Source organism: Lepisma saccharinum, chromosome 8 (assembly GCF_977018435.1).
Source record: "Lepisma saccharinum chromosome 8, izLepSacc3.1, whole genome shotgun sequence".
Lineage (NCBI taxonomy): Eukaryota > Metazoa > Arthropoda > Insecta > Zygentoma > Lepismatidae > Lepisma > Lepisma saccharinum.
The window spans coordinates 58,091,864-58,163,952 of NC_139236.1; the positions used below are offsets into that span (position 1 = coordinate 58,091,864).

Sequence of the window (72,089 nt, forward strand, 5' to 3'; positions counted from 1 at the left end):
TATACGAGATAGTCACTTGCCTTACGTTACCTTAACTTACGCATACATTGCCTGAAAATTTTAATTCATGCTAATATGTAAAGAAACGAAACGCTAATTATATTCCTCGACACGCATGTACAATGTTCGTACCGTGATTTAGGATATAAACCGCCCGATTAATTAAAAGTTCTAGTTGAGAAGTAATAGATGTATAATTAGGCTGCAGTGACGAGAGATGTCCGTTCACAGGTAAGCAGTAGTGACGAGAATGAGTCCGTACACAGATATACATATACTTATATGCTTTAAGCAAAGTTAGGCACAGCCAACTTATTTTGAATAACTAGAAGAGAATTAGGAGAGCATCACACGGCGTGGACGTTTCTCACATATTAACGAGATTTTTTTTTGTTAGTATATATTTATATTCTTTTCCTGTCCGAAACATTGTTTCGTTTGACAGTTGAATATTTATCCTTAGCACGTTGTAGCTTCGAACGTTAAAAACTTTAAAATGCAGATTGTTTTAAAATCTTAAATATAAATATTGCAAGTTTGCTCCAAGTTACGGCATTTATTAAAGTGAAACAGGTCTAATATTTTAAATCCACTCGCGTGATATAATAATAATTTATAATAAAATAGCACTAATAATATTAACAATTAAAAGCAGACTTATTATTTAATAATGTGCTTTAGGCACAAAAGTTTTTTTGCAGTATGTAATAATACTAGCTCAGCGAATACATCACTAGAATTTTATAGTTACTCTTCAGAAGAAGGTATATGATTATATTAGCAAAGTTTATTTTAAGCGCCAGTTATGAGAATATTTATATTATATGAATATGTAGACGTCGACGTCAAGATTTTTTTGCGCTCCAGTTACAAGTATTTTCCTTCGGATATTGGATAGCTACCGATAATCCTGGAAATCCATTCTGCCATCGCAGAATGATTATGATTAAACCACAACGGTTTTAGTTTAAAGCTTTGCCACAATAATATGCTAAGCATATTTTAGAATGAGTAGAGAGAATTAAAGATTCTTCGAGTTTTAGTGATGTTAGTATTTTAATGCATTTAAAGATCGCATAAATAATAATTATTATTTTATTTCAGGTAGTCAGGAGTAAATCAGTCTCAATTTTTTCCTTACCTTGTACCTTAGTACGGTTCGATTGATTTCAAAGAATTTAAACGTAAAGTTAACACCTGAAATTAAATAAATTGCAGTAAAATTCAAAATAAGATAAGTTAAACAGTGCTAATAAATTTAGAGAATAAATAAATAAATAAATTACGCAGATAAATTGAGCCTAGAGTCAGAAATAATTAAAAGTTGAGTTAAACTATCTACTAATTAAACTAGGCAGGCTTAAAGTACGTGTTAGTTTTGAAGAACTGTTTGTTTTGATTGCCTAAGCAACATGAAAATCATTGCGATTTTAGTTATTTTAAACGGATTACTTCCACACGTAAAAGCTTCTAATTTTATTTATCTGTTGAACAAGTCCTTTGACTATCCTTATAATATAATTACAATTTTATTATTAACAACATTTACTATTAGTATTTTTATAATTTTCATAATCTGTTATTTTCAATGTCAACGCAAGAAATCTATTATTTATGACCATGAGTGTACCAACGAATTACCGTTAAGCAACCTTAATGATTCACCGCCCATTGACCAGATTTACGACGATATTGCACCGATTGTTGAAGTGGTACCATTGAAAACTATAAATCCGCCACTGCCGCCTCCATTGCCTCAGTCCATTATTATTCAACCTAGGGTACAAGAAGAAGTTCAGGATGCATCCAGAAATAGTTTAGTCACTAAAGACAATAGTATAGATTTGCCGAAGAATATTTTATCCGTTAAAGATAGAGTTCAGAAATTTGCCGTAAGCAAGGATGCTAATTTTGTTCAAAACAGTTGCAAAATGGAAAGTGAATTGCCTATTTCACACTGTGTTCAGCCAGTTGTAAAAGTTAAAGAGTTATTTGCGAATCAGTCACCAGTAAAAGTCGAGAAAGTTTCAAGTGTTACTTTAAAAGCAGAAAGTAAGCCAAATTTTCAGGTTCCCGAACCTGTTGTATCGTTTACAGACCATATTTTTTACGACCTCACATTCGCCTAGAATTTTATATTCATTACGTTTCAAATTTTAAGTATAATTCATTTTTTACGTTTGATTGTACTTTATGCAAGGTTTATTAGTCATTTAGTTTGCTAACAGCTTCCCAACTGTTGTTATTACGAGCGCGGAAGTGTTCTAGTAACACGCTGTCGCAAGCACAACGAAGTTTTTCTCTTTCCATCCCATTTATTACGTCATTTCAAAGACCTTGACTTTATTTCGAACTCCCGCAGCGCTTACTAAACCTTGTTCGTAGTAAGTTAAAGTTTTGTAAACAGTTACGCGTCATTCAATGTATCAGCGAACCATCGCCTTGCATTTTCTTCTTCCGCACCTTTGCTTGTTGCCCAAAGCAACGATTTTTTTCGTTCGCTATCCCGAACGGAACCCGAACGTACCCGAAGTCGCCGATTACGGCAGCGAACTTGCCAGAGCTTTCGTTGTCGCCATAGAGAAATTTTCAGTTACGTCCAGCGACCACTAATGCAACTTTGCACAATTTAGAATGTCTGGTATCAGCGAATTCCTTTTCTGCACTCAAGCGCTCTCCCGAGTACTTTGAACACGCTGGAAGCTTCGAAAACACTTACCATAGGCTTTGCATATTTACAACGGCCAGGGGCGGTCGCCCATTACAATTTTATGGGAACAGTTTAGTTACGCATATAGCCATCAGAAGTTGATTTTCACGATAGAACTTCATGTAAACTATGTTAGGGATAATTTTTGCTACATAAATAATTTTTTGCCATAAAACGTCGCATTTATGCACTTCAGACTAATCACGACCAATAATTTTCCAAAGGAACAACAAGACGAATTTTTTTTGCGTTTTCTCGCACAATTTTCCCGTTTTTCATAAGAGATATTTATAGTAAGTAAGTTTTTTGGGAAATCGACGTACATTTGGTTTAAATCAGGATAAAGATAAACGAAATTTTGATAAAATCAGGGAAATTTCTACAAAAGGGCAATTTTAGCACTTTATGCACTTAGAGTAATCAAGATTATTAGCAACATGCCAGGCTAAGCCTCGGTGATTGGCACAGGTATGTGCAGCAAAAGTCGCCACGGCATCGTTAGCCTTTCCAAATTTAAACAGTGTGGTTTACCACAAATGTTATAACTTGAGAATTTATTATTATTATTAGGAAATTTAGCTCACTTACCCAATTTGCACCTTATTCGACAATGCAGCAATAAATTCATTACTTCTTACTGATTAACTTCATGTTAATGTTAGTACAGTAGGTAATATTAGTAATTTGTATTTATATTGTAATATATAGCATAACTATTCTCTATTTATTTTGTTTAACCATACCTAAGGGATTGACACACCATTCTTATATGAGTCAAGTAAACCTTTCCGCGGCGGGTCTGTTTACATGACCAAGTGATTTGAGGTATACGGCGGACTCAAGAAGTTTTGAGTGGATAAATTTATTTTGTTTAAAGGAAATTTGAAATTGAGAAAGTTTTTCATTATTCTTATTGTGTTTAAAATTTGAATTTCACTTTTTTAATTCCCTAATGCTATATTTTGTTACCACCTGGAGTTTCAACGAAACTCAGAAGTAGCATTTAGAACATGCTTGCAACACTTATTTTTGTTTATTAATTCTACATTTTGTAATTTTGAAGTGAAATCTATTACTGACAATAAATTATTTCAGTTTATCAGAACACGCAATGGTATTTTAATATCAGGCTCAGGTCAATTTATTGTGATTCAGAATTTGAATAATAATTTGAATACGCACAGATCAGTTCAGCTTAACGAAGGCCAATCTTTATTTTTTAATTATCAGGATTTTTCGCAAATTATTGTGGATCAACAAATTTTACACACAAGAATGTTAGCTTTCGAACAAGTCAAAATGAAGGAAATTGAGTTACTACCTAATATTCCCAAGAATTTATCTGATTTCACTATTCCCCAATGGACTCCGCTTGAACTTGCTTTAAAACAACTTAATCAATCAATTAGTAAGAACATTTCATTTCAAGAATTAGTCCTAAACCCTTTGCCCATGTCGATATTAGTTTTTGTTATTTGGAATGTTTTATTAACCGCAACCCTAGGATATTATTTTTATAAGCATCATCAGCTTGCGAAACAGATTAATTCAGAGCAGCGCAGTAATAATTAATAGGTTAAGGCAACACATTAATCATGGACATTAATATTTTAATTACGGTTGGATATTTTATTTAAATTTTTCCTTATTTATTTTCAAAGAGTTATGGCAATTATTTTATCAATTTATTTTAATTTATTTTATTTTGATGAGACAATTTAATTTAATTTTAAAGAAAGGGCAGTGGAAATTAGTTGGTTTTGTGTACATGCATACTTGAATTATATATACCCATCCTATTGCAATTTCCTTTCTTTGTCATAATTTTTCCTTTTAACCTAACCTGTCTATACGGAGCACCATGGACAAGCAATGCCTACACCATCCATGGGCATTTTTCATGACGGACATCCGCAAGCAGTCTATTATTACCAGGCAGAAAGACTGATTACCATTCTACGAGGGAGACATGCAGACATTTTAAGTACTATTTCAAGAAGAGACTCGTCACCACCAATTTGAGGGAGACATCACAGACTCTTGACTAGGAGCAGGTTGATGAGCAATTATACATAATATACATTACGTGCACGCACATGTGCTACATTAAGAGTTTTATCAGTTAACGACACGACTTTTGTGATTTCTAGTCCTATAATAGTATATATTATTGTTTTTTACATCGTATAAACATACGAATTTGTTAGTATTAAGGGTATTATTCATTTTAGAGTTTAGGGAATAAAAATTTTCTTTCTTTCGGGATACGGCAAACAACAGACAGTTATGGTGGATTTTTTTTTTTGTATATTTGGTTTTTTAAGAAAATATATGGAATTGGCGAACCTGAGTCATGTCAAGCTTTGCGATTTGACTTTTAAATTTTCAAAGGAGAAAATTTTTCCTAGGAGGCGCGAACGTATCAATCCATAGGATTGTATGTTTATTTTATTAAGTCTCTCTGAACGCTTCAAGTTGACCAGGGCATTCACTTGTTTTTCTCAGCTGTCTCAAGCCTCTTAGGCATGTTTACAATGCATTGTGTTGTGCCATGCAAACCTCCTGAGCATTCAGGAAATAGGTAACACTTCTGGGTTTGGTGTCAGCGGTTTGCATGGTAGCAATTATAATAAACACGATTCGGCGATTCGGCATCGAGGAAGAGCTCGATGGCCAGGGAATATAGAGGTGAGACAAGCTGGGAAGTGAGGGGACTTTGGGAATTGAGTTGGTAGAGAGAGGAGGTCAGCAAGACAGGAGGTCGATAGTGGAAGCACGCTTTGGTCAACACTTAGAGAGAAGCTTACAGAGGACTTCGCTATTTTCGATTCAGCTCAGAGACTTCAGTTAGACAGGTAATTATCCTACACCCAGCCATGATACAGGTTCAACGGTTCACAAAATCCAACGAGTTGCCATTGTCTTTTCAGTAGTGTAATTCCTTTGTGTAATTTGTACCTTTCGCATGCCAAGCAATAACTCGTCATGTCAATGACGAGTGGTCTCATCAAGAGGATGAATGATGAGTAGTTTACATCAATTAACTGGTTCAGATCCCTTCATTCTATAGAATGACACGCTATGCAGTTTGCTTTGCGGTAAAAGCATGGTTAAGGACATGGCATTCTCCACACAGTCAACATGTGTAGCATAATTAATTGTTTGGGTATACTGAATGGAATTTTGCACTCCCTCTATTAAAGTGAAAAGATATGGTGGAAACTTATGTGCTGGCAAGTTGTAAGCTGAATGCTTTGAAATGCTTTAAGTCTATGTGAAAACATAAATGTTTGTGAGCATAGGCATAATGTAGCAAAGCAATGAGGTATTTCTCCCCCCCCCCTTTCACATTTTCAGGTTTATGAAAATGTACAAGTTAATGGTACTTTTGTTAACCTCCTGGAACCTGAGGATCAAGGTAAGGAAGAATTTTAATAATTTTGCAAATGTTATTTATCAAAATAGTCCATGATGATATTTGTATGGTCTTGAAAGCTTTGTATAATCTGCTCCCTGCAAGTTAAGCTCAGAGACTGGACCTACAGGTTCAAATAGGGTCACAACCAACGTGTCCCGTGCCTCCAGCAGGAATCGAACCTAGAGCCATATCACTGTCACTCGCACGCTTAGCCAGCCCATTGTTCCTGAATGAATCTCCTGTTATGATGACGCACAAGTGGTTACAATCAAGTACATTTTATTTCCTTAAAATTACAATGTAAAATACACGAAAAATTGTGAATGTATATCTTTGCGGACCAGTGTCTCAATCTGGTAGTGCAATTGTTACCTGGTATGAGTAAAAAATAATCCTTGTATTTCATGGAACCCTGATAATTCCCCATAATTTCCATAATGGAAAATAAATTTTGCAGAATAATGGTGTGCTTGAAAGTAGAAAATGTAAAGAAAATTATTGAATAGTATAAATATATGTTCAGTGTGAAATTCACGTTCATTAACAGCAAAATAAATATTCAATACAAAAAAAAAGTATTTGTCATCCTAAATCAGAGGGCATCCCAGATTAATCCAAGTAATTTGTTCAGACAATTTTTAAAATGCCCTTTGAACAGAATAACATGATTTGATTTCCTACCCTAGTACCAATAAATCATAGTTTTGGAGGCAGAGGTGTTCCAAAGATTAACATGTATTTTCCAGAAACAGAAAATTGCAATGACGAGAAAAACAATTTAAATGAGAACTTAAAAGAACTCGTAGTTCTACAGCCCTGAAAGGGCCTTGGCCTATCTCTCGACTGCCAGTCTCCCTCGCACAATCCTCTAGAGGTGCAGAGATCTTTAACAGCACGTCTAACCCTCATCCATTGTAGGAGATTTCCCAGACCAGGTTACGTTACGATGGTTGGTTGTCACCTGTTCTATACATGAGCCGTACAACCAGAGACTGAACTCAGGCAGACTTGAACCCATGCCGTCCCGCCGTTGGAGTCCTTGAACCCATGCCGTCCCGCCATTTGAGTCCAAAGCACAGTTTCTTAGATCGAACGACCACGGACGAGGACATTTTGTGACCAAATCAATGAAGAATTACATAATTATTATAGTAACTCCATGCCTTGCCTGCATTTTGCCCATAATTTCCCAGATTTGTTCAAGTACGTTGCAGCATATAACAACTACATATTATGTTCAGTGCATTACGAAGTAATTTGCTTTACTATCCCAAATTTATTCCTTGCTGTGTGCTTTTGTTTTTCAGTCCTACACCTTGTGGTATTTCCAAGTTGTGAAAGAGAGAAAGGGTTTCTCTTTTCAATTGTATGCATTGTTTGTCTTAATTCTTAATGCAATTTTTTTATTAGAACAAAAATCACTACAAACACAAAATTGTTTTTCTTCTCACATGGAGAGAGAGAGAGAGAGAGAGAGAGAGAGAGAGAGAGAGAGGGAGGGATGAGGGGCAGGCCCCTCAAATGAGAGGGAGAGAATGAAGTTTTCACATTGGGCACCTTGAAGCTTTCCAGTGACATGTTCAGATAAACCTTTGCCATACACACATATTCACTCCTAACAGCTACTAACAGACTTAGGCTACTATGTCATTTGTATGATGCAATTAATAAATACAATAATTTTAATTGAATGATAGTTCATTAAAAGTAAATTTTTATAATTGTAACCAATAAAGTAAATTTGTCTGTTTCTTCCCCCTGTTTTAACTTTGTTATCCAAGGGAAATCAATGTCAAATTTTTTTACAGGTACCTCTCATGGAGTACTTTTTATGTTGTAAATATCAAATTATTATTAGGTCCCCCAGCAGAGATATTTCGGTCCACATTTTTCAAAAAATGAAAAGCTAGCCTTTTCAAAGAGCTTTAACTCAAAGAGGAAACTACTAACAGAACTCCAATATTTTATGCTAGAACTTTGGATGTATATGTTACCTCTGAGAAAATATTGCTATGATATTTTATTCCTTCCCTTCTATAAAATATCTTGAACTTTGATTTTGCTTCAAAATTGAATACTAGTTTTGGCGAGATGGTGAATAAAGGTGCAGAACATAAAATGTAGCTTAAAATGTAATGAAAACAATGATTTTTTTTACCACAACTTTCTATCATTTTTCTTATCTGACTTACCATAATATCTCAACTGCCTGATAAGGTAAAAAGTACCACAAGGCATGAAACAAAAAATGTCCACCATTTTCAAATGAATCAAGTCATTTGAAAAATAATACAACAACAAAATTTTGATTTAAAAAAAATGACCGAGCAACCAATTCTTGTTTTCTTGGACCATTTGGTATGGATTGACCCATTAGATTATGTGCTCAGTGATATCTAGAAGGGGGACAGACTTTACTTAGGTTACATCAAATGATGGACTTTTTATAAGGTTTGGATTAACATTACATATGTCCTCTTACACTGAACAAGACAGGACATTACCAGACATGGATAAACATCTCAGAATTCCAGAAGAGTTCAAGTGCACCATTTGTGATAACACATGTATAACGAAACTATCTTTAAAGCGACACCTGAACATTCATAATGGAGTTCAACCATGGAAGTGCAAACAGTGTCACAAAGATTTATCAAGAAAAGCAAACTTGAACAAGCATATCAAATCTTGTGATGGGATCCTATTATTCCAATTCATCCTGTGTGGACTCCATAATGGACTTTGTCCATTCAAGTGTAGCTATTGTGAAAAGGCATATGCTGAGGAGGGAGGTCTGAATAAACACCTTCTAAATTGTGATGTTATTCGTCCTTTTATATGCAACTATTGTAAAAAATCATTCACAGACAAAAGAAACCTGAGGGCACATATTAAACTTCATGAAGGTGTTCGTCCATTCATATGCAACTATTGCAGAAAATCATTAACAGAGAAAGGACACCTGAGCCAACATATTAAATTGCATGAAGGTCTTCGCTCATTCATTTGCAGCTATTGCGGAAAATCATTTGCAGAGAGAGAAAGACTGAGCCAACATCTGAAAATTCATGAAGGTATTCGTCCATACATATGCAACTATTGCAGAAAATCATTCACAGAGAAAGGAGACCTGAAGAGACATATTAAACTTCATAATGGAATTGCCCATTCATGTGCTATGGTTGTAGAAAATGATTCACAGTGAAAGGGAAACTGATCCATCAAATTGCAACATGTGTTTCAATATATTCCCGGTGGCTACTCCTTGGGAATTCCTTGAATTCCGGTAACTATGGGTGAATTATTGGGTCCAGGAATTATACGTGAATTCTTCTCCATAGTCGTGAAAAATTGCAACTTTTATTAATCCAAATCCTATTCAATTTATATATATTTATAAATGTCCTGAGGCAAGTTTTTCACAGTTCAGCTTTGATTTTTTGTCGAGGTAGAAAAAGAAAGCTGCATGGAAAATAAAACAGAATTGTCTCAGTTATTTTAATCTATTCAATCTATTTGATGGAGCGAAGATTATTACAATATAAGATATCTTGAAGTTGATTAGGTAAATTTGAGTTTGAAATTGTACAATTAACAATTTTTCATAGATTTATATCCCGTGTGACTTGTGTTTGAAGATTCGAGCCTGAGTCTGTGAAATGGCAAATGTAAACTCTGCACCATAAATTAAATATTTTAAATAAGTATTAATTTTTATTTATTCTATTTAAATATATATTAAATGTATTCAATGTTTATTCAATTGAATTTAGAATTTTTGGATACGTTGGAATCAGACCTACTTTTTGCATTGGTAATATATTTGTGTGTGTATGTGTGTGGGTGGTGAGAGGCAGTAATTTATAAGGCTGATTTAGAGAAAACATCTGCTTCTACCCTTGAATTTTTGAAATGTTCACCTTGAAAACCGGGAACTATACTTGAATTTTATTATGGTAGCCACCCTGATATTACTGTTGTATACCAACTGATTTTGTGCATCAGATCTGAACTATGTCATCATTATGCATGAAACCTGCTTAATGTATATTATCTATCGTTAATCTTTTGTCACATTTACTCATGTTCACTCTTAGTCTGTATTGTCATCCAGAATAAATTAACTTGTACAATCCATTTCATTCTGTGTGTTATGTGTTTTGTTCTATTGATTTATTTGTGAATTACACACTTTTATTACTGGTTTCTCTCGAGTTACATTCTTATCGTGAATCCAGAAGAAAAATATATTTTAGCCAGAAATGCATCGCCGTGCAGCTGTAGGGAAGAGTGGAGGGGAGGAGACTACACCAAGCCAATATTGCCAGCCCTATTGATTTCTCAGGAGATTTCCTTAATAAAATGTTGCCATGGAACTGTAATGCTTGTGAGAGTGTTAATAACAAGAAATTTGCTGAGAATGAAGCAGGATAGTTCAAATACAAAGGAAATAATGCATCCCCCTTGCCTTAGTTGCCTGGAACTTTCATCGGTTTGAAAATACTTTCCAAGAAATTTTGTATTGGAAATAGCTATTATAATGGCATGCCCTACTGTGAAATTATCTTGCTTATCAGAAGAGTTTTTGGCTCTAGATACACCAAATTTTATTACATTAGTTTTTTCATTGTTCATTGAAAGTTTGTTTGCTGGTAACTAGCTTTGTAGTTCAGTAAGAGCTTTTTCCGTTTTTTGAAATAAGGTTACATCGTTAACCGAATCTATTAAAGCTGTTGCATCATCAGCAAAAAGAATAATTTGGGCAGTTTCAACGTTTGCTGAAAGGTCATTCATGAACAATAAAAACAATAGAGGTCCTAGTATCGATCTTTGGGGGATTCCAATAACCACATCTTTCAATTCCGAGTAATATGTTGTTTTTGTCCCATTATTGGTTAAGCTATTTATTGCTACTCTCTGGTTTCTATTCGTAGGATTCTATTAATTTGTTTGATAGCCCGTGCATTCTGTAGTATTTTAAGTTCTCTAGTAGTATGGGATGGTTCAAGCAGTAAAATGCTTTTGATAAATCTAAAAAATTCCAGCAGCAGAATACATTTTTTTTATGGCTCAAAGAATATTATCAATTGCATCAAAAAAAGGAATTTTTTGTTGTTTTTGATTTCACAAAACCATTTTGTTGCTTTATGAGTACTGTATCTTTTTATCTTCTACTGCAATCTTTTTTTTTTTGTTTGTTTGTTTGTTTCATGAAGTTAAGTTTTCGAAATTAGACTATTCTGTTTTACTATTGCTTAAAATCTTCTGACCTGATTCGGCTTACGAGCTCTGGGTTTACAGCACCAGATAAACCACTCACTCATAAGTTTTAAGTTAGTTAATAAACAGTAACTAATCAATAAACTTGACAGTGCAAGAAATTAGCTACAAATAAGAACTATTTCTATTTTTTACCCTTATATTAAGAAAATATCCTCGTATCCAACAATCACTACAGACTTTGCACTTCAAGGTTGTTCTTTACACTTACAAAAATAAACTTTTCTTTTTACACTGTTTTCTTCTTCAGTCTTCTATCTCAGAAAGGGGGAGGGAGTATGTTGGCAGAAATCATGTCCAATAACCAAGTTGAGTGAAGTTGCTTGTAATTATCCATCCACTTGCATTTTTAGCTATGATCTTACTTGCACGTAATGTGTCTTTTTTCGCATGTCACATCTTTTGACTGTCGTTTCATGTTGCGACGGTGGATAAAAATATAGCCAACCGAGGAAGTTAATCGTCACGAGGTTAGCCTTTCTGTGCCTCGAACTGGACTTTTGTCAACCTTAGAAATGAACCTTCACAAGGGTCATACTTCTGTCTCTGGGGCTGGATTTTTATCCACGGCTGGAATCAACCGTCTGCGGAGCTGGACTGTCCACATACACTCAAGCCATTGCGACCCCGGACTGTAATTGGATTTCATAAAATCACACCACTGCATGTCCACCAATGGCACTATATCATGAATATTATTTTTAACAGCCTAGCAACAGCTCCTGGTTCAACACGAACGAATGCCGAACCCTTTGTTCTGGTTGTTTTTGGTTTTACCGTTGCTAGGAGCATTGCTCAACACTCTAAACTAAACACGCTCCTTGAAACCAAACTGCATTTCGTCCTATGCCTAATTTATGTTCATCAAAATCAAACACACTTCTGTCCTATGCACAATCTCTGTGAATATTTTCTATGGGCAGTTAGAGTTTATATAGTTCTAAATACTATACAAAAATGCCTATTTGGGCTTAAAAGGGCAATTTTTTGTGCAGTTTTCTTCTTCCATGGAGGGTATGGTGGCACACTGATTGACTGGGTGGTTTTCCTCCCTGCTCCACACTGTTTTGCATGTGTGCTGTAAAATACCTCAACGTGTGTTTTATTTCATTCCAGCTGTGAAAATTATTAGTATCAGAAGAGGAAAGCACAATGTTTTCAAAGCTGTTGCCCAAAGAACCCCTTCAGAGTCCTCAGGGAGGTGCAGTCACCCCTCTGCCTCCTTTAGTCCATCCTTGTCTATAATATTATATGAATGCGGTAAGAGAGTAGGCAAGAGTAGCCGAACCATCGACCTAAGTGAAAAACCAAGATAGCCAAGTGGGGGGCTTCCATAGGAAACATGGGGTTACCTTCGATGCGAGGGGCCCTCGATTTTGGGCATTTTGACCGATTTTTCGAGCCGAGGCCGAGTGTCATGGATCAAAATGGTGTCCATTTTGGGAAAGTTCGAACCTTGGTCCACAATGCCAGGGTAGATTTTCGGTCGAGGTTGCCGTGGCAACGGGGGTGCGTGCCCCCCCAAAAAGTGGCCTTTCGAGTGTGGATTTTGGATACGCATGAACGAATTTTCGAAAAAATGGAAGCGATCGAAAGGGTATGTGACCAAAGTGAGAGATATGAGGTACAAACCAGATCGGCCCAAGGACCCCACCACAGGCTCCCAAAAAGTCCAAAAAAATGCATTTTCGAAATGAACATGGGTCGGTTTGCGAATTCTTGGCGGCGGAAACTTAAAAAAAAACATGAAATCCACCATTTACTTTTAGAAATACCACGTGGTATTTTTGGTTTTTCTTAATCGGCCAAAATTAACGATTCGGCGCCATTTTGAAATTGACTTTTTCGAAATTTCCAAGTCACGTGACTTGCAAGCCATTCACCGCCCCCTGGAGGCCAAGTTCCTTTCCCCGGCAAAGCCGGGCATTGTTGGTCGTAAGGGCCCATGCCAGCCCTACAAAACGCGCATTTTGAAATTTCAAGATGGCGTCCCCAAGTGGGTGCTGGAGGTGCCTAATCCGGTACGTGTGCGCTTCCAAAATGCAAAGGGAAGATAGGTGGCGCCACGAACCGGCAACCTGAGCGGATCCGGATCGGTACCACAAGGTAACCCACCTAGGGTTCCCTATGAGCGGGAAAAAGCGTGGGGTCCCGGGGCTCACATGGTGACCTCCAGGAGGGGCCAAATTTTGTTCCGGGACCCCATTTTTGGAAATGTGCATCTCCGGCATCGTTCGGAGGGAAGGTTCGTGGAATGTGGTTCCGAGCAGTGTTGCCGGTCCCCTTTCGACCAGCTATGTCGATTTTTCGAAATGGCGGCCATTTTGGATTTTGAAGGGGTGCAAACTTTTTTAGGTTTTTTCAACTTTTCTGCCACCCTGTACATTTGGGTACCAAAAGGGGTGCATGTCGGGGTTACCCCAAAGGGTCCGAAGCCTCACGCTGGAACAAGTCCAGGGCAGCCAATTACATGGGGCTACAGGGGCCCCAACACGTCCGTACCCGTGGAAGAACAATCGGGTGTCGGCAATGGTGGAAAACCACGGGATGCTCTCCGGGGGTCGTGACCCTATCAGGCAGGTTGGCAAAGTGAACGAAAAAGCGCCATCTGCAGCCTCCAGGGTGCCATTTTGGAAAACTCAAAAACCAAAATGGCAGCCACATTTTTTGAGGTAGCAATTTCGAGTCTGTTTCGTTTTTCAGGTGACCTCCGTCCGAAGCCAGCGCACTTGGTCCGACGTTGGGGTCCCTCGCGGGGTGGCCTCCAGGCCGCCATCTTGGTTTTCAGTCCCTTTGCAGAGGTGTGTTTGTATGTGTCTTAGATGCTGCAATGTTTGTTCCATTTCATTCCAACTGGACAAATTATTTATCTATATAGAAGAAACGTAAAAAAAAGTCTCTCAGCAGAAGTATCTGGCATAACTTCCCCCAAGGGCTTGAGAGGGGTAATTGCCCCTTCCACTCCTTCCTTTAATCTGCCCTAATGAATAACAATACATGCATGCCACTGTTACATTGAGGGAGAGTTTGCTACACTTATCACATGGCAGTTGATTTCACAAGAATGGAAAACTTCAAACATTGAATTTCTTAAATGAAATTGAACCCTGAACATTCATACCAAAGGAAAGAATCCTATCTGAATAACTCTTGCCACGATACATGTTAAATTAATGTAGTAATTTGTATATTACACCCTTTGATGTACATTTATTGAAGGGAATGACATGACTAAAACTACTGACTGTTTACATTTTTCATTAAAAAATTAACTTTTGACCACAAAAGTAGAGGTGTGTAGGATTGGGAAAACAATTTCCTGTTCAGATCCTGACTTTGGCTAATGATTTCCTAACTTTTTGGCATCCTGAACAGGAAATACGAAATTATCGTGTTTAAAAGTGGCTATATCTCGATATACAAGGGTTGATCAAATGAAAAGGTACAAAACGACACTGTCGGTGTAAATAAATACTTTATTCAAAGTATCCTCCATAGGCCTGAGCACATTGATCCCATTGATGAATGAGCCGAATGATTCCTTTTTGCCAGAATTCCTTTGGCCGTGACGCGACCCAGTCCTTCACAGCGTCCTTGAGTTCATCGTCCGAGGTGAAGCGCTTTCCTTTGAGATGCTTTTTCAGGGGACCAAACACATGGAAGTCACAGGGGGATAAGTCCAGACTGTAGGGCGGATGGTCTAGCTGCTCCCACTTGAACCTGGCCAGTTCCGCGTGTGTGACCCTGGAGACGTGTGGACGTGCGTTATCATGGAGCAGAACCACACCCTCCGTGAGCAGCCCCGGTCGTTTGTTCTTGATGGACCTGCGTAGACTGCGGAGTGTCTCACAGTACACATCAGAGTTAATGGTTCGTCTGTGTTCAAGGAATTCGACAAGTAGCGGACCTTGCACATCGAAAAACATGGTAAGCAGCACCTTGCCTGCTGACTCTCACAGCCTCCACAAAAACGGGCACTCCATTTCCTCACTGATTTGCCAGACACACAGTCTTCCCCGTAAACGTTCACCATCCGGCGATGAATATCGGCCGGTTTAACACCTTCCGCTGTCAGAAAATGGATAACGCCTCACTGCTCCTCAACAGTCGAATTTGCCAATGTTAACGCCATCCTGTCCGAACACGCACTGCCACGTCACTTGGACGGCGCTCTGTATCGGAGCCTCTGCTCTCTCCTGCGCATGCGCGTTCCCCTGCATGCTCCGATGCCGCGTGGCGACTCCAGTAGCACCCCTACATATCACGCTACGTTCTCTCATCGCGGCATCGGTATTATATAAACGATTCCGTTGTTACGACGTTTCGTACCTTTTCATTTGATCAACCCTTGTATATATGTCTGAAATTTCTTGAAAATCTGAATTTTGTACCAGAAATGCAGAACAATCAATTGAGTGGGCAATAGGACGTAGGGATTTTCACAGTGCTTGGAAATTTAGAAAAATTCCTGACATATTTGGAAATTGTGAATTTTTCGCATCCCGAACATCAGTATTTTAAACATTTTCCCGTACAGATTCTATTCTGACCAAAAATAGTTTGGTCCTGCACATCCCTACCAAGAACCCATCTTGGAAGTCCCCTGGTGACTATCTCTCTCAACAAATGTGCATTTCTCAGTAGGTAAAGGTGAAAGGTAAAGTTCCCCTTGCATATAGCACCATGCCATGAAGGCACATTTAGGGGATGTGGGATAGGGCACCACATATTCTTGATCTCTGTCACTTTGGAGGTGATGTGATCAGCACAATGCTCTGGCTGCCTTTACCCCCCAGGGTTGCCTCCAGGTACCCATTGATTTAAGGCAGGGGGACCCCCAAACAGCTTTATGCAGGACAAGGCTGAAAAAGTTCCGACCTTAGATCATCCACCCTGGGAATCAAACCCGGATCTACAACATGGTAGTCAGATGCACTACCAACTAGACAAGTAGGAGTGATATAAATTTAATAAGTATATACAGGGTATACACAAATGAATGGTGCCGTTATAAATGTCAATAAACATTTTATTTTTCAACTTACGTGGTTGCAGCAAACACTGTTAGAGGCGGAAACTGTCCCAGTTTTTGATATGCGAGTTAAAATTACAATCCTTCAATGTGGGCTCCTCTGGTCACACGACACACATCAACATGGTAATCAAACTCGTTCCAGACACAGTGTAACATGTCCACTGTAATGTCCTGCACTGCATGCATTATTCGATCACGAAGTTGCTGGATGGAAGTTGGCATTGGTTGTGCATAAACCCTGTCTTTAATAAACCCCCATAGAAAGAAATCGCATGGAGTAAGATCCGAGGAACGAGGGGGGCGAAGGAAAAATGTGATTTTTTGTGGAAAATCCTTACTTGATAGAGAAAAATGGAGGCCATATTTGGAATCAGCATATTAAAAAGATTGTAATTTTAACTTGCATATCAAAAACTGGGACAGTTTCCGCCTCTAACAGTGTTTGCTGCAACCACGTAAGTTGAAAAATAAAATTTTTATTAACATTTATAACCACACCATTCATTTGTGTATACCCTGTATATGAAAGTGGGTACATATTAGTGAACTAGAGGAAACATAAGTTAGCATATGCAGATTTGAATTCATTGTAGTATCCACTAATTGCACTCTTCTACTACTATTGTGCAGAGTAAGACATGGTTGCATACATTGTCATTGTGCTTTAGAATAAGTATATTTCAAAACACACCACAAGGGCTACTAAATTATGCATCAAATCATTATACAAACTCATCTTCTTGATGAATAGAAAGAGATGGAAAAGCAACATAAAATAACTAGAATACAATAAGTGCAAATTTCAATTTATAGTCTTAGTACGAGCAATTAAGAGGTGGGGAATAGAAGGAGAAAAAACACCAAATATGCTGACCAAGGCAGTCGATATTTCAGTAAAAAGTCTTACTTTTTGGGCAAATTCTGTGTGTCTTTTTTGTTAATCTTTTCTGATGAACATTTCAACTGCAGTTTTTTTTAGCACCACTCAAGATTATATTGAACATCACGTGTTTTCAAACGCACCTGCCAAAATAGACTTTGTGACAACTTTTTGTTATTATTTTTGCCATGTTTCTTGTATTATCTGTAGACTCGAGATTTAAGAAATGATTAGGTAAAACATTGTGTTTATTTATTTATTATGGATTACTGATACAGATTATCACTTGCTTTGTCTTCATTGCTTCTAGTTACACTACTTGCACATTTCTAACTTGATTTTTTAAATGTAAAGTGTACACCTAATAATATTGAAATAGTATTTCACCAAAGTTCGGCCTAAATTTGATACAAATGTTAATTTTCAAATATAGTTCACACACTTAATAAAAAGGACCATTACTTTTTCTAAAATCCATCCAATGTGAGTCGAGGATATTGGCAGAGCTGTAATTGATGAGACTGTGTAATCCATTAATTTGAAACAAGAATTCAATTTCTCATCCAAATATTTTAAACCACAACCAAAAGCATTTTGGATTCCAACTGGCATGCCACCAATAGGAAATCTTGATGTAATAATTTCCCAAATAACTGAAACAATAGAATCATTATTAGGTACATAACAATGACATGAAATGAAATAACTCTGCATTTACTTTACTCTTCTTAACAGCAAGATAGGAAAGAATCACACATACAAAATGTAAACAACCACATGGAAAGCATAAACTATGCTTGCAACTCTTCCTCCAACACTTTCAGGCACAAAAAAAAAAAAAAAAACATTTCTTCCATGCTTTCCAGTCAGCTGCTTAGCTCCAATGGATAGACGACACACTGCCACTAAACTGGTGCCACTGCACCAGCCAAGGTCATACTTGGAAACTGAGGGAAAGGCTATTATATTTCCCTGTTTCCCTGATTACAAACAACTTTGCTAGAAATTATGATAATGCTAAGTAGGGGCAGGTTAGGGAAAGGATTAAAAATAATCAGAGCAAAACTTACAAATGTGGCCTGAATTAAATTAAATCCAATTTAAATTCAATCAGTCTAGTTCTTAATTTTTGCATTGAACAATTCCAATTGAAAGCAAGTCTTTTCATTTCTCCTCCTCTTTATACACTCAATTAAGTAAATTATCAATTTAAAGCCATTTTATATGTTGTTCCCATTTATCATCCAGAATAATGTCAATTGCTGCTGATGTAACATTTATTTTTATTGGCTATGCATCACCTTGGATACCTTAGCTATGAATTGTGAGTAAATTTTGAAAATGTGTAACCTTTGCACAAATCCAACATGAATTTTTATCTGATATTGAGAAATGTAGATTAACAAATTTACACCAAACCCTTGTTGATTTTGCATTTATGCATGCTATGATTGAATATCTTTAAGCTTCTGCAGCACAACTGCTTCATGGGACGTCAGTCATACACCTCACAACACAAGTGAATTGAGACTAAGGTATATTTTGAAAGATGATTTCCCAAGGTCAGTATCAGGATGGAACAATTTCCCAAACCCTGGAAATCACTCCCTACATCCATAGTTTCAATCATACTTCTCCGAGAAGCCAGTTTTTCTTAAATTTTAATCATGTTTTCTTAAAGCGAGGCATGGAGGCCTAGTTGGTAAGGTGTTTGACTGCCACACAGAAGACCCTGGCTCGATTCCTGGGGTGGATGATCTAAGTTTGGAATTTTTCCAGCTATATCCTTACATAAAGTAGCTATGGGGTTCACCCAGCCTCAAATAAACTGTTACCTTGGGGTTAAAGGTGGCTGGAGCATGTTACTGATAACATCACCACCAAAATTTGCCAACATCGAGAATGTGTGGGGCCTTACCTCCACATCCCCCAATAAGTGCCTTCAAGGTATGGTGGAATGTGAACCTACTGTACCTTTTTGCTTGATCTGATGGCCAAAATGTAAAGCATTAGTGATGGGAAAAGTCGTTACTTTTGTGAATTCGATTCCTTTCATTCCGCTCACCTAAGGGAATCAATTCCTCCAACTCTTTCCACTGGAAGACTCCGGCCGTCTCGTTCCAGTTCCACCATGATTTCGTTCACTTGTTCCTTTGCGGAATCTTGATTCCTGGAATCATTTTCTCTCATTCCAAAGAACGAGGCACATGTTTCGTTCCTCCTTGCCAGGAGAGGAGGTGGGAGGGAAATTGAAAATAATGCAGGATGGAGTTTTGTGCTGACGATGACCTAGTAATATATGTGTGTGTTAATTACACGTGGCTATAAGGTGGGCCCATTCAATGTTGTTTTGCACCATTTTGCACTTCCGGGCTGCACTGCTCAACTCGCTAATGTGAAATTTTACTTTACTTTGAAAGAAGAAAATTATCATCATGCATTTTATTCCCATTTATTATTGATATTAGCTATAACAAATAGTAGTCGCACTAAAGGCAGTGGAAATAAAGCTAAGAAAAATATGCCATGTGGTAAAACAAAATCTCTCAAAGAGGCTGATTGCATGTAATTGATTCGTCGACGTAAATATATCAATACCCGGTTTTTAAAAATATACGTTTCTTTTATGTCGACAACAAGAATGGTTCATAACTGATATTTTCTTTTTACCTTGTATCTATTCTTAATAAAGGTTGTGTAATGAGAGGGAGAAAAATGAAAAATGTAACCGTCGAATGTAATTAATAAATTAAATTGTCATGGATGCCAAATGATTACTGCGCTCTTCTATCATTGCAAATGTATTTTTATTAACTTCAAATACATAGTTACGTCCCTTTCTTTATAGAATTCGATGTTCTTTTGATTCAGATTCAGATTTCGGCGAACATTTTATTTTACGAAGCGCAGGTGTATTTCAAACACACCCACACCCTCGCCTCTCTCCAGGCTGTTTGGTCGGAACGGAATCTCTTACGATTCATTGTGACTCCAAATTCTCGTTCTGATTCCAAAAACTCGTACCAAGGCTCACTAACTGGTCCTTCAAATGAACAACCACCCTATTGGTGAGCTTGGAGCGAGTTGAAAACTGTAGTAACGCCCTCTATTATCATTGTTGATATCTTCTTTGTTGGTTCCTTCTGACCTCAATAGCAGGTAAAGGAGGGAGAGGAGTTTAGCTGTGATGGTCCCAGCAGGAAACTTTCCCAGAAACGGGAAATTTTGGAGCCAAGGAAGGGAAAAGGGCGAAACATATAAAATGTGCAAGAAACGGTGGAATTAGACATCATGCATTAAATAATACTTACCTTTTCCTTTTGGTGATGTATAAACACCTGAAATGTATTTTCTTTCAGTTCAAACTCAGTTGATCGTGATTGAGTTAAAATGTGTAACAACATTCAAGTAAAAATATTAATTAACAAAAACGACTCAAATAAAGCAGATTTTGTCTAACATGAAGAAAATAAATTAACTACATACTCAGTGATTTATCCACCTCTAAATAACACTGCTATATTTTTTTTTTTTTCGCAACGGAGCCCCTTTAAAGTTATTCACAATTATCTAATTTGGTAGCCGACCCTCGTGGTGGAGGAGTTAGCACATCATGCTATGATGCCAGGGGTCCCAGGTTCGAATCCATGGATGTTTATGAGTGTCCATTCATCAATCATCACTTATCTCCATCTTCGCAAACTAGCCAAAAGTGGCACAAAAAGCAAAGTAAAATAAAGCAAATCAATCAATCAGTCTAATTTGGTGCTGCATTTGCCTTTACATCACTTTCACCCTGCTAGATTAGAAGTTCTGGATAAATCCTGAAAGTAAGGATAATTTATTTTCAATTTTATTGTATTATTTATTAGTTGTGGAAGGCCAGGAATTTTAAAGTCGAAAGGGGAATTTTTTGTTACACGGGAGCGAAACTTTTCTCTGAGCCAGGACAGAATTTTGCAGAATTCACATTGTCCTTGCTGTTTAAATCAGACCACTGCACTTCGGAATGGGCAAAATGCAACTTTCCTCCTCCCCCTCACTCTTCCGTCTCCTTGGAGTGCCTTTTTAATGCTGAGGCAGATGACTGGAAAGTAAGGGAACAAAAGGACAAGAGAAGCCGCTTGTAGAAGTTTCTTGCATGTGTTTACAACGGCGCAGGCCCAGTAGCTCCGCACACAACCAGAATTGATTCCAGCTGACTTCCAGAATCAGAACGATTTGTTCCCTTGGTGGTTTCGTTCCTTTGGAACGATTCGTTCTGGAATAACCCATCACTATAGAGCATATCTGAAAAAGGGAATGTTGGGTGCAGCAAGTGGAATTGAGGTATTAAGCAAATAATTTACTAATGTAATTTATAAGTACTTACAGTATATCCTGGTCCAGCACATGCTCACCCATGCGCCCTATTGGCTTACAGTATGCATCTCTGACGTTTACATAATTCCAAACACCACTGCAGGGATAGGCCATCATACACTTTGCATTCACTATGGAAATCTGATAGTAATTCCAGGCTTTCAAGTGACTGCATCGACCTGAATGGAACATTTTTTACACATGAATGTAAAAATCTTGTATTTCTATTATGTAAAGTTTTCCAGAACTTCCTGGTGTACTTTGCAAAATTGAAAATCAGAGAATTTTTGCAAGGGGAAGTGCTACCACTTGGTTGAAAATCTAATAGTGTGTTGCTATATTATAAATGATTCATCCGATTTCTAAACACTGCATTTTCAAAAGTATTACACATACAGTAATGATTGTCAGATTGGTACCAGCCACAGTTGCTCCTTAGTGCACAACCTCCACATATTTCTGGACTTACATAAATAATTATTAAACTTATTTTGTAACGAATAGTAGTTACATAAGTTTATGTAACCATAAAGCAAATTATTTTCTGAGTATTTTCTGTTCATTGCCTATGTATGGGATGGAAATCTCTGTTTCTGCGATACTTGGCTGCTGACACTTCAATAATGCATTGGAGACCTCCCTATCCTTTTACATGCATTTTGGGTGGTATACTTGCCTCTCCCCTATCCCAGTGTATGGATGCCAGGGGGTTGCAAGTTGCCTGCAACCTCCTCCAGAGTTGCCAAACCCAGAACATTGGAACTTTCCATGCATGTGAAAGTGAACACATTCTTGCCTTCTGGACTGTATGCTCACAGAAAAATGTATTGTTTATCTGTGGTACAGTCTTAGAAAAAAATACCTGGGCCACGGGACGTAGAATTTCGTAACGTCTTAAAGCCTGTTGTTTATGCAACCCAAATAACAAAATATTCGCTTAAGTTTGCCTGGTGATTCTGAGTTCTCGGGAAGGATTGAGCTTTGATAGCATGAGTCACATGACTCGTGCCCCAGCCACAACAAACAGCTGGGTGCTACGATGCCTCCAGAAGAAAATTTCAGGAACTGGTTTCTTGACAAGACCTACTCGTAAAGAAATACTATTCTTTCAAGTGATATTAGAGTCATTGTCAAGAGGTTCGCTGAAATGATGGTTCTCATCACAGACCACATGCCACACGTTAATTGTTTAAGTCCAGTTCATGCACTGGACCTACAGATTAAAATGGGATCCGAACCAAATGCCTCTCTATTTGATATTGAATTCGGAAGCCTTTCATTACATGGCGAAGACGTTACCACTACGACATCAGAGAGGCAATGGAACCCCTTGAGAAAGAGATAAGCGAAAATTGCTACGTGACAAACCATATTTGCCCGTAAATTTTAAAAATAAGACAATATTTTGTACTGACAGTTTCGAACCGTGGGAGAGGCATATTTTTTTTTGTACCATCGTCCATTTCATGAGTTTATAATTCTTCCTCACCGACACGAGTAATGCGAGTGGTAGAAGAAAAGCGAAGTAAAATAACTGAAACAGAAATAAAAGGAAAAAGCAAAATAAATTTTATTCATAATATTCTGCAGTCACTTGAGTTGTATTCACGGGATGCTATCTTTAAAGAAAGCCGTGGTCTCTTCCTTGTCTTTTTTGCTTTCTTTGTGCTCTTGCTTCCCCCGTCACGATTGGTCTAAAACTAATTAATGCGATGTTAATTAAACAATCCAAACAACGAAACAATGCACAATCAACTGCACAAAACAACATTCCAAATGTTTTCGAATCGGAAAACAATTGAGATGCTGTAAAATGACTTAAGATGCAGTAATAAAGTGGGAATTCGGTACCGTATAGAATTAAATCGGTAGAGATGTTCGATTTGATTGGATGTTTGTTATTTAGATTTGCTATTCTTTCACTTTTGGCAAATAGCGACGATGAAGATGAGTGATGCTATGATGAAATTGATGAAGGGACACTTACCAAGGACACCCACGCCCAAGTCGAGATTCTAACCAGGGACCCATGACATCGTAGCGTGCTGTGCTAACCACTCCTCCATGGAGTGGACATTATAGCATATTTTGTGTGCTCAATTGGGATCAATCAATGGAATGAATAGGCATATTATATGATTAATAAATTCATATCATAATACCACGTCATATTATTCGGCACGAAGTAACATCAGAGACATTCAATCTTGCATTTTTGCCTTTCAACTAATTCTTTGAATTCAGGTTAATCACAACAATAAGATAAATTATGAAGCAAATGATAGTGAATGTGAGATATTATTACGAATTACCTGACAGAAACAACATTAAGCAGGCTCGGTGGTCAAGCTCATTAAGTGATTGACATTCGATATCGTCGCCAAAGTTCCCGGGTTTGAGTACCGTCCTTGTGGGGGGTGTTTGACTATTTCGTCGTCAATTTCATGTAATGGTCACTCGTCCTTATCGTCGCGATCATCGAACAGGGAATAAAAATTATAAAAATAAATACGATGGAAGAGTACTTATTTCATCTCTCACGAAATCTCCTACAAAACCGGAATATATAAAATACATGTATATTCATTCACATACATTTTCGATTTCTATATTTAACTAATCGAGACCGAGAATGGGAGAGCAATTTTCAATTCGACAAACCGAGAGACGGAGAAACTGTCAAGTCTCGTTTCTTCTTGGCACCTCCGTAATCGAGTTGTTCTGTTTGTCATTGGCTTTGTATTGGCAATTATTGCCAGTATTCTTCACCTGCAGGTAAACCATAACGATGAATTATGATGAAATGAAGCAGATAAAAGGGCAAGAACAAGAAAGTCATGCCTGTTCGGGACTCCAACCCAGAACCTTATGTAACGAGATTTGAAATTCTGGAGAAGGCGTCCGTGTTTCGCTTGGTTTTCTCTTTCCTCTACTTCTCTTATATTATCATACATGTATAATAAAAATGGATCTGATACGATATGTTGTGATTCATAATTGTGCTGGTTAGATGCTACAGATGTGAACTCCAAACTGCAATATATTATTCCCTTGTGTTTCGTATGTGGTTGAACATGAAATTTTCTTACACTGTGACAATTTCTTTCTTAGTTTTGGTTTGGTGCACAGATATGCTAATCTGGACTCGACCTTCAGTTTAAAGTGGGATACTAACCACTATGTGCATCCACCGTGTATCAAACCCGGGATCCACTGATTACAAGGCGACGACGTTATCACTACGCCATCGAGGAGGCCCCATGACAAAATGTTATTCATTCGATCTCTACCATAATTTATTTCAGCATTTACATTTTCGATTTCTTCTTCTTTTTTCCTTTTGTTAACTACTCTTATACAACTCTTTTTGCGTCTTGAATTTCTTCTTGTTTCAGGAAAAAATAATACATGCAGGCTGTATAAAAATCCCCCGTTCAAATAGATAAAACGTTCACTCTCGAGAACTAATTTACATGTTTATCACTAAAGTAACCATTAGGAAGGAAACTATTGAAATGGTAACTGATATAACTGCAGATGAAACAATACTTACAGCCACTAACGAAATATCTATTCTTGTGTAGCCTCACAGACAACAAGTATATGGTGAGTCATTCACTCTTGCTGACTACGGGCGAAGGTCACTGAACTAAAGGGTGGTGGCAAGCAAGCAGGCTTCTGCTCTACCAAAGACGAGGTCACGTGTTCCAGTTATCAATGGCGTACGAAATAAGGAGGAACACAGCTATCTGCCGTATGTTTTGGTCCCGTCATTGCACGTAGAACACTTTATCGTCGTGGCCTTGAAGTTCCCTCAGGGCACTCCTACGTAAAGGCTTCTCAGCTAGAAGGATATCTTCCCCATTGAGTGGAGGAAAAGTGGGTGCGTATAGAGGTCCTTCAACTTTCGTATTCTTTTTCATTTCAGAACCCGTGCTGTATCGTCGACTTAATCCAATCTATCCGATGTAGGTTTTAGGTTCTGTTTCTGTTCGGTTATTTCACGTTGTCTTCCTGCTTATGTTATTCGCGACGAAGGTTCTGGATTCGATAATCTGGACAATAACGGGATTGTGTTAGTTGCTTGATTTGGTGTCTTAAGTCCACTTTATGTCCTGTTAGGCTAATCGTGAATGGACCTATAATTTAAAGGGGGATCCAAACCACTATGTTCCTCCACCGAGTATCGAACCCGAGATCCCTTAATTACAATATCCCACGATCCCACTGTGCCATCGGGGATTGTGTTCGAAACGAATGAATCAAATTTGAGTGATATGATATGCAACCATTGGAAGACTATTGAAAGAAAGCCAGTTTTTCTACTGCAGACAGGAAACCATAAACATGGAAGAGAAGCTTATATTCTATGAAACCTGACGCTATGTGCTCGAATACTGGCTAAATATAATCCATAGAGGCATAGCAACGTTAAACAACCTCTTATATGATACATATAGGTTTAAAAAGGTCAAAATACAAAGATTGTGTGCGCCTCACTGATGGCGTAGTGGTAAGGCCTTGTAATCAAGGGGTCTGGGGTACGATACCAGGTGATTGCACATAGTGGTTCGGATCCCACTTTAAACTGTATGCACTTCAGATTAGTCTATCTGTGCCGGTGACTCAGTCGGTAACGTGTCTGACTACCATGCTATAGGTCCCGGGTTCGATTCCCGGCCGGTTCAAGCCCGGGAACTTTTCTAACGTTGGAAGCAGCCCCAGCGCCCACCCAGCGTCGAATGACATGGGTACCTGGGGGAAACCCTGGTGGTAAAGGCGGTCAGGGGCGTGATGCTGATCACATCACCCCCACTCACGAACGAATCAAGAAAGTGTGGGGCGGCGTGATGCTGATCACATCACCCCCACTCACGAACGAATCAAGAAAGTGTGGGGCGTTACCCCCACACCCCCTATACGCCTTCATGGCGTAGCACCAAGCACAGGTGAGAACTTTACCTTTTTTTTTTTTTTGCATACAGTGGACTTACAACAAAATTTCAACTTGCGATAAAGATTATGATAAGGTATTAAAGAATTGGGTCTAACACATTTTTTTATTGTTTACCAATGACATTATTAACTAATATTCTTAATTTCAGTTTCAAGATGAAATCGGCTACGAAATAAAAGGAGTGGGTTCATATTTCTGTTACGAAATTCCACTTTTGTAGTAGACCTGTGCCACACTAAGTTGTGACAATAAACAAATCTGAGACACTTTCAAAGTATTAAATTTCTATCTACGTATTTGGGAAAAATCTTTCAATATAATACTTTTTTGGACGCGTCAAATCATAGTATTTAATTCCTGTTTTAGCAGCTTTAAGAAACCTGATTTTTTGGGGGGGTTACAAATGCCCTTTCTGCTCCCGTCAAGTTACGCCTATCACAAACAGGAATTCAAAGTAAAAGACTGTCCCGACTAAATCGGGAGACACGTCTGATAGATTTACAATTGGGAAAATCATAATTAAGCGTGTAGTTGAAAACAACCTATTTTCATATATTGCATGCAGCTCTACTTTTTCTGCAATGTGGATCAAGAACTGGGGACGTGGAGAAGCACAACACTCCACGTAACCAATAGTCACATGACCCTCTTTGCTTTCCTGTCATGTTGACCTTCGCGTGGAACACATTTCTCGGTGTTAAGACAGGCAAAATCACCCGATCATCGAAGGGTGCAATATGTGTTGCCTACCCTCCTGCATTACTTGCTCCTATTAAAGCCTTATGGGGAAGAACTTTTTTCCATGACTGTACACTTGCATTTAACTATTTATGTAACATAAGATAGTCAAATATCTGTAGGCTCTATAGTGGAGTTGGCACTGTTGAGCACTGCAAAGTCAGAGGTCCTAGCTTGAAACCCTGATCAAGGCATGGTGGTTTGTCCGATTCATCGTCATCATCAAGATAAGATCATGAGGTAAAAAAGGGATGTAAAATAAACACAGAAGTGGATAGAAATAGCTAGATAAACAATTGGCTACTTTTGATGTCAAGAAACAAAAAAGTTATTATAAGATTCCCCCCCCCCCCTTTTATAACCTTAGACTGCTCAGGCATTTAAAATTCAGAACTTCAAAATTTTGTCAAATATTCAGGAGCAAAGAAGAATGAATATGTGCCATTTTTGCAACTGAAATTGGGCCTAAGATACTTCTCCTCCTTGTTAAAAGTATTATGAACAAAATTAACAGTCAGTAAGCTGAGCTGTACTCTAACAAAATAAGTCAGGTGTCCAACTTTGCTGTGCTGCTTCTACTCCATTTTTGTATATGTAAATCTAAAGTATAACCATCAATTGTAAATTGTTTGTACTACTTATATAACTTGACAATAGTGATTCAAACACACTGAATGGAATTCAATTCTTGGAGTCATTTTTGACAGCAAACTCACTTTCAGTCACCATATAGATCACATAACTTCTCAAGTCATGAAAACCCTTGAATTAATTTACAGATTTACAGATATCACATACGTGTCTGCCCTCGAAAACCTACACCAGGTGCATGCATTGCACCTATTCTTGAAAATGGTTCCTGTATTTGGTCAATGGTTTGTGATAGCAATATAAAGAGAACAGACAAAGTAGTAATTTTTTTTTCCTCAGAATAATCAAACATATATGTGTAGCCCTTACAAACTTTCTCAAACATGAAATTCTATCCACCCTGCAAATTCACAATCTCTTTCTTTGCCGTCAAGTTTCAGATTTGACATTTCTTTACAGAATTGTGAATGGGCGACTTTTCACTAATGAACTCTTACCACTTCTTCATATCTAGATCCCACGTAGCAACAGCAAATGCAACAACTTATTTTACATTAAAGCTTCAAGGCTTCCCTAGAGCAAAGATCACTTATGTATTGGCTACAAACCATGTGCAATTCATTAAATGATCCTCCAGGCTTTCAGAACAGCATGCATTAAGCAAGACTAATTAATATTTGTTTACCCTAGATGTTATTGTTTTTATTGTTGTTGTATATGTGTGTTTATGTTCGTCTGCATGCTTCTCATTTGTTAGTTTCATTTTCTTTGTTATCCTGATATAAAATATATTTTCTCTGTATTCAGGATTTTTCAAATAAATATATTTGTTTGAAGCATGTTCATTTTCACAAAAAAGAAAGTAGGCATACGACAATTATACACTAATGGGAGCTTTGACAGAAGAAATTACTTCAAGCATAATAAGTGAAATCGTTTTGATTCAGTAAAATAATATTCTATGGTATAGAATCTTGCTACCTGAATATCTGGTAACCACAGGGGATTCCAAGGGACATTTGGACTGCCACGTTCCTAAATCCACAAAGAAGTCCACATCTCCAGCTCGCCCTCCCATGCCCAGCTTAAGGCTGTTGGTGTGGAAGATATCCACAAATCCTGCATCTGAGGGATCAAGTCTGCGACTGTAGTCAGCATATTCGAAATCTTCCTTAACTGGATCTAAGCCTAAGGATGGAATGATACAATAATATCAATAATAGTATTCCAGTTGAACCCAGATTATTTCTTCATGATGGATCTGGCCCTTTATGTAAAATATAAGAAATAATTCTAATGCTTTGTTGTTTTGAACCATTAAGATTAAATTACTGTAATGCAGGAGAATGTGAAATTGAGATTTCACTGTTGTAGTAGTAGTCTTTTTATAAGTTACAGCAGAAAGTCATTTTTGTAAGTTAAACTTCAGGAGATATATGATTATAAAAGTATATTTATAACTTGCATATGGAACTGGTTTAATATAAGAGTCAACTCCAAAAGTTCTGAAATTGACAGGTATAAGGAAGCCAATTCTCATTCAACGAGTTGTTAGATGACTTGTCCTGTGCAGGAGTGAGCAATATGATCATGTTGTTCAATATTGAGATGGATTCTTGCTATTCAGTGAAAAAGTGTCAACTTTGTATCATGGGGTGAGTTTCTTTGGTCATGGACACACATGATTTATCATTCCAAATTCCCATTGGTTTCGTTTTTGAATGGAAACATTCAACTCTCGGTTTCTTCCAGGGTCAGTCACTCACCTAAAATTTCCCCCTTCAAGTTGTACGCGTACCACAGTTTGAGAACCACTGCAGTAGAGGATAGCAAAACAAGTATAGGAAAAGAGAATGGAGTACATAATGGAAGATTTGATTTTGATTTCGAATTTAAAATTTTGGGTGCATCAGCACTAAGGCTATTTTGCCCATCACACTATACGGCGTCCAGCCCCTTACCATAACTAAAATAGCATAACAGTAATGCCGTGTTGTAACTGAAATCTTAAAATTTTCTGACCGGTTAAAAGCTGAGGCTGCAAGGAGGCACTCAGCACATATAGCAACAAAGCACAGGACAACACATAAAATTATACTGGCCATAGTGCCAATCGCCGCAGCCTCGTTCGTCTGCAAAATGCAGTCCAGTGTGTACTATGTGGAAGTGAGGTTGACTTTTGGACACCTTAGCAGAAGGTTGCCCCTTACACCCCTACATAATGGAAGGAAGTGGGAGATTGGTGAAATATAAGTAAAGAGGAAAGACAGAGAGAAGAGAGAGAGAGAGAGTACATGCATGTGAAACTTTAATAATGTCCACACATATATACCTACTCACAATTTTTTCGGTATCTGCCTCTTGCCTACCCTGTAATTATTTTCTCGCTCTGTTCCTAGTGGAAATCTTGCTACAGAAGCTAGAATGCTTGTGGAATTAACTGACGATTATTACTTGAGCCTTCTTTCACAATAGCATCTGGTTGAAATTAATGCAATGTCACAAATCACCCTTATTGGAACGGAGTTGCTATATATCACCATTTCAGGAACTTTCTGAATATACTTTGTGTGTGTGCATGTGTGAATGAAATAACTATAGAATTCTTACCTGTGATTCGTGGAATGTAGCCTACAGTAACTGCATTGGCGACATAACCTGCCAAATGTGCTCCTATGCAGTGACCAATCAGATGTATGCCCTTTAGATCAGCGCCCACTTGTTGCACCAAGAAATCTATCAGTTTTGCTATAGGCTCTGCTACTTCCGGCAGAGCGAGTACTGCCATGTGATAATTGAGGTCGATTGCTTTTTGGTAATCGAGAACAATCACATTATAGCCGGAAGTAGTGCCAGAGTTGAAATATGCTGCAAGAGAGAAGAAATGCATTCATATTTGTAAACACAAACACACAGTGTTAACAAGGATTACCTATTACAGGATGGGACACTGAGCATATTCTCTATTGGCTTGTGAGAACACTTTTCATTGGCCTTATAAACCACAGACTATACATACCCAGTACAAGCAGAACCATCTGGCGGTGGAAGACAGCGTACTCGAACAGTGAGGAACTATCGATTAATATGCATATCGATGTTTCAGCTCGATACTTGGAAAGCAAATCAACTTTTTTCATTGGAATATAATAAATATAAAAAAAGGAATAATTAAAATTGTTGCATCTTGTCTTGGAATGTGCAAAAGAAATACCTCGAAAATATTCTAATTTATTATATATTTACTAAATATGTATGATATTGGGTCATTTTTTTTGTTTCCGTAAAATTCAAGACAAGAAACGCTTCAATTCTAACACTAAAAATCTTAATTAATACTTTATTATTGTAATTGATTCTGGATTTGTTATTTACATTGGAGTATATTCATTGCAATCCATGTGATATGCAATGAGATTAACAATAATAGGACCTTAACATATCTTTACAACAGTTTTATTTTATTAAAAGTTTCAAGTGCTTGAATATGTACGACGTAACGCAGTACTACATAAAATGTAATACAAATGTACTTTATAATGCACATCGCTTGAATTTATACGATTGTTTTATGAGTTAGCCTCTGATCATGGACTAATGGCAACCTTGACAGGGCAGATCTCATTAATTGATTAATTGTCCATCACTTTAGGGCTGTTAGTTTTTGTCCAAGCGGTTAGATGGTGCTAGGCACTTCCATCTCCAACGGAAATGTCGTATAGCAACTTCGATATCCTCCACGTTCGCCTTGGCTTATGGGAGTTTCTTGTCTTCCTATATATTATCCTTGGTGTTACAAACTAAACAAGTACAACAGAAATTCCATCGTAAAATGAAGATTCAACCAGGACTCAAACCTGGCATACCATGCCAATGCTCTACCAACTGAGTTACCAAGCCAGCCCTGATTTTGCCTGATTTTTCACTCTTGCTGTTTTAACCTGTGTGGAAGTGTCTCTGTCAATCCTACTGCAACAGGGTCTGTTGCCTTAGAAACACTGATGACTGCTGCCAAAGAGTAAGATTAGTGTGTATGATGGGAGAAACTAGGTACCTACATCAACATTAATGTACCCCGTTGTGGTAACACTGACCAAGACAATTCCACACAGGTTAAAATAGAAAGAGTGAACAATCAGGCACAACCAGGGCTGGTTCAGTAGCTCAGTTGGTAGAGCAATGACAGAGTATGCCACAGACCTGGGTTCAAGTCCTGGGTGAGTCTGCATTTTTCACTGAAATTTCTCCGTATGTGTGCCAAATAGAAAGATAATCCAGTACAGCACACAAACCCATATCCCTATCAGCTGGGTAAGAGCAGGACATAAAGCAAACTTTTTCATATGAATAAGAGATACCTGGAAACTGTCTGAAGCATGGCATAATAAAACAGTTGTGTTCCCAAGATTTCCATAGGGGAGGGTATATGACCATAAGGGGAGGGGGTAGATTATTCCTTTGTTACTAAACCCCGTACCAGCTAACTGTAGACCAGGCGAACGAGAACAAGTCTCTGCGCAAGACAGCTCCACCAGTGAGAGGAATGGGATTGCATAATGCGTGACTGGAGTTACCCACTTTCCTTCTGGCAGTGTTGCCAACTTTTGAAAATGATAATACTGTATGCACATGGCAAATGGGCTGTATTTTTGTCTCCAGGACTGTACGCCTGGTTATGGAAATATTAGGGATAAAACTGTAAGTGCAAATTTTGACAAGCCGTGCATTTAGTGTACGGACTAAGATCTGGACTGTATGTCCATACAGGCCATGAAATTTCTGTACATGTACGGTTGGCAATGCTGCACTTTCACCACTTGATTTCCCTCCTCTTCCTCTGCCTACTCTACAGTTAGCTGGAACAGGGTATAGTCAGTCATGTATTTTTTTTTTTATTTGACATGCTTGTGGGGTGGGGTGTTATGATCTTTGCCAACTTTCCTCTAGGAATGCGATCACTAGAGAACACAGATTTTGCCCTGTGGACATATTGATATGCTCTCAGTACAGAAGTTAGTTTCAGAGTATATAATTCATTATACGTATGCATAAATTCTATTGTGTGATTAGACTGTTAGTGACAGAGGAACAGCTAATAATATACCAAGTGTGACATTGTGTTTTTCTATCATCCTGAAGTTTTCCCTTGAGTGAATTAAAAGCTTGCAGAAAGGTGAAAACTATTGAGAATAAATTTGAGAAATGCTTAGATTACAGGTGCCATTGCAGAGTGATTAGCACAGTTTTCTATGACTGGGATTGCTAACTTTAAAGAATGAAATTATGTAAGATTTCTTTACAGCCTTCAAACCCCTGTAGATTAAAATGTTCTGGAAGACTAATGGCCTGAATATCAGCTGTTATTTTTTTTGTGGTCTTGCTACTGTGAGTACATACTATGAACTAAATCTATATAATGAAGCATACAGTGGCACAGAAACAAAGAGGGGGGAGTGTACAGGGCCACATTGTACCCCCCCCCAAATTATTGAAGGGGGATACAGTTCCTCCCTAAATTGTAGTTCCAAGTTGTACCCACCTAAAATAATTTGAAAGACTAAAGATTCAGCTGTAAAAAGAACCTGTTTTCTAATAGCTCCACAGAAAGTTTATATTGTTTACACACATTATCTTCATTTTTAAAAAAATCGATCCACTAAATCTGTTCTTGTGTATTGTGGTAGTTATTTCACTTTGCCTGTGCTCTTGGAAATCATTTTGAGGAGATGAAAATTATTTAAAAGGGAGTGTGACAGATGGAATAACATAAAGTTTATTTTCAGGAATTCATACTGCAGGTTAATGCCCCTTATTGTAAAGGAGGAGGGGGGTGAACTTTTCTAAAGTAGTAGTCTACTGATTGATAAGATATAAATCTGGTTCAGAAGAGTATATGACTGACCTTCTTTCCTTTCAAATTTTTCAAATAGAGTTCTTCCTAGACTAAATGCTTCCACAATTCTCACAAAATAAATTGTGAAATTTTTTACTACCCATGAAATTATATAAATTATAACTTCAAATTCCGTCACTATAAGCAGAATTTATATTTTTCCCATTGGGTCATTACACATCAAATCAATGCAAAAAACTAAGATTTTGACACCCACCAACTGCGATTTTGATGAAATTTGGTATACACCCTTCCTTTATGGTTGAAAGAAACCCCCTAATTTTTTTTTACTCTATCTCAAACGGTTTTCTTTTTACAGCTCTTTGAAATGTCATCAAATCAATGTTGTCTGTCACTCTTGAGACCCTCGTAACAAGATACCCTTGCTTACATTTTATTTCTTTTCTCCTTAATTAATCATCAGATCTCTTTGAAATTTTACACAAAGTTCAATGAAATAATGAGGATTTCAGAAAAAATACATCAGCATTCAAAAAATTTTACAAATGCCTATAAAAAGACTAATAATGGATTTGTAGCCTAATTTTTGTGGTGGGAAAACTAGGTTACGAAAATCTTGAATTTTCATCATGTGGGTATGATGGGACCAAAAACTTTTGATGTTGAAAATCATTGCAAAGACATGCTCTTTCTCTACAAAAAATAAAATTTTTGGTTTTTTAATTCCTTCTTACGTTTTTTGGAAATAGCATAAAATTTCAGGGTCAATCCGTACCAAATGGTCCAGCACTGGTCACTCGACCATTTTCAAAATTTTTCATATATTTGTCGTTGTAACCCCTGTACAAGAGTAGTTCAAAACAGGCATTATTTTTCTGGAACTAGACTTCGTTTGAAAATGGTGGCCATTTTTGTTTCATGACTTGCAACATTTTTGGCCTATGCAGACAGTTGCGATAATTATGATAACTAAGAAAAATTAAAGAAATCTTGGGTAAGAAACATTGTTTTCAGTACATTTCAGGCTAAATTTTATGTTCCGTATCTTTTTTCACCACATCTAATGCAAAATACTGAAATTTAGGGTCAAACTGACTGATATTCAATTTTCAAGGGAACTCAATGTATAGAATATTTTTTCATTAGGTAAGCAATGAAATATCAGAGCTATATATTTTTTTAGAGGAAACATGTACACCCAAAGTTTCAGCAGAAAATATTTGACACACAGCTGTACACATTTTCTTTGATAATAGCTACTAACCAGCTTACTATGCCATTCGTATGTTGCAATTAATTAATATGTACAATAATTGTAATTGCATGATAGTTCATTAAAAGTAAATAATTATAATTGTAACTAATAACGTAAATTTGTCTGTTTTTGTGAAACTTCCCCCTGTTGTAACTTTGTTATCATGTAATATCAATCTCGAAAATTTTTACAGGTACCTCTTTATGCTGTAAATATCAAATTTTATTAGGTTCCCAACCAAATATTGGTTTGATTTCAGTTTTAAGTCAACGTTATGCACGGAAGGCTAATCGAGACTGGCCCTACAGTTTATTAAAGTGGGATCCGAAACAGTAAGTGCCTCCACTAGGTATTGAACCCGGGACCCCTTGATTATAAAACGTCGACGTAACCACTATGCCATCAGGAAGACCTTTCCAACTAGACATATATTTGGGGCCCAAATTTGAGAAAAATGAGCATTTTCAAAGAGCTTTAACTCAATGTGGAAACCAGTAACAGAGCTCTAATATTTTCTGCTGAAACTTTGGGTGTACATGTTTCCTCTAAAAAAAATTATAGCTCTGATATGTCATTGCTTACCTAATAAAAAAATATATCCTATACATTGATTTCCCTTCAAAATTAAATATCAGTCAGTTTTGACCCTAAATTTCAACCATTTGCATTAGATGTTGTGAAAAAAAATACGGAACATAAAATGTAGCCTGAAATGTACTGAAAACAATGTTTCTTACCCAAGATTTCTTTAATTTTTCTTAGTTATCATAATTATCGCAACTGTCTGCATAGGTCAAAAATGTTGCAAGTCATGAAACAAAAATGGCCACCATTTTCAAACAAAGACTAGTAATAGAAAAATAATGCCTGTTTTGAACTACCCTTGTACAGGGGTTACAACGACAAACAAATGAAAAATTTTAAAAATGGTAGAGCGACTAGTGCTGGACCATTTGGTACGGATTGACCCTGAAATTTTATGCTATTTCCAAAAAACGTAAGAAGGAATTAAAAAACCAAAAATTTTATTTTTTGTAGAGAAAGAGCATGTCTTTGCAATGATTTTCAACATCAAAAGTTTTTGGTCCCATCATACCCACATGATGAAAATTCAGATTTTCGTAACCTAGCTTTCCCATCACAAAAATTAGGCTACAAATCCATTATTAGTCTTTTTATAGGCATTTGTAAAATTTTTTGAGTCCTGATGTATTTTTTTCTGAAATCCTCATTATTTCATTGAACTTTGTGTAAAATTTCAAAGAGATCTGATGATTGGTTAAGGAGAAAAGAAATAAAATGTAAGCAAGGGTATCTTGTGTCGAGGGTCTCAAGAGTGACAGACAACACTGATTTGATGACATTTCAAAGTGCTGTAAAAAGAAAATTGTTTGAGATAGAGTGAAAAAAAAACTAGGGGGTTTCTTTCAACCATAAAGGAAGGGTGTATACCAAATTTCATTGAAATCGGAGTTGTGGGTGTCATGACCTCGTTGAAATGATGTGGAATGACCCCATTTTAATGCATGTAAATGCATTGACAATTGTCATAATTTTATCAAGACAAATTATTTACAAATTTTTCTATTTCTGTTTAAACTGTAGATGTAGTCCCGATTAGTCTATCTGAGCATAAAGTTATTAAACTAGAATAAGTTTTTAACAAACTTCTGAGTAGAGACTGAGACAAGAACAAGCACTATAATGACGAGAATAACTTTTACATTTTGGATTTTCTTTGTAGATGTGAAAATTTTCAGTTAATGATGCCCCACATGCTTTCACTTACCTTAAAATTCACCTTTTCACATAAACAACATTGACCCTCATTAGAAGGCTATGAAGGCCGAAGAAAATGTGAGTTTCTTAAAATTTCGGAGAGGTTATAGTCCCCTCCCTGTGTATGTAAGTGCACCCCCACGCATATATATGAGCATATATGTTGAATTTTGTAGCCTCCCAAATGAAGAACATTCCTGCGCCATTGAAGCATGATGGATGATATTCAGCAAACAACTTTCCCCACAATCCATTGTGCGAAATGAAATGATTCTCGTTGCATATTTCTGGCAAGCAGGTCAGATCTTGCATTGAAAACTTGCTGAGTAAGCATTGTTCCAATGCACTTTGCCGAAGTGATTCAAGGCCGCTTCCAACGTTAGAAAAGTTCCCGGATTTGAACCGGCCGGGGATCGAACCCGGGACCTTTAGCATGGTGGTCAGATGCGTTACCGACTGAGCCACCACGGAATGTGTACGTATAAAATATCACAAATTTTCTCACTATAAGAAGACTTCTCATATGCTTTCCTTAACACCCGTGAATCTGTTTTGCTAGACCTCATGCATATTCATCTGCTTCATTCCAAAGTACACTGACTGATGACGTTAAGCTGAATATCATCCATTGGATCGACGGAAATAATGAAGTGTCGAGACTTGTTTTCATTTTCTACAGCTCTTATGTACATGCTTTGGAGCAACACTGTGTTTAAACTTTCTATTTCTCCCATCTCCCACTTTCTTAAACAATGACTCATTTTTCAGGGAGTCTTCAAAACAATGTGCTGAAACTTAATTGTTTGGCTTGCAATAACAAATGTTTTTAGCATGGCAAATGCACGAAAGAAAATAAAGAAATGATGATTTTAGAAAATATAAAATCTCATAATTCTGAGAGATAACAAAATCTGTCCAGGAGAGTGAGTTGTATTTTTAATTTAAAAACCGATTTCAATATATTGGTTTAATTTTGAATAATATTGTCTTATATCATTATGCCATTCTTTACATCAATGAATACAACATGGAAACTATTTCTGATTGAGATTCCCTTTCTAAACTACGAAGCAAGGGACTTTAGGCTTAGATATCCTCAAGATTTTACAAGGAGGAAATTGGTGGTGGTGGTGGTGGAGGTGGGGGGGGGGGGTGCAAGTAAGGCATTCCTGCCCATAATACTGCTTCTGTTTGAAGTTATCGTGTTGCTGCAATGATCTGTATCAGTTTTACTTGCAAATATCAGCCCCTTTTAACAGGTGACAGAACTTATTATGTCTGAAATTAAATTATATGTGTCAAATATATAATTTTAGACTGACATTAATTTTTTAGGAGAGCTACTGCCCTCCCATGTCTTTCTCTGGGTTTCATGCTGTTGACCCCTCCCCCAGAGCAACTTCTCGCTTATCACCATGTTGTTATAAATAGTGCATGCAACGTAGAGGTAGAAGAGATTGCCAATGTCCAATTAAATTCAAGGATGTAATTATATCGTCGCATTATGCAATTGAAATTAATTTACTGGTGCACTAAAACTAACAAAAAAGTAGAATTTGTTTACAAAACAATATTAATAAGGAAGATAGGCTCTAATTATATTCTTTTCATATTAAATCTCCAATACAGGTTTAGAATAAGTACACTTATTTTATAACATAGCATGATAAGTAAGTTGGAAAATAACTCGTTAATTTAATTATTTTACTTGTAATCAATACTAACAGTTTACATGTGTTGATAATTACCATCTACTAACATCTGCCAGTATGAGGCATCAAAATACCATCCAGGAAATATGATCTTCGTGCTTCTTTGGGTAAGGTAGCCAAAACTTTTGAAGCGTTCTACATCAAAATCTATTTCATGTACTACTTTATTGTTCCTGCATAAATAGGCAATATATTAATACAAATATTATGAAAAAATAGAGTACAATAGATAAATAATAAATAAGAATAAGTAGTGTAACCTTTCAATCAATTCATGAAATTGTAACATGAATTATCACAAAATCAGCAATTATACATTCCTTATTGTGAACATCCTGAATTCTAGATTCATTTACTTAAACTTTTAGAGGCTTACCCTTCTGTGAATAGCATATGAAGGCCACAAACTATGTAAGTGCCATTACCATTCAATTATCGAGGGTAACATGCTGTATCTTTTAAGGGGGGGTATGATCCCCTAACAATGCCCATGACAAACAGTTATGTCATTTTGCAGTATTTTCCAAATGTAAATTTTCCAGTTATTGGTTGAGCCTCCCCGATGGCACAGTGGTAATGTCATTGCCTTGTATGCAAGGGGTCCACGGGCATGCCCGATGGTGCAGTGGTAGCGTCGTTGCCTTGTAATCAAGGGGTCCCGGGTTCGATACCTGGTGGAGGTACAAGTAATTTGGATCCCACTTTACACTGTAGGTCCAGTCCCGATTAGCCTTACTGTGCACAAAGTAGACTGAAAACACCAACTCACTCAATCAATCGATTCTCGGTTATTCCTGAAACATTTCCAGAACAAGGTCAGGCTTGCTTATCACAACTTGTTTTACACTTGTTTGGTATGCACAGTGGCGTATGCAGGGGGGGGTTACGGGGTTTAAACACCCCCCCCCTTGAGCTTGTGAAATGTTATGAAAAATGCTGTGGAAAGAAAATAATTAAATGGCCAACTTACCAAAGTCAAAGATCTAGGACAATACTATTACTATTACTACTACTACTACTACTACTAATAATAATAATGATGATGATAATAATTTGAATTATTATTTCCATGCAGCACGAAGAAAAGCACAGCATTCCAAACACATGCGTCTTTCAGAGAGATAGCCTTGAAAATTAATAAGAATTTTTGAAAATAAAATATAAGAGCAACTATGATTTAAAAGAGAGAAAACTTGTTTTGTATCTCAGTTGCAACAATGTTCAATAGACTGGCGTACGTGGGATTTTTTTTTTCGGGGTGGGCTGGAATAGTAAATGTGGATAGCACATGCCTTTGTTTTGGAGGGCAGGATGCATAATAAAATATTTCGTATTTTTGGAGCTTTTCAGTCTATTAAAATTGTATTCAAAGACAAAAATGGTAATCGGGACTCACTTTAAAAGATGTTTCGCATTTACACATTTTGATTTTTTAAAGTTCTTAACGGATTTTTATTTGAAAATTCTGATTTTCTCAAAATTTTGGTAGGGGCTGTAACCCCATCAGCCAGCCCTCTACGTTCAATGAGCATGTATTTTTTTGTGTGAACAATGAGAATTAACTAAAGAGAGTTCTTGGTTCGTTGTAAGCGGCTAATGTATAGACAAAGGCTAGGCAGACAAGAACAGTCACCAGTCCACCTTCCCATTGTTTACCGCAGCATGTTTGAATGTCTCTCTTAAAATGTCTCACCTTGTTGACTAGACATGTATTCAAACGACAATAAGCTTAACTATTGTAAAATGTTTTGTTGGCAAGAACAGAGAGACAATCCACATGTGAATTATCGGGGACAATTATGAGGAGAGGAAGCCGGAAAAATTCCAACCAATTCCGGGAATCGAACCCAGATCTCCCGCGTGGTTGTCAGACGCTCTACCGACCAGACTACCGCAGCTCCTTGGATGAGTTCCATACTTTGATAATTTTAATTTATTTTAATATATTTTCTTGTTTTTATAGATTTTCTTCACACTTAAAATGTCTCACCTCGTTGACCAGACAATTATTTCGTAACAAAGAAACAAAAAAATGCTCCCAGAATTTGATAAAAATGGAATAACTAGAAAGTGATATTATTCTTTTGCTTTCGTAAATACTATATTTACGTAGATCTCTAGTACTTAATAGTAGTAGTGGTATTAGTAGTATTATTAGTAGTAATTCAGCTAATTAATTAATTATAAGTATTATTAATTGTGATTATTATTATTTAATTAAAGTATAATAAAACAATGGTAATGTGAATTTGGAGAAAGTTTTAGAAATAACCCCCCCCCCCTTGATAAAATCCTGCATACGCTACTGGATATGCATGTAGAGAGTTTTGTTCTGTTAGTTTCTATGCTTATTCTGCGCTGAGTATCTTTGCTTGTTCTCTGTGTATAGTGTAGTTTTGTTGAGTCTTACTGCTTGTTCTGACAATATCCCCAACAACTTGTTTTTAAGACCGTAGCTACCAGTGGATGTCTTAGAGGGGGCTAGGGTTCATAAGCCCCTTTTCTTTGGCGTAGTATTACTAAAAGAAACAGCATCAAAGTCAAGAAAAGATGGCACAATGAGGGCTGATGATAAAAGTACTAAAACAACATATGTATCCCCTCCCCTTTTTTTTTCGGGGTGGGCTGGAATAGTAAATGTGGATAGCACATGCCTTTGTTTTGGAGGGCAGGATGCATAATAAAATATTTCGTATTTTTGGAGCTTTTCAGTCTATTAAAATTGTATTCAAAGACAAAAATGGTAATCGGGACTCACTTTAAAAGATGTTTCCCATTTACACATTTTGATTTTTTAAAGTTCTTAACATCAGCCCTCAGCACAATGAGGGCTGATGATAAAAGTACTAAAACAACATATGTATCCCCTCCCCTTCCTTTCGAAAATCCTGGGTGCCCCACTGGTAGTTACAGTTCTAATCTCTGAAGGAAACCCTTTTATTCCACTACACGTAGAGACAGGTTGATGCCTCGGTTGAACTTAGCAGGGTAGTGGTGAAGTGTACCCATTGTATTGTCACTTTTGTGGGTTGTCCTGTTCATGGCCTTTGTTGACTCTTCTTCCTTGTGAACACCGTTACACAAAAATATACACCTTGTTTGTTAATAAGTTCGAGACAAGCACGGAACACTGGAACTGCAGCCAGCCCACCATCTGCAGTATTTCCTTTTTTTTTTTTTATTGAATTCCTCTTTTTCAGTGCTTTCATGCCATCCTTTCTCATTTCTCTGATTAACCCAACAGTAACATTTTTAGTCAGTCAAACAATAAATCCAATCCTTGATTATGTGCAAAATAACATTGTGGAAATATCTTCCATTTGCACAAATTGATATTTTAAATAAGCATAATTAAGGCAAAGTATTGAGGATATGTACATTTTTTAAAAAAAAAATCCCCAGTTGGGTAAGCTGACTACCATCAACGATTTTTGTCTGTCTGAATTTTATAAAGGCTCCTGTAATTATGTCCAACTTATTTTATATTATTTGATGTTTATGTTTATATTTGACTATTAACTATTATTGATTGTACATGTGTTTCATTTCACTAGTCATTAATCTTGTTGCTATAGTAGACGTAGGCAAGAAAAAGAAGGACAACACGATATGTTAAGGAAGGTGAAGCATTCCATTTTGTGAAAATTTCAATTTCTAGCCCTGGTCTCAGTGCCTTGCCCCAAATCCCCTAAATGTGCCTTCATGTCACAGTGCTACATGTACCTTTGGCTATGTAAATATGAAATACCTCAGTATGTAGTGGACATATATCGATTTATACTTACGGTAACCAGTATCTGGCAACTATACCCTCACCAATGTAGAAGCCTTCAGCGCCTTCTATGTTTTGTCTTTCATGGCTCTCAGTGGTTGCTTGTTGAAAATAATTGTCTGCAGAAGAACCTGCAGTGAAAGGTAATTCACAATTAAACATCACACTCAAGGTTATTAGAACTATCGACGTTAGGGCGATTGGATGTTGTGTTCTGGTGACGCCACCATCTATGTGTAAGGTGGACTTACACATGGAAACTTTATCTAATCAATGTTACTCCAGTCTTCAGTTTTATTAATTTTTTTCTTCCAACACCTCATTTCCAGGATCATACAGTGGCGGCCGGCGGCAACTATGATTGGTAGTGTCAACGTGATCAAGAAATCGAAAAGAAAAAAAACAACAACTTCGGAATGCCCACCCCTGCCCCCTCCTTGAGGTTGCGCCACTGACCAAGATGTTTATCCTCATTTGATAACGTGGAAAACAGTATGTGTTTAAGTAATAACGCACTAATCTGATTCATCTTCACTCACTAACCCATCTTTATAAATGTACTTTTATTTGCATAAACTTTGAAATCCAGGGTGGCAATTGTCTCTATGTGTCTGTCCCTCCCTTTCCCCTGCAGGTGCCCTTGGCAGTCTGGAAGAAAAAATAAAGAAATACATGAGAACTAATTCCATCTTGAGTATCATTTTGTCCTGCTACTCTTAGATTCTCCTAGCCTTGCTTTTTTTTACTTCTATGCTTGCGCCCTTGCCCCATAGACTTGATTTGAAACCACGGTTGGTAATGCCCCCTGTCCTCCTCTGGTTGCGCCACTGGTTATCCCCCGTCAGTGTCGGCGATTAGGGGGGGCGAGGGGGCAGTTGCCCGCCCCCCACTTTTCGCCACTTTTGTCCCCGCACTATGCTAAATCATATCTACAAAGGGAAATATACTTTCTTGCCCCCCCCTCCCCCAGTTTTGGCACCTTGCTCCCCCGGTTTTGGAACCCAATCGCAGCCACTGTCCCCTGTAGTTTCGCCACAGATGCTGCGTTGTCAGGACAAAACGCGAAGTACACGGCAACTTCATCTTTGTTAAAATCCCCTTCTACCGCAATATCCCCATCAACGAACTGTAACATTTCTTCGCGAATTTTGGGCTCCTCGACAAAGTCTGAAATGGTACTTTACTAAACATGTTACGTGGAACTAGAACGTACTAACAGATAAACTACACGTCACGATGCAACTTGTGTTAAATAATTTCCCGAACACGACCTGATGATAACTTGAAATCATCTGAAATTTTTGTTCCAGTGCGACTTGGAGAAAAGAGGAACTACAAATAGGCGACAATAAAAACGTTTAATGTAAAACAAAAAACGCTGAGCTGTAGGCAAATATTGAAAACAATTCTTAAAAATACTGACGAAAGAAAAGACAACGACAGCCTTTATAGAGGCTGCCGACAGTACAGAAAGGTATATGCGGCTTCTCTTTCAATGCTTGACTGTTGTATACAATAACAGCAGTCTTACTACAATACCTAACATTCGGGCGCTCAATGTGACTACGACATATAACACTGCAAGAGTTAACGTTTTAAACATATGTTTTGAATAGGGGGTGCGGAAGTAAATTAGGGGTTGCTGAAGCACCCCTGCTCGAGGGCCCTATCTTGTCTAGAATTTCGATACTTGTCTCGATGAAATCTGGGTGCTGACTAGCGGGCGTCGGGGTTCGTCCCCCTCTGAGAGAGAGAGAGAGAGAGAGAGAGAGAGAGAGAGAGAGAGAGAGAGAGAGATATGAAAGGCAGAGAAAGAGAAGCGAATCTCTTTCATCCTCTCGAAAGAGGGAAGAAGAAGAAGAAGAAAAGCACACAAAAACTCGATGGAAGAAAGAGAGCGGGCAAAAAAGAAGGATAGAGGAAGAGAGGAAGGAAGAAGGCGAGGAAAACAAAGAGAAAGAGACAGAGTGAAAGAGCAGGAGAAAAGGAGGAGAGAGAGAGAGAGGAGATAGACAGGGGAGGTAGAGAGAAGGAGATAGAAATTTCATCCTATCTCTCTCTCTCTCGAATAAACTGCATTAATATTTAACAATTTGGGAGGGGACATGCCGTATAATATGGCAAACTTCAACCTTTTACTTCATGTAGACCGGTGTATATATAAAGTGTCCTGTACCGTGGTCGTGGGGTCTAAGGTTTCATGCTTTGGGCGCCAGCTACGCGACGCGCCCAATTTCGGGTCTCCTGGAGAAAGCTAACAACTTTTCTCCTGAGATTTCTGCCTCTGTATGTGACCGGTGGCCTTCTACCATCGTGAGGAAATTGTGGAGCTAAGAGTGAATAACGTAACCCGCTCATGGAAACCTACAACGACTGGGGGTTCGTCGTGCTGATCGCACGTCACCCCGTAACTGGTTCGATGATCTCCCACCTCTGGTTGGAGAGAGGCCGGCAGTCAGTAGGTAGACCTTGGCTCTCACGGGTGGTTGCGCCACGGGATATTTGTTCTTTTTACATAAAAAGTAAATGTCGCTAATTCTAGGCGTAATAATTAGACAGCAATGACTAATAAACGCGTAAAGATAAGAAAATTGAGACACGGGTGAATAGTGTTACAAAATTAAATGCTACTTACAATTTGAGCATACATTGTTGCCACGGAGAGGAAAGTCCTGCAAGAAATAGAAAAGTATGATGTGAAATTAAATAAGTTATTTCAAAACGATGATTTTTTTAAATATATTTTCGATACGCACTACATATTAAAAATAATGTGAAGGATGAAATACACTTACGATGTTTCTGAAATATATGTGTAATTGTCATTTACCGCTCAGTAGAAACAGAGAGACGCTTAAGATTTTTAAAAGTTACTTATAAATGGCGGAGGCATAGGACCTCTTGCCTCCACAAATTCCACACTTTTCATAATAAACCACTTTCACATCTTCCAATAGCTACAAGAGAATCGCCACCGAAAAGGGGTGGGTACAAGTAGGGTTGTCTCTTGTCTGCAATAATCCGAGCTAGCCACACAAATAAACAGCATGAAATATCTTACTACAAGTAGTTTAACAAATTGATGAATCCGTTTCCAATGAGAATGCAACACGCGTGGCAGCCATGACCACCGAAGCAGTTGTCAGCCAATAGCACCCCTGTACCCACGCTTACAAAATGCCCTAGTTTATATTATTCCGTCACTGTAATGCAACACTAAGGGTGATTTCACACTACAGCGACGCGTGTCGCTTCAAGATTTTGCCAGTCGAACGCAAGCTTGTGCGGGCCTCACGGATCAGCTTCGCACGCACCCTCACGACTGGACTTTCGCCATCACCCTCACGGATCGACTTTGCCCTCACCCTCACGACTCGCCTTTCGCCTTCACCCTCACATACCCTCACCCTCACGGATCGACTTCTCACACACCCTAACGGATCGACTTCGCCCTCACAAAGCTTCGGAGGGTGAGGGTGAGGTCTGCCCTCATGAGGGTCGCCCTCCGGAGGGGGACCACTTCTGGTGTTGGTGTTGATTGGCTCGTTCCCAAACTACGCGTGTCGCTTTGATCTGAAAGCTGCCTAATACGTACCTTCAGAAGAGGTCTGCAGTAGGTTCCCGTAACCTGGAATGAAACAGGTGCCATCAATTAGAACTGCTTTGCAATTTTTAATAATTGCGATATTTAAAAAGTAAAAATAAAAATTGAAAACGTTAGCACATTTATGTTTTATTGATCTCTCAATCTCGCTGCGGGTGGTTCCGTGTTTGAGTCATGACTCGGAATGTCTATATGCGCCTGCTCTAGTAACGGTGCCAAGACGAGGCTCATATTTTTAAAAAGACAAGAGTTACACTAACATATCATATTTGCCTCGTTCTTGGTCTTAAGTTCAATAGATACAAAAATGTCAAAATTACTTACTGAAATATAATGTTGTCGCCTTGTAATCAAAGGTCTTAGGTTCGATACCCGGTGGTTCGGATCTCACTTTAAAGTGTATGTCCAGTCCCGATTAACCTATACGTGCATAAAGCGAGCTTAAGATAATATTTCAAACAAATTTAATAAAATAAATGTTTCTGAGTATTAAACATGACATAAAATAACCAGTCACTCCTTTGCTATGTCTGAATTAGTTAAGAAATGTGTGTTTGTGTGTGTATGTGATTTTTATATAACTCGCATTCTAATGTGTGAAAGCACAAATGCATTTCTTTCAGCGATCAATCAAAGACTTTTGCTTTACCCAGCATTACTGCATCGTGGCGAACACATACATGGAATTATACTTGAATTATTGGCACCCGGAATTCTGCGTGAATTTTTCTCCGTAGACGTGAAAAAATTGAACTTTTATTAATCCATATTACTTTATATATATATATATATATATATATATATATATATATATATATATATATATATATATATATATATATATATATATTATTTATAAATGCCCTGAGGAAAGTTTTTAAGAGTTTAGCTTGTATTTTTAATCAAGAAAGGACAGAAATAAAGTTGCGTGGAAAATAAAACAAAATTATCTCAATTCGTTTATTAGATTGTTCTGCAAGGAACACTAACAATCTGATAGACCTAAGATTATTTCAAGATTACGTACCTTGAAGTTGATTATGGAAATTTAAGTTTAAAATTCTTATACAATTAACAATTTTTCGTAGATTAATATATTCCGTAACATTAGTGAAGTATTTCGAGTTTCAGTGTGTGAAATAGCAAATGTAAACTTCACACCTTAAATGATATATTCAGTTTAATTGAATTGAATTAGAATTTTTTGATACATTGGAATCGCACAGACCCTTTACATTGTTACTATATTTGTTCGTGAGTGTGGGTGGTGAACGGCTGTAATACTTAAGGTTGAAATAGAGAAAACATCTGGCTGTACCCTTGAATCTTTTGAATGTTCGCGTTGAACACCGGGAATTATATTTGAACTTTATCACGGTTCACACCCTGTAAAAATATTCCAATAGTTAATGGATAATTACCTGTAGAAGCAGAAGGATCGAAATCACCCAAACAGAAGCCATAGCAAGTGTCCCAGAAAACCAACTTGTAGCAAGGGAGGACAGCTCGATATGTACACCAGGAAAAATGCCAGGCATTGTTCGGGCAAAAATCCGAAATACAAGAAGTTATTTTCCGTCATAGCGGTGACTCAGGAATCAACACTATGAGAAATGTTGACCAGTAGGTGGCGTGATTGAAGGTAGTCAGTGTCTTTACGGTGAATTTTTCCATTGTTCTGATTTCCAAAGAAAGTTCCACTCACGTTCTTAGAAATAGAATGTTCTAATGAAAGCATTATTGAGAGGCAGTGACGGCGCCAGAGAAAAGTGACTGGGGGCGCAAGGGGGCGACAAATATTGTTAGGGGGGGCAGTCACATTGAAACGCACATATCCGTAGATATACAGGGTGTTTCTAAAGTTCGTTTCCAACGCGTAGGCGGTGATTCTACAAGTGAAAATAAACACAAGTTCATGTGACGAAATGCCGAAAACTGCACCGATTCGGATTTATTGAAGTGGGAAGAGTGCGAAAATTATGTTTACAAGGAAATAGTGGCATTTCTGTGCATGCTATCGTACTTCATAATTTGTATTATCCGCAGCATGAAATGCAAACTGAAACAAGATACATATATATAAAATCTTACTCATGAGACAGAGTAATGAAAACAAGTATGTGCAATACATTTTGTTTGCATGTGTGTTTACTGTTTACACATATATGTATATCCACACACCCGTATTTGAATTTTTGTTATTTTATGCCGCTTTTCTTCAAATTTTAAGTAATCGTGACGATGAGGAGGATGCGTGATGATATAGATGAAGGGACACTCGTAAAAAATATCTTTGCCCAAACCGGGGCTAGATCCCAGGAACTTCGGTGGCAAGATCAAATGTCGATTACTTCAGAATCTTTGACATCAAATCGGCTACACACATACATACACACACACACACAGAAATGCAATACAATTTATTAATCTTGAAGGACAGGCTGATACGTTCCGTTGTGTTCGTTTATTTAAATTCAATCATCTGCTTTAACACCTCCTAGCCCCCCCCCCCTAACCGTTTGGGCATGTGTTTCGAGAAAAAGAAGCTTGACGACTCTTTTGAACGACTCTCCTCAGTGAGCGAGCGCTCATGAGTCGACTCTCACAAATGAAAGGCTTGAACCCATCACTACAGGGGAGTGATGTCTGGCGATCTTGCTGGCCACGGCACAGGCCCACCCCTACCAATACACCGATTGTGGAACAAGCCATTGAGGAAGTGACGCACATTTTGGTCGAAATGTGGTTGTGCACCATCTTGTTGGAACCATAGTCGTTGCCTCAGTGCCAAGGGAACGTCTTCCAATAGTTCAGGCAAAACATCACGAAGAAATGCATGATATGTGCCACCTCACAGGCGAACAGGGAAAATGTACGGCCCAATCTAATGGCACTATCTCACACCGCACATTAATCGCAAAGCTGTGCTGATGGTGTGCCGTGAGAATTGCATGTGGATTTTACTACGTCCTCGTAGCGTTGCACTGCAGTGTACAACTTACCTTGCTAGTTCAGAAGAGCTGCGGTTAATCCCAGGGTTTGGGCTGAGATACTGCGTTCCCTCCCCTTGTATCAATCGGTGAAGTCCAAATAAGAACCCACGTGGTTGTTCTCCCGATCCAGGTATTCCACAAGTATGTATTAAACTTTTAAAATAAAAGAAGGCCGCAATATATTCCAATTAGCGTTTATTAGAAACACGCACGTATATCGCGTAATAAAACAATACAATTAAAACATTACCGACCGGTACACCGCGAGAGATACGTAAGCCTAATCTTCCCATACGTGAAGCACCTCTTGCTTCTCAGATTCTCACCGCTCGACTCTTTTTCGCTCTCTGGAAAACGGTTATAGAGTACAACACACATGTCTTTGCCGTTGCGTATACCAATTTTCGTTTCGTCTCCCTCTCTCTTAGCATCACGTGTTCTACCCTGGTCGCCAACCGTCGCTATTGTTGCCATATTGTCATTCCATTCCTGGACACACTCGCGCAAACATCATTGAAAACAATTGAATAGCGCTCCAGCTCGCGGTTCACACCGTTCGGCAGGGACGGTAATGTGGCAATATAGCACGGCGTAGTGGTTGCTTCTTTTATGCAGTGCATGTTCATTGGCTAGCTAGTAACTAGTGTTGCCAACTGTAATAATGAAGCACTATTTTTGTCACGGAAGGGGAAAGGCAGGTAAAGTGACGGTGAGTTTTGTTGGATTGGAAGCACCATATTTTTATTTTGTACTAAGTATTTGACCGGTTTGACGTTGTGTGCGGGTGCTTCTGAACTGTAGACAATTTACCGAACCCATAGCTGTGTTCAATGTTATCTACTGATTATAATCAGGGCTTTATAGGTAAATACATACTTTTAGTTCGACGAAATATCGCTGAAATTTTGTGATATCTTTGCGAATAGTAATGTTTGTAGTGATTTAAGGTACATTTTATTGTCAATATTTTTCCATATTTCTAACTTTAATAAATACTTACTTTTACATATTAAAGGAAAATATACTTAATTTTACATATTTCAACAGGTTTAATTCACAAATTGTTCATATTTCATAATTGTGGAATTGTTCAAAATAAATAAATTATGTGGCTCCAACAGCATTTCAACTCTTGGCTCCGGCACGTGTTCTTGTAGAAATTGCATAGAGGAGGCTGTCATTTTTGCTGCTTAATGCGATGCATATTGTTTTCTGTGTTAAAATTGCCATGCTTTGATGGGTGACCAAGTTCATAGTAGGGCCGGCGGAAGGGGAGGGCGAACCGTGCCACCGCCCAGAGCGGCAAAATTTGAAGAGAAGAAAAAAATAAGCCTATTGAAAACTGTGGTCGCGCGAGTTATTCTTTTGTGCTTAATAGTATTGAAATAGCATAAGAAGTCTCATTATTTATTTTATATTTTGATGTTTTACTTCGGAACATATTGATTTTCAATTTCCCATTGCTTCGTAACGGGGAAGGGGGGGTCGAATTGGAACGGCATCTGCCGTCACCACCCAGGGAGGCAAAATGACTAGCGCCGGCCCTGGTTCATAGCAAAAGAAAAATCCGCGCAGCTTATCGTCTAGTGGCAGTATATGTACTTGTTATTGTTGTGGAAGCCGGCATCGTTTGTAAATGTACAACAAAGGCAACCGACTGTCGCCGATCACAGAGAGGAAATAATAATACTGCTTGAGGAGGAGTGTTGTGGTCCAATTGTCGCGGTTTAACACGACATGCTATTATCTGTCATTGCAGTTCCGTACCAGTGTATACGGGTTTTGGTAGTGAACTGTTAGAACGCCACCAGTGCATTAATGCAATGAAAAATAATATATTTTTTTATTTTGTTTGAAATCACTCAAATAAGGAATCGTATGAAGAAGTCTTCTTTGCAGCATTTTTGGTAATTTTACGTATGTGTTAGTTCATATTTTGCAAATTTTTAGTCCATATGTATGTAGCTACATACAAAGCCACTTATTAGTACATATTAATCCTAGTCCTGGTATAATGCATGACGTTTAAAACTCAACGTTAGATAGACCTGAATTCTCTAAATTTTCTTGTTGTACGTAACAGCTGTGCATCGGCGCACTGCAGCGATTTTTCTATCTGCTCCATTAGCATCACTGCTTCTTTAGTTGTGTCGCGCATCGCACGGCAGAAATATCTGTTCTGGACTCTACCTCCCCACTGACCCAGTGGTACCAAGCACAATACATTTTTAATACCAGAAAATAAATAAAAGAAAACAGTAATATATTGGAAATGTACATTCATCTGGCACAGTGAATTTAGGTATGTGGTGGCAACAATGCAAACGGTGACGCGTGATCTTCTCACACCACAGATTTTAAATAAATCAACAGTGGCTTTGAAAATATAATAAGAGAGAAGAATGGCGTTTGCCAAAAACATGAAACAACGAATAGATATAAGGAATTTAACTCAGAAATTAATAACTTAGGCTTCACTAACCTGATTGAAATGAAACTTACGACAATCTTTAGAACATTTAAAAGCAAATCAAACTATTAGTGTTGAGTATATAAAGTTGCTTAAACTTGCCGCTATTTATACTTGTAGATATATCAATATGTAATGTTAACGATTATAAAGGCGGCCATATTGAAAAATTGACTGAAAGCATTAATATAATATTTATGAATGTATTAACTGTAAAATACGTGAAACTATAATAAACACGAGATAATAATATAATATATAATAAGCCATTATACACTGGTCAAAACAATTAGGGGAGCAAGCAAGAAATCCCAAGACCAAAGTTGGAAAGTCAAAAGTAGCAATGTATGTTGATGAAGTGAGTGTGTCCTCAACCAGTACAATTCATCTGTGATGAATCATCAGCATGAAGAGCTCTCTAGCATGGCCGTATTTAGAGGGGAGGGTTTCTAGGGTTCAAACCCCCCCGAAACTTCTGACATGTTGGATTAATGGAAGTTCAGAAACCAAAATCTGTAACTCATTTTCCATTTTTTTTTTTTTGAAGCATCACAAAATACAAGGAGACAAGGTTGAAACGATGAAGCTAGAATTTTCATACATTTGGAATTCTGAAACTTGAGTGAAACAGGATTTATTCCCGGAATCGCAACTCGCCCGCGACCCCTCCATTTTCACTTCGGATGTCCTCTTTCCAGTCTTGTTCCTGCTTCACAAGGAATATAGACTGAAAATTCACTTATGATTGTCCCAAAGTTCCCTTTCCAAATTTGTAATTCCCTGTTCGATAAAGTTGAAAATCCCCTTGATAGGAGTTCGAACCTAGGATCTCCAATTTCGTAGCGCATTACATTCGCGATTGAGACAATCCATGCACCAGGCTAAGTTTTTTAAAAATAATAACTGGTTCCACACTTTTCAAAATTCCAAAAAATAAGTTTTAAGGTCAAACAACAAAAACATTGTGATTAAAATTTTCATCAGACTTTTAAAGCTTTTTCTTGAAGGTATCTAAAATTTAATAACAAACTATAATAATTGTGGATTTCAGTACACACTGTATGAAACGTAAAAAAACAACAAAAAAAACAACAACTTGTGCTGGATATTCACTCATCTGCTAGATTGAGTAAGCCCCGTCAAGGATATAACAACAACAGGGGCGGTTACAACAACAACAATAATAATAATAATAATAATTGTTATTAATATTAGGCCTATTATTATTGTATAATTATTGTTATTATTACTATTATTCAAATTTCTCGCGACGCCCATGGGAACAATTATGGATTACCCCCCCCCCCCGAAAACATTTCCTGTCTACGGCCATGCTCTCTAGTGACACCATAAGGCACGTGGCAGAATTTGTGATATGAGGAGCAATCACGAGGTCACTTGGGAACACCGGTTGTTTGATGCTGGCAGACCGTAAGTGCAGGTGGGATTCAGTTGAGTAGTGTTGAATAGGAACGTTGGCAGAACAACACGATTTAGGGGAATCTAGCGCATGGAGAGCCATTGGGAGGATGGAAGCAGGGTGAGGTGGCTGCAGCCCTTGGTGTGTCATGCAGTGTCATTTCCAGGTTGTGGGCACGATTTCAACAGACAGGTACAGTACGAAGGAGGCCTGGGCAAGGTCGCCCAAAGTCAACAACAGTGAGGGAAGACCGGTACTTAGCATTGTCGGCTCGCAGGAATAGGCAGCAAACTGCAACTGACTTGCGACGCGGCCTTGTTTTGACAACAGGACGAAGAGTCTCGGGCCAAACTGTACGAAATCGCCTGCGGGAAAGGGGTCTTTATGCAAGAAGACCAATGGTGTGTGTCCCTCTGAATGCCCAACACCGTAGGGCCCGCAGACAGTGGGCTGTGGAACATCGTGAGTGGGGACATGGAGAGTGGAGTTCAGTTCTCTTCTCGCATGAGTCGCGTTTAGGTCTCCAGTCAGATAACACAGGCCTGCGAAATTGAAGTTGTTGAAAAATACAAGAGACGCTGAGTATTATGTTATTGGGTGTGCTGATTTCGAAAATGACCTCCATTTTTTTCCATCACGTCAGGATTTTTTGTACAATCGATATCGATATTTTTGCTAAAATCCTATGTAAAAAGGAATTTTCGCGTACAATTTTGCATGCACTATCTGGCAACAGTGGTTTTGATCCATTTAAATCTATGTAAAATTGATGCTTGGTGATGCAAATTGATTTATTAGCAATTGATTTTATTTTGTATAGGTTTAAATGGAAGAAAACCACTGTTGCCAGATCGCACGAGCCAGCTCTGGTCGAGAGAAAAACACAAAGTTCTCTTGAGTTTACACTTTTAACATCCCATTATGGTGAAGTTTCTAGAAAAAAAGCACCAACGTATTATGTTCATTTGTGTTTATTAAGGTAACGTACATAAAATAGACGATTGACCACGAGGAGCAATGTATGTGTACGTTTGACACAAATTGTAAACTGAACAAACAACAAAACCAAACACAAACAAAGTTTATATTTACGTACGTACCCTTTTGCCTTTGAAACTTCTTTTTGACGTTCTTCTTTCATGTGCAATCTCAGGCCTCTCTCGTGTTAACATCCAATAGTAGTCGGCGAGCATGTTCTTGTTCCGTTGTCCTTGATATTTGCACTCCATATCTTTAATATCTTGGTGGAACCTTTCACCCTGTTCTTCGCTGACTGCTCCTAAATTTTCGGGGAAATAGTCCACATGTGAGTGAAGGAAATGGAGTTTGACACTCATGGAGCAACCCAACGCTTGAAATTTGTCCAGCATATTCATAACAATTGCTTTATAGTCAGGATCCTCGTAATTTCCCAGAAATTTACTGACCACATCTTTGAAGGCAACCCAAGCTTCTTTCTCCGTTGTTGTCATGCTAGTCTCAAAGTCTTTATCCTTCATGATCTTGCGGATATCTGGACCAACAAAGATTCCCTCTGTCAACTTGGTTGCAGATAAACCTGGAAACTTTTTGCACAGGTATTTGAAACAATCGCCATCTTTTGGAATAGCCTTGACAAATTGCTTCATTACACCTAATTTGATATGCAACGGGGGTAACAATACTTTTTTGGGTCAACTAAGCTGTTCCGAATCACGTTATTGGTGCCTGGTTCAAGATTTTGTCTTTTAGCCATTCTTTCTTGACCCAATGTTGAGTCTTTGCACGCCTGTCCCACTCACAAATGAAACATGGGAACTTTGTATATTCGTCTTGTTGACCAAGAAGCATGGAGATAACTTTCAAATCACCGCAAATGGTCCAACCGTGGTCGGCATATTTTATTTTGTTGAGGACGAGAGCCAGGTTTTCATAGCGTTCTTGTAAATGTACCGAGTGTGCAACTGGTACAGATGCATACTGGCTTCCGTGATGAAGAAGGACAGCTTTCAGGCTCCTTGTCGATGAATCTATAAACAGCCTCCATTGATCTTTATCGTAGGTGATATTAAATTTGCTCATCAATCCGGGAACATCAGAACAATAGACCAGGTTCTCCGCTTTCTCAAAGTACTGAACAAAGTCCTTTTCTCGATTCCTGTGCCAATAAAACGTGGTTCCTTTGGCCAATCAATGTTTTTCTTTCAATCCGGAGCCCAACAATTCAGCTGCCTCTTTCGAAAGGCCCAGATCTCTAGTCAGATCATTAAGTTCAACCTGAGAGAAGGGCTGAGGTGAATCGTCTCCAGAGGGCTTATATTCGGTATCGGAGCCTTGACCGTCTGGATGTTCCGAGTCTGGAGACTCTGAAGAAATTACTGGTAATTCAGTTGGAGGCAAAGGCACTGGCACATCAGGTACATGAGGAACGGGGCGTATGGCCGATATAATGTTCTCAGGATAAGAGATTAGCTTGTGATTTTTTCGGTTATACCCACGGACATGGCAGGCACAAAAGTAACAATCATCACAGTGGTTTCTCGGCTCCCTCCATGTCATAGGAATTCCAAAGCGTAAAGCAGTGTTCTTTCCGTTGAACCATAAGCGTAGATCATTGAGACACTGCACACACACTTTATGAGGAGCCCACGATTTGTCCTGGTCTCAGAGTTTCATGGCAAAATACGCAAGATAAAGTTTTCTTACATAGTTTGTAATGGTCAGGCAGGGAGGAAAGCTATTCCACGCCGAAACAGCATATTTATGGTAAATGTTCATACAAATCCATGTACAATTAAATTTTTCAAGAAAACGTGACGTGATAGACAGTTTTCTTTATTTTTTTTTAACTCAGCACGACAAAATACATAAAGTTCACCTATCACTTCCCTTGTATTTTTTTCATCGCAGGCCTGTGTAATCGACGCATTCTCATCTGGAGGGAACGTGGGACTCGCAATTATCCCGCACATGTGCGCGAAGTGTCTCAGTATGGTGGCGGTGGCTTAATGGTATGGGCAGGGACCAGTGTTGGTCGATGTGCCCTCCTGCACAATATCCGGAACGGTACGTTGACAAGCTTACGGTACCGGGATGAGATCCTCAGGCCTCATGTTGTCCCAATGGCTGCAGATATCGGTGATCGTTTCATTTTTGTGGACGATAATGCCCGACATCACCGAGCACGTCTGGTTGACACCATGCTACGGGATGAGGGTATCGAACGAATCGTATGGCCAGCGTCCTCCCCAGACTTGAATCCCATTGAACATATGTGGGACACACTCGGAAGACGCATTGCTGCTCGGCCAGCGCCGCCTACAACTCTGCAACAGTTGGAAATGGCCCTTCTGGAGGAATGGGTGAATATCCCGCAGGCTGTCGTTGATAATCTTAATGGTTCCATGCAAAACAGATGTGCAGCTGTCATAGCAGTTCATGGCGACCACACGCCTTATTAGAGGTATGGATCTGTTGCATATCTGTCCATTTCTGTTGTCTTATCACCGTGCTGTTCTCCTGATTTTGTGCAGTACCTTGCAGAAATCACCCCTAGAACTCTGTTGTGCTAATGACTCAATAGACATGTATTGTACTGGTTGAGGACACACTCACCTAATCAAAATACATTGCTACTTTTGACTTACCAACTTTGGTTTTGGGATTTCTTGCTCGCTCCCCTAATTTTTTTGACCAGTGTATAATAATATTCGTTAAATAATAATGATATAAAACAACGAAGTAATGGCCAACTCGGGGTCATTACAATTAGCAAAATCCCAAACGTGACTGTTTTTACTATTGAACACGCCGTCCTGGTGAAGTTCGCTTCATCGGTCCTAGAGGCCAGCATAGTGTGCCTTTTACCTACCCACTGCCCGCTTGCACGCGATAACAGGTTTACCTGCTCGCCTGCCCACGGCAACGAGTCGACTTGCGTCTCTACCCGGGTTCTTGGTCTTCAAGGCGCTCTGCGCTTACAAGGTACCTGGGCATTCATCAAGACCCGGGCGCCTGCAAAACCTGCTGGAAGGAAACAGCCCTCCGGCAACGTGTCGCTCCAGGTGTTTCATCACCACGTGGACGGCTGCAGCCAGTGTTGCCTACTTACGTAGCTACTAAATCCTACGAAGTCCTAGGAGGAGCTTCTTCTCCAAGGAGAATTTATATACTTAGCGATTTCAGTTCAGCGTAAGCAGTTTTTATCTTATTGCCAGGAAATGCACGCAATATTACAGTTTCATTTATCTAAATGAATGATCGAGCAAACAAAAATCTCCTCACTGAAAACTAATTGTTTTTCATTGCATGGTGCCTTAACCAGGCACGCAGTGGCGCAACCAGAGAAGGCAGGGTGCATTGCTCACAACCTTGGACGGAAATTGTCTAGCGGAGGGGTCAGGGTGGGGTCAAACATTAAAGTACAAGTCTCATCAAGTTCAATGCCGTAGCAAAGGGGTAGCGGGAGTCGGCCCTGAGCGCCGAACGATCTAAGTGAGAAAAGTTTTAAAACAGAGAATGCTATGGCGGCCCGTGATATTATTTGCTATTAATGTTGGTTTGTTACGAGTTGGATGAATTAATTATGTAATACGTCGCTCCATGTGAAAAGAAAATATTGTACATGGAAATTTTACATGCCATATGTCTGTACATTCGGAATGCATTTATCATGCACTTTCTTTCTTTCAAAAATAGTTTGTGTGCTTGTTTTCCATTATTAGCTAAAGTGAAATTGACGTGTTGAAAAAAAAATATTTCTAATCCTCTGTTTCAACACAAATGCGTAAGAACCGATTTCTACCCCCTTTTTGCGTGATTTATGAGGATAATAATGCCTTTCATGCTACTTTATTACTATTATTGCGATTGTTGTTGTTGTTACGTTTATCCAAGTACTTGCCCCCCCCCCCCCCAAACGAGGGTAACGGCAATGCCCCTGGCTGGCTCTACGGCGCTGGTGTTCGCAGTAGAACAGTGTGTTGTTTGACTCGCGACTTCAGCGTCGAACGTGACATGTTTCAGTCCTGCCCTATATCACTATATATACGTATATTGGTTATTTACGACATATACTTATGGATCCTGTGCCACGGAAAACCTATTTCAATGTGTGTGTGTGTGGGGGGGGGGGGGGTAGCAACATTCGTAACTCTCATTTCGTTGGTGATGTGGCTTACGAAGCTTCGAGTTCCCTTTTTTAAGTAGTGCAAATCTATTGCAGTTGGCAACACTGCAGAACGGTGTGGGCCCGGTGCAGTTTCTACTCGAAGCAACTACGTCATGCAGAGGGAGGGGTCTGCAGTTGATGGAAAGAACGAACTGAGACCTACTAGGTATCGTAAGACTGCGGGTACCCGGCGGGTCTACAATGCCTGCCAGGAACGATCTGGGCAGGTGGCCAGACAAGCTGCTCAAGCGAGGGTGTTGCGCAGGTTGCATGGCATTTCAGGAGCGATGTCTCGCGAACGGGTCTGCTCCAGGTCTTGTGCAGGCCTCTGATCGGTCCACAACACCCTGTTCGCAAAATTCGAGATAGTTTCCATCTGATGCAAAAACCATTGGGAAAACACCACACGTGGGCCAAAGTCCTGAGGTAAAAGGTCTTGTACCTTTTGGAGTTTGAAAGGGTACATCCCTTCTTCGGACACGACGAGCCACACATTAACATGGTAGGTGTTGTGGGCACTGGCTATAGCGCGCGTACTGGTGTCAGGACATCCACAAACTGATCTGTGTTCACACTTCGTGGTCTTCCAATTTCTCGACGGGGTGGTAGCACTGATCCTGTTTCCCGAAGTCGAGTATGCACTCTTTGAAAGAAGGTGTGCGACGGCAGCCTCCTATTTGGAAAACATTCCCCATACAAACGCTGTGCTGCTTGGCTATTACTTCCTATCTCGCCATAAATAAGATGCATGTCTGCCAGCTCCTCTGCGGTGTATGCAGCCATCCCTATTGCTGGATATCTGCCGACCCGTAGACGACGATCACTAGTGCACGAACACGAACACACGATGGGCCGTGCCTATCGATAACACCTAGCAGTGCCTATTGCGAGGCTTGCCCAATTCGTCAAGTTCACGTCCTTCCACTCGTATCTATTCAACCGCAAACGTGTGATGGTAACCTGATGCGCGATGATGCTGATTCGCAGTACGTGAAGCACGAATGGCAGCGACCGATGCTTTCCTGCCGGAAGAAAACTACTGTGTTAACGCCCCTAGCGGAAAACGCCAAAGTCAAGGCCACGCTTCGGCCTTTCTGCATGTAGGTACGTACAAATATCGACAATAAAACATCGCGACCAAAAATATCGCCCACATTACATGCTAATCACTCCATAAAACCCTTCCCTACCCCCATGACTTCAACAGACCCATTCGCTTCCTTTGGGGAATCCCTTGCGCATGAACTTCACACATCTGCCATTTGCTTTTTTGAATAGAGCATGCCTCATTTCTTTGTGGAACGCCCTTCGCCGCGGTCACATGGTTGGCCGTTGTGCCACTATTTCCTTGTAAACATAATTTTCGCCCTATTTCCCACTTCAATAAATCCGAATGGGTGCCGTTTTAGCATTTCGTCACGTGAACCTCTGTTTATTTTCACTTGTAGAAACACTTCCTACGCGTTGGAAACGAACTTTAATAACACCCTGTATAATAATAATACTTGTATTAATAATAATAATAATAATTATTATTATTAGCTATATTCATTATGGTGGTTTGTGATTGTCCTTTATTCAGAATGGACGTTTACTGCCTAAATTGACTTATTGATTACGAGTTCATCTCCATATGATTCGCTTTAATAAAGGCAGTAATTCTTTTTTTTTTATTCGTGGGAACTGCCGTAAGCTGTGTTGTTTCTAGTGGCCTATTTTGGTATTTGAAGACATTTATAATTTTATAATTCATCGTCTTTCTTGAGATGAAACTACTGATATAAATATTCACGTTATAAGATAATAATATAAATGACGAAAAAAATCGAAGAGTTTAATTTTCTTGCAAAATAAACACGGCGGTGGAAGAAATTAATCTTCTTAAGTATTAGAAAAACGAAAGTCACTTAGTGAAGTCAGGGGCGATTCCTCCATGTAGGAAGTGAGGAACTTCTTACAGTTCATTTATACTTGCTTCCAGTTCTCTACATTTTAGGAGTTTAATAATAATAATGCGCGTTATAAAATTATGAGCTCAGTGTACGTACAATTGATTAGGTTAGCTACTGTCAAGAGTTGACTGCTGTCGCTCGCTCCAGCTGCAGCCCAAAGACGATGGACACACAGGTTTTGCTGCCCCGTCTGAGGAACCTCGCTTGTATCTCTACAAACAGATAGGTGAGGAGTGTAAGCGGGAAAGGGGGATAGTTGCTGTTTTAAAGCATCCAGCGAGGAAGCAACGAGGGTTTCCTCAATCAGTGATGCCAACCCCAGCAAAATGGTACTAAATCTAGGACAGTTTGATGTTTGTTGGCACCTAGCACCATGTTTTTGGCATAATGGTAAAATACAGCATGATCTGCAGACGCGAGTCTCTGGGAGAGGGAAATCTAATTCAAAGCAATATGATTTCAGGAAATAAAACTAAAATTAGGTCCAAATCTTATTTTTACTTCACCAGCGGAAATGTTTCAAATATGTATGTCTACACAGCGACAAGTTTTTACAACCATGCCACGATCCATCCTCTATCTTTTTCTTTATCCTGCTAGATTTTGTTCGTGAGGAAATATTATGGCAGGAAATCGGTAGAAGGTTGGGGGTAAACAAAGAAATTTCTAAAACCGTTTCAAGTTCTGTGCTGAACCCATTTTGTTTGTTGAGCCATCATACAGAATTTTTCAAACCTTCCTCGGTTTAACTTCTTCCTACACCCCCAAAAAAGCCACGAGTAGCCACTGAGTGAAGTGCAATTCTCCTGTAGGAAAATTCTGCTGTATGTGCTTTGGAGAACACACTGCCCACCTTCGGTACGTCCAGAACTTGACATTTCTCAATAGCAAGGACAGCCAAATGACGTAGCTGGCATCCGACATCCGGCATCCTGTTACGAGCAAAGCATTTGAAAGGTTTCAAACACGAAAAGGTTCTGTCATATGCTGCATTGGAGAGAATACAACTAGAGTGTGAGCCTTGTGAAATGTCAATTTATACTTTCCTAGGATTTCGAAGAACGTTGGGGAGTTTTGGGCAAAATCTGGCGTCACATCTTTTAGGGAATTGTAATCACAGGCATAAAAATCTGAAAAAGGATACAGTTATCTCATAATTCAAGAAATACTCTGACCCTGCTGCATCTCTCACTCTACCACTCCAACGTATGTTTGTGCTACACAATTACATGCACCTATGGAGTTCTTGGGAAGAAATTCTTCAATTTTGATATGTACGAGAAAAAGCGAACCTGCTTCTAATGATTGAAGAGTGGCAAATCCTAAAAAACGTTCTTTTACCTGCCCGCGATACAAATATATTTCTTGTTCCTATCTCGCAATGTATTTTGTTTCATCTGACATCAGTGCGAATACTTTCGACTCTTCCACTTCCTGGCTTATTTTGATGAGAATAACTGTGGACATTACGCAGATTAATTTGTTTTGAATATAATTTTGAGTGTTACTTACATTTTAAGGTTCAAGTTCAATACATTTCCGAATAATATCCCCTCATTTTCAAATTAACTTCAACAGTATCGAAGAAATTCCCTTTGGTAAGGTTTGCCTCAGACTCATCATCTCGAAAATGAAAGTTGCTGAATAGTAAGAAACCGCGATGATTCCACAACAACAGACATGTAGTGTCGGCTTTCTTGGATCAATTTTGGTCCCGGGTTCGATACCCGCTGGAGGCACTTTAACATGTAGGTTGTGAAAGTTCGGCCCCCCTGTCCCTCGTTTCTATCCGGCCCTCTGGATTTCTTCCTACTTTAATACCTCAATCTCTCCTTTCACCTCACCCTGGGTGCCAAGCGAGCAGATTATATTTGCGCCGGAATTACAAAAGGGGGGTGTTTCACACAATAATTTTTATTTTTATGTCCCTGGTTCGTTTACACATGTACAGAAAGTGAATATACAACTTGTTAAATGGACAGTACCGTAGTTCTTTAAAGCATAACATTCTAGTAGAATGTATTGGTTTATTATACGTAGTTACGTATATACATATTTTACATAGCGTTTCCATGTGTGTCTTGCATAGACCAAATTAACAAATCTCTAAATCAATATAATTGCGCACCTATGGCATAACCAACGGCACTTCCTTTACCGCAGAGTTCGCTATCTCTTCGGGCCTACCCTCAGCTTAAATGATATTCCGTTCCTTACAAATACGTTTCCTTATGCCTTCACTCTTTCTTTTGGGCATCAATTAATCAATACGGAAATATCCACATAATCAAAGCTTTTTCTAAAAGGGGACTTGGGACAGCAACAGAGGTTGGCTTAACCAAATGCTACATTATTATATTCAGTCTAGCCACCATAAGTGGACTAAACTTGAGGAGACGTTCCTCTTTCGTCGATCAATGGAGAAACACTGTTTTTCTGCTAAAGCCCACTGGCCTTTTTATAGTAGGTGTAAACATACGTGGACGTGGACCCCGTAGCGTTGGAAAAAACCCACTGCAACGGTCTTTTGAAATACAGCTAGCTCCCCCAACCGGGAGATAAAAACAGGGGAATCTAATATCCAGCAAGCACAATCGAATAAGCACATACACTTACATGCAAATGTAACATAAGTACACTCATGGAAATATATTACTTAACCCTACACCTTGTAGCCGACCAGCAATTAATTAACATATTACCAAAACCAGTAATGGTCAATCCGACCGTTACATAGTTCCCCCCTTCAAGAGGAACAAGGAAAGACAATACCCTCAAAAACAAGATCACCATATTTACAAAATCATCCAACACAATTACACAGCACACACTAAAGATATTCAACTGTTCTCAGAGTATCTGAATAATGGAATTGTCACCAGTTCATTCACTTTATCACATTGTCCACAATGTTCACAGATTCACCAAGCTTCCTCTTCCTAGTGAAGTCCGCCACTGAAGTATCCTCTCTAGGATGAAGTCTTCCTGGCAGCATCTTCCTTGAAGGTGGTTTTCTCTGGTTCCTGGTTCGACTCTCCACCGAATCTCTGGTTCCACTCCCAACTGAGTCCCTGGTTTGACTCCCAACTCAGTCCCTGGTTTTACTCCCAACTGAGTCCCTGGTTTGACTCTTCACCGAGTCCTTGTGTTCGACTCCTGACCAAGTCCTTGGTTCGACTCTTCACCGAGTCCTTGGTTTGACTCCCAACTGAGTCCCTGGTTTGACTCTTCACCGAGTACTTGGCTTCGACTCCTGACCGAGTCCTTGGTTCGATTCTCAACCGAGTCCTTGGTTCGATTCTCAACCGAGTCCTGGTTCGACTCTCGAACCTAAATCCGCAATGTCTTTCTGTTTACAACTTGGAGACACGCAAATAAATAAATAGTGTTGCGAAAATGAAGAAAATGGGGTAAGTTATATACAAATGAAAAATAAAATAAAATATAAAAAATAAATAAAAGAAGATCGGCAGTCGGCTATTATGACAGCTGGGATTGCTGGCTTGGCGGCCAGAAGGTAGTCTTCCTAACCCTCATTTAGGAGCTTGTCGCGTGGCTCTCCTCAACCGTTTGCTGTCCCTCCACTTCACAGCAAAAGCTGGTGGTTTATGGCTGGACAACTGGCCTGTTTCACATTCCACATCGGACAATCCTTCTCATTCTTTGCTCTGAAGGTATTTTTCCCAAACCTTTCAGACGCTAAATAAGGATCTGAATATTTCGGTGCAAGTCCACCATAAACGCCATGCAAGCTGCCAGATATAGTGTGCTCTTTCAGCCACACCTTGTCTCTAATGCGAAATTTACATGGCTTACGTTTGATCTCGTTCTCTTCATCTGGGAACACCTTATGTAAGGCTGGACTAGTTTACTTGTATTTCAGTCTCACTTCTTCTGTCTTCCTTTTGCTGGAAACAGTACAGGGAACGCAACTTCTGACGTAGCGAACGATATCTCGTGTCATTCCAAGCCACAAATATTTCTCCTTGACTTTCGATAAAGTTTTCTGCTTCCCATTGTGTCCTGCAAATTCAGAATCGTGATGTGACGTCAATATTTGAGATTTCAAACTCAACGGGACCCATATCTTGGCTGTTCCCTTAGAATCTTGCTTGCAGTCTATCCTCCTGCACAAAACTCCCTCCTCATCCAAAAACGACTGATTGGCCAACTTAGCAACTTTCTCCATATACTTCCTACTCCCAGAGAAATGCTTTCCCTTCAGTTGCTTCATTATATGAGATAACAAACTATCTCTCATTTGCTCTGAAACAAGCGATGAAGTTTTTTTGTAGCCTCTCAGAAACCAGTAATTCATCTTTTTCATTGTCCTCTAAAGCAAAAGGCAACAATGATAATGAATGGTTCTTCTCGTCCGTAGAAATGAAATTTTTTCGAGGAAATTTATTTTCCCTTACTATTCCCTTTCTGTTTCCTCTTTACCTCATTCGAGATTTTCAAGGAGCATAATTCACCAGCGTTTGCTGTCTTCTGAACTTCGAGTCTTTGGGAATCCACTAATTGGCCCGTATCCTCTGATAGGTTCGGAGTGAAGGACATGGTAATGTAGATTAATATAAGTTGCACAAGATAAAAACCAGACGGTGAACAATTAACATATTTAATATAAACTGGACGTTATGTCCGAAACATTCAAATACATTGAACCATGAAAAGGCAAGAATTACACAGAATACATCTGCTTATTATTCATCTTCTTCTGGCCGTGAAGACCATACCTTGTAGCCATACGCTTAATACCTGGACCGTATCATCCCTCCAGGTGTCCCATTAAAAAAAGAAATCAAGTATGCTGATGACCGTATCGATCTGGTGGGCGGCGAATCCTGGTAGACCTTCTCGGAGACGAGTGAGGTGTGCTAGGACCTGGTCCTGGGTATCCGGCTCTGCCTGGGGTAGGTTCTGGTACTGTTCCACCGGGGTTGGCTGAATTTCTATTTGGTATTGTAACGTTGAAGTCGCCGTCATCTGCAGCGTCACGTGAAACACGTCTCTTCAACCACCTGGGATGTACCACTCGTTTGATTCCATCTTCCAACATTATCTCGTAGAGGATGCTATCCCCAATTCGACGAATGACAACTCCTGGGATGTAATTTGGAGTACCGTTCTTAGGTGATTGAACCCAAACTGCTGAGTTGATGGCGAAAGTACCATATCTCGATGAAGAGTCGTTCTGAAAATTTGCTGACTTCCTCGACTTGAACGGAGATTCACTCGACAGAGGCAGATTGTTTATTTCCCACCAAAATCTGGGTCGGTGTTTCAAGACCGAAAGTGCTGGCAGGCTTCCTTTTACGCCCAGTCGCGTGTTCCGAAGGATGAAAAGAAGGTTGGCGATCCCCATATCAAGTTCAAGCGTGCTCAGATTGGGTTTGTCAGTTATAAGCTTGACAAGAGCGGTTTTGACAGTACGAACGTATCGTTCGGCTAAGCCGTTGCTAGGGCTGTGATAAGGCGGCGAAGTAACATGTTTGATGCAACTCTTAAGGCAAAAATTACGAAATTCGAGAGAAGTGAACGTTGGGCCGTTGTCGGATACGGTAGTATTTGGTATCCCTAGCGTGGCGCAAGATTGCATAAGCCAGCGGATCGTTTCCTTTGTGTCCAATGTGTGTACAGGCCACACTTCTGTCCACTTGCTGAAGGCGTCTACTATCAGTAGGAACTTACGCCCTGCAAAGAAAAAGTGGTCTATATGCCATCTCTCGTTCACGTACGAAGCGAGAGGCCATGAAGAATCGGGTCCGTTGCGGACCTTAGGAGCAATAGCTCGGCATGTATTGCAGCTCGCTACAAAATCCGTAATCTCTGCTGACATGCCTGGCCACCAAAATCTGGAAAGACACAACTCTTTCATACGAGTTGAACCTATGTGTCCATCGTGTAAAGCTCTAAGAACTTCATTCCGTTTAACTGTGGGAATGATAAGTCTACCCGACCACATGAGCGTTCCCTGCTCGTACGTTAGGTGAGCTCTTCTTTCGAAGAAAGGTGCGAGCTTCTTCCGTTCAGTAGACGTGTCGAGTTGATCTGGCCAACCATTTACTACACAGGACACAAGTAATGAGAGCAGTGGGTCTTCTGAAGTGGCGTTCTGTATTGAGTCTCGAGAAAGAGGAGCTACAACGTCTTCAATGGACCCGAAATATGCATGAAGTTCTTCTTCCCCAGCTGGTATTGTGTCACTTGTTTGCGTAGGCAACCTGCTTAGCATGTCAGCTACATCTACCTTGCTGGAATGAATTATATTATATCGGTATGAAGATAAAAGTAGAGCCCATCTCATCAATCTATTGGATGAATGTTTTGAAATGGCTCGATCCGGATAAAATATAAACTTTACAGCACGTGCGTCTGTAACAATCTCGAACTTGGATCCGAGTAAAAAATTTGTGAAATCGCTTGATACCGTGAACTATGGCTAGAGCTTCTCTCTCTACCTGGGAGTATCTCCGCTCCGTCTCACTGAAGGTTGTAGAAAAGCAGGCGATAGTCTGTAGACCGCTTTCAACTCGATGACACAATTGTGCGCCACAGCCGAAAGGAGAGCCATCAGTGATAAGTACAACTGGCTTTGTTGGGTCGAAAGGCACAATAGGATTTACCTGTCGAAGTTCCGCCATGATGCTGTCGAACTCGTGTTGACAGTTATCGTCCCAGTTCCAAGAGACGTTTTTCTTGAGTAAAGAAAACAAAAAATGAAGTTTCGAAGCTAAGTTCGGTACAAACTTTCGATGAAAGTTGATCATCCCGATGAAGGAACGTAATTGTGATTTGTCTTGAGGTGGTGGAGAATTTAGGACGGCCTCCAAGTTCTTGTCTGACGGCCGTATACCAGTGACGTCAATCTTGTATCCTAGGTACTCGATAGATGAGGTTAGGAATTGACTTTTGCTGGCGCTCGCTTTGACAATGTGTTTGGCCAGACGATTCAGGACATCACACGTGCGTGTGAAGCATTCTTGCAATGTTTCACCTCCGATGATGACGTCATCAAAGTAGAAAGAAACTCCGGGAATGTCATCTAGAATCTTTGCTAGGACCATTTGAAACAGATCTCCACTTATGTTTATGCCAAAAGGTAGTCTGTGAGGTTTATATAAGCCCCAAGGTGTGTTGACAACAGTGATGCGTTTGGCAGCTTCATAAAGTTCCAACTGTCCGTAAGCCATTTGAAGGTCAATTACCGTAAAGTATTTACACCTGGTCAACTTAGAGAAAATATCCTCGACTCTAGCAATGGGAAACTTGACGTTTTCAGTCATTTTATTCACCGTTCCTGAGAAGTCAGTGCAGACACGAAGTGAGCCATCTTTCTTGGTAACAACAACAAGTGGTGAGGCCCAATCAGAATATTCGACCGGTTCCCATAACCCTACTTTCACTAGATTTTGAATAGAATCCTGTCCACAGCGCCAAATTGATCGGTTTGGAGTCATGGACGTCCGCAGGATTTTTTCCAGGGAGGGGCAAGGAAGGTATTTTTTTCCAGGGGGGCCAACATGTCATATTTTCCCCAATAATAGTGTTCATCCCTCAAAAATCATTGCTTAAATTTGAATTTATCATGTTCGTGCAATAATTAACACACATTATTGTGGCTGAAATTAAATTATATGGGTGAAATATGTAAATTTTTGTTGACTTTCGTTTTCCAGGGGGGGCACGGCCCCCCCTTGCCCCCCTTGCGGACGCCCATGTTCGGAGTGAAGGACATGGTAATGTAGATTAATATAAGTTGCACAAGATAAAAACCAGACGGTGAACAATTAACATATTTAATATAAACTGGACGTTATGTCCGAAACATTCAAATACATTGAACCATGAAAAAGCAAGAATTACACAGAATACATCTGCTTATTATTCATCTTCTTGTGGCCGTGCAGACCATACCTTGTAGCCATACGCTTAATACCTGGACCGTATCATCCTCAATCGTAGACTTCCCGCTATTCTCTTGTGCATGTGTGTTGCATCCATCCAGGCGCGAGTGATCTGACGAGTTATTACTTTCCTGCACCACGTTATTTCTCTGCATAACTGTAACAGCGAATTCTCGTTTACATGCACGCTTCGAGAACGTGTAAATCACGTTGCTCTCTTTGAACGACCATCCGTTCTCCTCAATGTGCAAAATTATCCCACTCTGCCTCAAAAAATCCCTTCCAACGATTATGTCACGGAAACAATTGTCAAGGATGATAAATTTATGCTTAAATTTCATGTTATTAATACTAACAGTACATCTCGCCAACTGATGTAATACTGCCCACAGCTAATGAAATGTTCCATTTTCTCGTCTTCATGAATGTATTTCCATCCCTCTCTAACAATTTGGCTGTTTCCAAACTTAGCGTAGAGACTGAAGCTCCCGTATCTGCAAATAATACAAAGCGTTTGTTGTTAATCCTACATTGAATGAGAGGTTCGATGTCTTGCTGAAAACCGCCTTCTTCATTCAAAAAACGGCCTTTGTTTCTGCGTTTTCTCCCGGCGGACGACAGAAGGTTTATTTGGGGGCGCTGCTGACCTCCCTTTCCAGGTGGTTGTCTCCTTTTATTGGCCTGTTGACATTCCTGAAGTTTATGGCCCTCACAACTGCAGCCCCAACAAATTAACTTTGCAGAATTTTTATTGGCCCCCGCTTGCCCAAAAGTTTGCATCAAAAGAGGGTATTTTTTGCCCTACGGTCGCATCACCGCCAAAGCCCCTTCTTTTTAAAACGGTTGTATCACAGCCCATGATCCTTTTTCCTAAACCTGGATTGAGAGAGCATAAGGATAGCTGGTCACTCTCGGTTCTCCCTTCGTTTGTCCTCGCGGACAAGGCCAAATGTTTTACCCCTGTTCATCGTGAGGTGTCCTCTTAAGTGTTGCAATGATAATTCCTTCTCGCCGGCGAGCGGTGAAAAATAAAGCCTTTCTGAATACAGCCCCCTCTGAACAATGGCGGCTTCAGATTCCAATTCCTTCAAAGTATGAAATTGCATTCCATACAAATGCCTTCGGTAACTAGGGTGTGCATGAGATAGAATATGTTCGATGACTTCACCTTCATCTGTCTCTTTTTGACTCATAGAAAACAGCTTTCTCATTCGACGAATATACAATACTAAAGGTTCATTCATAATCTGGAATCGATTCTGAATCAATCTCTCAATCTCATTCTTATAATCTACACAATAATATTCTTCTAAAAAAGCATTTTCAAAGCTCTGAAATCTTCAAACGGGCGTGAAAATCTAAACCAATGCCCTGCAGCAATCCTTAGCGAAAATGGAAGAATCTTGTCAAACAATGACTTCTTCGAAATATCCATGATATCTTTATAATTCTACAACTCCTGCAAGTAATCATGCGGCGAAATCTTGTCATCGCTCCTGTGAAGACTGGAATCGGTAAATTTGACTTATCGAGAATTTTCTGAACTTTTTTCTCCTCTTCCTTAGCACTCTGCTGTTCAGTGCGCGATAAAGCAAGATTATTTAATTCCCTAATAATTTCCTTCTGAGATTTATCGCTTATATCCTGATTACCCAATAGCTGTCCAAGCAAATCTCTATCAATTTGTACTGCCATTTTTTCTACTTTACTTTTTCCACTGCGTAATAACATTCACTTCTGTACGATCTTCGTTGTAAAAATTAAAAAATCTATCCGTCCGCCAGTCCGTCTATCTTTCAAACCTATAGACCTGACGACATTTTATATAACAAGATATATCCCGGACGAGCCGCCATATGTGAAAGTTCGCCCCACCTGTCCCTCGTTTCTATCCGGCCCTCTGGATTTCTTCCTATTTTAATACCTCAATCTCTCCTTTCACCTCACCCTGGGTGCCAAGCGAGCAGATTATATTTGCGCCGGAATTACAAAAGGGGGGTGTTTCACACAATAATTTTTATTTTTATGTCCCTGGTTCGTTTACACATGTACAGAAAGTGAATATACAACTTGTTAAATGGACAGTACCGTAGTTCTTTAAAGCATAACATTCTAGTAGAATGTATTGGTTTATTATACGTAGTTACGTATATACATATTTTACATAGCGTTTCCATGTGTGTCTTGCATAGACCAAATTAACAAATCTCTAAATCAATATAATTGCGCACCTATGGCATAACCATCGGCACTTCCTTTACCGCAGAGTTCGCTATCTCTTCGGGCCTACCCTCAGCTTAAATGATATTCCGTTCCTTACAAATACGTTTCCTTATGCCTTCACTCTTTCTTTTGGGCATCAATTAATCAATACGGAAATATCCACATAATCAAAGCTTTTTCTAAAAGGGGACTTGGGACAGCAACAGAGGTTTTCTTAACCAAATGCTACATTATTATATCCAGTCTAGCCACCATAAGTGGACTAAACTTGAGGAGACGTTCCTCTTTCGTTGATCAATGGGAAAGCACTGTTTTTTTCTGCTAAAGCCCACTGGCCTTTTTTATAGTCGGTGTAAACGTCCGTGGATGTGGACCCTGTAGCGTTGGAAAATTCCACTGCAATGGTCTTTTGAAAGACAGCTAGCTCCCCCAACCGGGGAGATAAAAAACAGGGGAATCTAATATCCAGCAAAGCACAATCCAATAAGCACATACACTTACATGCAAAAATAACATAAAAATACACTCATGGAAACATATTACTTAACCCTACACCTTGTAGCCGACCAGCAATTAATTAACATATTACCAAAACCAGTAATGGTCAATCCGACCGTTACAAGGTCCACTCCCGATTTGCCTTAATGTGCATAAAGTGGACTAAATACACCAAATCAACCAACCAACCAAATCTTGAATCACCTTTCAATGTATTTTACTAAATAGCGCTGTCACTAACAACCCACGATTAGAATAATTTGCCCATACTACAGATGATGTTTTGTGGTCCTCAGAGTGTTTGTGATGTTTTAAAACCATCCACATTCAACGCTTTTTTCCAGTTCTTAAAACTGGTTAAAACTTATATTATTCACGACGATTACAGGACATAAATGAATGAGAAATGGTCTATGGCCAGGTCGGCTCTCGGATCTTGAACGAAAGTCACAAACGAACACACACACACACACACACACACAGATATATATACTAAAACAAATTAATATTCGTTAGTCAACTTGGTATTAGAAGCAGAAAAGTGATATCATGCAGAATACAATACTTAGAAATAGTGAAAATCTTCATACTCTTAGAAATGAAATCTCTTATTTTATTAACTGCAGTTGGGGGGTGGCGGACAGGGTGGCGACCTGTCTGACCGGAGGGGCACCCTCTGGCCCCCTCTGGCGTTGCCACTGTTGTCAGTATCTCAAATATTTATAAGTTTTTATGCACCTAGTTCGTACTCATTATTAATGCGATAACAACACAAATAGTTTGGAATTTTTACTAAAATAATATATTTTGGGCTAAGTTGCTATTTAAGCGAAGATAAATGGATAAAGGCCGAATCACACGGAACTGGATTTCCAGTTAGTTGGCGCTGAACTGGCTACTTGCCCGGATCCGGATGTGATGGCTGCCTGGCTGGCTGCTTGACTGGTTTGGAGGAATAGGACATGTTCTAATTGCTATTGGCTTTCCTCGACTGGATTCTGTGGAACAGCCAATCAGAGTAAAGTTTGGCCATGTATAGATAATAATCTGTGAGTATACAAGGAGAGTTTTTTTGTCTGTGGTTTCCGAGTGTTGGCTGTTTTTCTTCGTTTCTTGATTTAAAGCCCGCATCACACGGAACTGGATTTCCAGTAGGTATGCCCTAGTTGGCGGTGGACTGGCTACCAATTTGCTAGTTTTTGCCTCACACGATACTTATCAGCGTACTTGTCGATAGACTTTTGTTCCCATACGAGGGAAGTTGTAATGGCGGCCGCGTGAGATGTAAACAATGTATCACTTCACATTTTTAAAAGCCGATAACTAATCAACCGAGAGGAATAACGTTTCGTATAAAACGTTATTAGGTACAAAACAATGGCGCTGCTTAAACACCGTGCACTCAGCATACATTATACATTGCTGGAGTAACACTTGGAAACCACAGACAAAAATGCTCCTTTGCACACTCACAGATTATCTTCACATGGCGAAACTTTGCTCTGATTGGCTGTTCCACAAAATCCA

The 72,089-nt window shown here is 39.0% G+C and overlaps 1 protein-coding gene across 1 annotated transcript; it reads right to left on the reverse strand.

Moving 5' to 3' along the window:
- Positions 1-17,632: 17,632 nt before the first annotated feature.
- Positions 17,633-58,762, reverse strand: LOC145991800 (inactive pancreatic lipase-related protein 1-like). Its single transcript, XM_083127850.1, has 9 exons — positions 58,517-58,762; positions 45,939-45,971; positions 44,979-45,015; positions 42,357-42,474; positions 38,608-38,744; positions 30,582-30,839; positions 28,953-29,159; positions 21,696-21,864; positions 17,633-17,976 (listed from the first exon to the last, which is right to left on the reverse strand). Exons 1-9 carry the CDS (start codon positions 58,760-58,762, stop codon positions 17,883-17,885), a joined length of 1,299 nt encoding a protein of 432 aa, XP_082983976.1. The 3' UTR covers positions 17,633-17,882.
- Between the last annotated feature and the right edge of the window lie 13,327 nt (positions 58,763-72,089).

Excerpts from the sequence above, each read along its gene's own strand:
- LOC145991800 (XM_083127850.1), bottom strand. The coding sequence starts at position 58,762 with ATGGCTGCATACACCGCAGAGGAGCTGGCAGACATGCATCTTATTTAT. Across the intron at positions 45,972-58,516 it reads TTGTGGATGTCCTGACACCA|GTTACGGGAACCTACTGCAG; the intron begins GTACGCGCGCTA and ends GTTTCATTCCAG. Across the intron at positions 21,865-28,952 it reads TGTGGTTACCAGATATTCAG|GTCGATGCAGTCACTTGAAA; the intron begins GTAGCAAGATTC and ends TGTTCCATTCAG.